General features: G+C 41.4%; 1 protein-coding gene across 1 annotated transcript; it reads left to right on the top strand.

Annotated features, from left to right (window-relative positions):
* The first annotated feature begins 16,199 nt into the window (after positions 1-16,199).
* CSF3R (colony stimulating factor 3 receptor) lies at positions 16,200-71,644 on the top strand. Its single transcript, XM_082245675.1, has 15 exons — positions 16,200-16,273; positions 17,818-18,096; positions 20,936-21,059; positions 21,167-21,354; positions 26,128-26,276; positions 29,047-29,194; positions 34,478-34,560; positions 38,711-38,918; positions 41,113-41,292; positions 51,670-51,771; positions 53,546-53,692; positions 56,465-56,605; positions 66,316-66,412; positions 67,455-67,533; positions 71,217-71,644. Exons 1-15 carry the CDS (start codon positions 16,213-16,215, stop codon positions 71,622-71,624), a joined length of 2,394 nt encoding a protein of 797 aa, XP_082101801.1. The 5' UTR covers positions 16,200-16,212; the 3' UTR covers positions 71,625-71,644.
* Positions 71,645-72,089: the final 445 nt, after the last annotated feature.

Here is a 72,089-nt window from a genome sequence, read left to right as displayed (position 1 = left end):
GAAGGACAACTAGTAAAATATTAACTCCAGATGGGAAAAGCAATAAAAACCCCTCCATACATTATCCAAATTTGAAACCAAAAAAATGAAAATATTTGGGCTATATAACTGCGTCTAACCAGTCTGATATAAGGAACCCTGTTTATATTCAAGATGTAAAATACGAATGCAGGGTCACTTCTGCGTTCTGTGCCTAGTGACATAGTAATGTTACCATATTGAGCTAGGGGGGGGGGGGGAGAAGGTTGGGACTTTGAATGAGGCGCATGATGGGAAATTCATACGTCTCCATCCCTGTTATTTGGAAAATAAAAATGGAGGTTGGGACTTTGTATGAGAGACACGACACTACTGCCATGGTGATGGTAACAATTTATTGTCACATATGATATAAACACATGACATGACATGTACAATGTATAAAACAGTATAGGTAGCAGAGCTGGTACAGGATACCCAAATTCAGATGCATGACAATCACACAATAGAGTATAAAAGAGTAAGCATTGCTTAAAATCATAACAACATCAGACTCGACGCGTTTCGTGGACTTATTGTTGCCACTTCCTCAGGAGTAGTTGTATGATATAGATCTATAAAAGATATATGTATATCAGTATAAATAAATGACATCAAATAAAGATGGATAGAAGCTGGACGGGGAAGTAAAGAAGGAGAGAAGGGGGGGAGAGAAACACACAACCCCCCAATCTCCTAAAACTTACATGTCAGCTCTGACTGCATTTGGAGCTGGAGGTAAAGCCTGACCCTAGGTGTCTCCCACGGGAGCCGAGGGCATACAGAGACGGGCGTAACGGGCAAACCACACCGCACACCAGAAGGAGCATAAACTGGAAGTGCATAAAGTAAAGCTGGTATCAGCATGAAAAAGAATCTAAAATGAATAAAGAGATTGTAGGATAAGTATATAGTTGGATGTTATATAGGTATGAGTATATGTTCAATATATAATAAGGAATGTATGAGGTAAAAATGATGGTCATGTAAGGATCTAGATTAGATAAATAAAAATATTCACAGATTATATACATATATGTATAGTAGATATATTACTTTCTTGAATGCATAATATAAATGCCTAGAGTAAAAGTAGCAAGAGTATATATAGTAAATGAGTATATTGTATATATATATCTATATATGTATTTAATGGCATTCATGATGGTGAATTATATATTGAATGCTATCTATCTGTGAATATCTAGTCAATGTATGATGGAGAATATATGAGGTAAAGCTGAATAAACCACGTTGAATAATCTAAATTAATTAATAAGAGATGTTTGTGTATATGATGAGTGTGATTGCTATCAATTACATAATACAGGTGTATGGAGTACAACTTGTGAAAATGTGTGTGATGGTAAAAATAATATGTGTGTATACGGTGATAATAGGTAATAATCATGGAAGTGTGAGTGAAATGGTATGGGGGTGAGTGGTATTGAAAGTGATTAGATATAAAAAAAGAAGGTGAGAGAGTGATAACACATATTATTTTTACCATCACACACATTTTCACAAGTTGTACTCCATACACCTGTATTATGTAATTGATAGCAATCACACTCATCATATACACAAACATCTCTTATCAATTAATTTAGATTATTCAACGTGGTTTATTCAGCTTTACCTCATATATTCTCCATCATACATTGACTAGATATTCACAGATAGATAGCATTCAATATATAATTCACCATCATGAATGCCATTAAATACATATATAGATATATATATACAATATACTCATTTACTATATATACTCTTGCTACTTTTACTCTAGGCATTTATATTATGCATTCAAGAAAGTAATATATCTACTATACATATATGTATATAATCTGTGAATATTTTTATTTATCTAATCTAGATCCTTACATGACCATCATTTTTACCTGATACATTCCTTATTATATATTGAACATATACTCATACCTATATAACATCCAACTATATACTTATCCTACAATCTCTTTATTCATTTTAGATTCTTTTTCATGCTGATACCAGCTTTACTTTATGCACTTCCAGTTTATGCTCCTTCTGGTGTGCGGTGTGGTTTGCCCGTTACGCCCGTCTCTGTATGCCCTCGGCTCCCGTGGGAGACACCTAGGGTCAGGCTTTACCTCCAGCTCCAAATGCAGTCAGAGCTGACATGTAAGTTTTAGGAGATTGGGGGGTTGTGTGTTTCTCTCCCCCCCTTCTCTCCTTCTTTACTTCCCCGTCCAGCTTCTATCCATCTTTATTTGATGTCATTTATTTATACTGATATACATATATCTTTTATAGATCTATATCATACAACTACTCCTGAGGAAGTGGCAACAATAAGTCCATGAAACGCGTCGAGTCTGATGTTGTTATGATTTTAAGCAATGCTTACTCTTTTATACTCTATTATGTGATTGTCATGCATCTGGATTTGGGTATCCTGTACCAGCTCTGCTACCTATACTGTTTTATACAATGTACATGTCATGTCATGTGTTTATATCATATGTGACAATAAATTGTTACCATCACCATGGCAGTAGTGTCGTGTCTCTCATACAAAGTCCCAACCTCCATTTTTATTTTCCTAGTAATGTTACCAGGGAAATTCCTAGCATTAGGGGGAACTTGCACCTTCAGTTGCTTATTGGACATTGCAAAACGCTAACTGTAATTCCTATAATATAACATTGACAGGGTCATATGTTGATATGCTTATTGAATACTAGCCTCACATTTGTCACATATATTGGAATATGCTTAAGGAATGCTCTCAATGTTTAACCACTTAAGCCCCGGAAGATTTTACCCCCTTCCTGACCAGGGCCTATTTTGCGATTCGGCACTGCGTGACTTTAATGGACAATTGCGCGGTCATGCGATGCTGTACCTAAACGAATTTGGCGTCCTTTTTTTCCCCATAAACAGAGCTTTCTTTTGGTGGTACTTGATCACCTGTGCGATTTTTTGATCATGCGCTATAAACAAAAAAAGAGCGTAAATTTTGCAAAAATAATAATATTTTTCACATTTTTTCATATGAAATTCCCAATTCCCCCCCAAAAAAATGTAAAAATCAAAATTTTTAACATTTTCAGCCAATTTGTTTTATGCTACATAAGTTTGGTTAAAAAAAATCGCAAAAAGCGTATTTTGATTGGTTTGCGCAAAAGTTAGCGCGTTTACTAACAAAGGGAAAGATTTTTGTTGTTGTTTTTTTAACGCGTAATGTCGATTTTTTTGCGGTACTGCGACACTGCGGCGGACAGATCGGACCCTTGACTGACATTTTTGACACTTTTTGGGTTACCAGTGACATTTCTACAGTAATCAGTGCTATAAATATGCACTGTTACTGTAAAATTACACTCGCAGTGAACGGGTTAACTTTTTTTGAGAGGGAGGGGCTATGTGTGTCCCTAGGGGCGTGATTCTAACTGTGATTGGCTGTGGCTTGAGATGTATGAACAGTGATCAACGGTTCTACATAGTAGAACCGTATGATCATCATTCATACACCGGGGAGAATGACAGGCGGCTTGTTTACATTAGCCGCCTGCCTTCCTCCCTCTCCACCGACGATCGCGAGTGACCGGCGGACGCGCGGGGGGGTCCGTGACCGCGCGGGAGTGCGCCTCCGGGGGCGCACGCTCGCTCCTGAGACCCTCACAGGCTAGCGACGTAGACCTACGTCGCTCTGCCTGTGAGGGGCTGACTGCCGCAGTAAATATACTGTGAGCAGTCGGCAAGTGGTTAAACTAGATTTACAGTTGCCTAGTGTATGCAGAGACTCCAAACAGATAGTTTGTAGTAACAATTAAGTAAGACATTTAAAAAAATGAATAAATATCGTACAAAAAATATTAGAATCAATAACAGTCCCCAGAATTCACCAAAAAATATGTATACTGAAAAAAAAGCTCACGTGAGAAGTCCAGAGTTGAGAAGTGTATAATTTTGGTCTCTCATGCATGACTGTCTATATGTCCAACTTTTTCTTGTTATAGAATGCAACCCACCAATATTTCGTTAAGAATCTACCTCACTGATATGTTAATATACAAAAAACAAACAAAAAAAAAACACTAATCGTAAAGGGAAGGATTAAAACCAGCAATTCTTGCAGTTTGTGTTGGGGCGATATACCCTCTATTCCTTGACTGATGGCCAAATAGGAAGTGAGGGGATTCTCCCTGATGGGGAAAACAAACAACAATAAGCCAGACACTACTCCCACGCTTCCTGTTTGGTCAGTTGGGCAACAAGAGACCAGAATCTTTCCAATGGAGTCACAGACAGCAAAATAAAAGCAATTTTTTTTGTAATAGGGCAGGGAAGAAAAAAAACCATTATAAGGTTGCAGTTGGTTTCCCCATCAGGATGACTCTCTTCATTTCCGATCTGATCAATGAGACAGAAGCAAAATGGGGAAATCTCCCCAACAAAAATTGCAATGTAACCTGACAGTGGTTGTTATCCTTCTCTGTTTTATCGAAAACTATAAAGAAAAAACATATTTATTGAAGATCACATTTAATAAGCAGTGTTGATATATGGTGGAGGATATGAATATAGTGGATTTAAAATGTTTTGTTTCGTTTCAAAAGTTTTATTGATGACACAAACACATAAACAGTGTAGAAATTGAGTGTAACAAAAAAAAGTAAAAAAAAAAAAACATATCCCAACAAAAGAAGACCATTTTGTGCTGCAAATGTAAACCTCTCTAAACTGGGTATAATGACAGTTATTAATGAAGGTGTAGTGCTACACATGCCGACATTAAATGTTTTTTTTTCAAACAGTACAGAGTCCATGAGTCACCCAAGCAACAGTCCACTCACTTCAGCTTAACCACTTTAAGACCAGGCCTTTTTTGACACTTGGTGTGTAAAATCATTTTTTTTTTTTATAGAAAACTACTTAGAACCTCCAAACATTATATATTTTTTTTAGCAGAGACACTAGAGAATAAAATGGAGATCATTGCAAGATTTTTTATCACACCATATTTGCCCAGCGGTCTTCCAAATGCAATTTTTTTGGAAAAAATTCACTTTTTTGAATAAAAAAATAAGAACCTGTCAAGTCAGCCCAATTTTTTTCCATAATGTGTAAGATAATGTTATGCCGAGTAAATAGATACCCAACATGTCATGCTTCAAAATTGTGCACGTTCGCAAAATGGCAACAAACTTTGATACTTAAAAATCCCATAGACGACACTTTAAAAATTTCTACAGGTTACGAGCTTAGAGTTACAGAGAAGGTCTAGGGCTTAAATTATTGCTCTCGCTCCAATGATCACATCAATACCTCACATGTGTGGTTTGAACACCGTTTACATATGTGGGCGGGGCTTCCGTATGTGGTCGCTTCTGCGTGCGAGCTAACGGGGACAGGGCACTTTAATTTTTTTTTCCTATTAATTGTATTTATTATTTTTGCTTTTTACACAGTTTAAAAAAAAAAAATATATATCATTTTTATTCCTATTACAAGGAATGTAAATAGCAAATAGCCATGACAGGACCTCTATAATGTGAGATCTGGGGTAAAAAAGTCCTCAGATCTCACAAGTACACTAAAAAAGAAAAAGAAATGGTTAAAAAAAAATCGGCTGTTTAAGTCAGTTGCTAGGCAACGGCGTTTGATTTCGCTCCGGTCCTCCAAGACCATAGAGTCGAGTGAGGGCCATCTTGCCCTCACTCGACTTCCTGTCTAAGAGGATCCGGGACCGGATCGTTTTCCCCCTCGGTCCGGTAAGCGGGGAAAAGGACCGGGACGCGGCGGAAGGGAGGGGGGCATCTCTTCCAACGCACCGTGAGGGTGATCCCATGGCGAATCCGCCGCTGGGATCACCCTTACCTAAAAGCCTATTGCCCGCCGTTTTTAAAAATACCGGGGTTATGGCAGCTATCTGCTTCAAAGTAGTGAAGTACAGTAGTAGTGGGTGGTCACTAAGTGGTAAAATAAACAGTCTTGGAGTTGTCTTTTTGTAATGTATTGCTTGTAAAACATGTATCAGGAGAGGTATTGGGGTATGGGATAGTCCAAAATACTCAGTAACATTGAGCACACAAAGGTTCTCTTGTGAATATGGAACAGTCTTCACAGCTGAAGAACATGAGGCAAGTCATGTTTGTCTTCTAGTTACTCTGCAGGGCTGCACAGCTTTAGGTAACCAGTGCACTTTTAGGGTGCTGCACAGTCAAAAGGGGGGTCAGTTAGGCTCTTTACTCACAAGTCCCTAGGACAGCTGCCTACTTCCAGCTTCCTTTGAACATGGTCCAGTGAGTGAGACTCTCCCTCTCCAGACCCAATCCCCTTGTAGAGAAATCCTGCATTTAGCTTATTACCAGGTCTCCAGCCCTGCCACAGCTGAGACCCTGCAGAACAGCAACTCAGTCCATAGGAAGCCTCAGAGTAAGCAGCCTCCTGAAGGTCTCTAAACCTTCCCTGATGGGGAAAAGTACAGTCTCTCTAGATCTCCAGACTATTTACCACCTCTCAGATCACCTTCTGGACACACCTCCCCAGGGATTGGCCAGGTCATAATGAATATCCAGACCAGTTTTTTTAATTTCCAGCTTTAAGCTCTAGAAACGCCTTTCAGAGACAGGGGGAAACAATCAAACTCCCAGCCTGTGAAACCATGAACTGCTCCCTTACTTATAGAAGGAGCTAAAAACTAGATGTAGAACCCTATGCTAAGGGGGCGCTAGAAGGGTATATTAATAATTCATAAATAATGGCATTTATTTTCAGTCAGAAATTTTACTTGCAATTAAGGCAGTATGTTCACCTACGCGTCAGCAATTTTTTGCATTATTTCATTGCTTTGGGCAGATGTGTTGTCATGCGTTGGCATGTTTCCACAAAAAGCAACTATAATTGCCAAAGGATCAGTACAAGGACATGATCATTTGTAGGTTACAGTGCAGCCCTAACCTAAAGCTGTAGACAGAATTTTTCTGAAGGTGGTATAGTTTTTTTTGTTTTATTCTCATTGTTTCTTTTGGAATTTACCCCTACCTTCTCTACTATCCATAATTTCTTTACTGGATAAAGTGTGGCAAAATGAAAGGCAATTACTTTGCACATACTTGTAAATAGGTCCCCAAGTTTTCCAAAGCTTCAATACTGTTTAATATATAAAGATCACCACCACTGTACCACATCCTAACATCATATACCATATCCAAAGAAGAAAAAAAAATATACAGACTTTACTGGTACACATGAGATGACAGTTATAATTCATAAAACTTGTATTCCATTTTATTTTTACAAAAACCTTTTTTTAAAAAAGATTTGTTAATGTGTATATCAATAATATTCTCTCACAATTTCCATTGAACAATTACAGTATATGACCAATTTACATGACTTATAACAGCTCATTATCTACCAAACTATACACTTTTATATTAATATAATATTGCTCATATGTCTCCATATTGCTCATATTGCTCAATATGTCTCTGCACCCCCAACCCAAAACACCTTGCCCCATGTTGATGGAGACAAGGGCCTTTTCCTGACAACCCTGGGTGGTGGTCGTGGGGGTCTGGGGCCCCCAGATCCCAGCCCCCCTCATGTGAATGAGTATGGGGTACATTTTACCCCTACCCGTTCACACCCCAAAAAAACAGTGAAGAATAAAAAAAAAACAAGAGACAGTTTTGACAAGTCCTTTATTAAAAATCTTCCCACTGGTCTTTTTCCTCCGGTCTTCTACCTCTGGTGTTTTTTCTCTGGTCTTCTCCATCGCTGACCTGGTCCATCCTCCGACGCTGTCCCCCGTCGTTGTCCCAGCTCCGCTCTCTGCCAGTCCTCCTTACATAGCCATGGAGCATGACCATCTGGTGATGTCACAGTGAGACACCCCCCCCCCTCATGTGACATGACACAAGCCCCATTGCTATATAAGAATCGTCAGAGAGCAGAGCTGACACAACGATGGGAGACAGCGTCGGAGGAGGACCGGGTTGGTGGCAGAGAAGAAAGCAGCCGCAGAGAAGACCAGAGGGAGAGACCTGAGGAGGATTTTTATTAAAGTACTTGTCAAAACTGTCTCTTGTTTTTATTTACACTACACTGCGTTTTTATGGGGTGAATGAGTAGGGGTACAATGTACCCCATACTTATTTACATGGGGGGCCGGGATCTGGGGGCACCCTTGTTAAAGGGGGCCTCCAGATTCCAATAAGCCCACTGCCCGCAGACCCTCACAACCACCGCCCAGGGTTCTCGGGAAGAGGCCCTTGTCCCCATAATCATGGGGACAAGGTGTTTTGGACTGGGGGGCGCAGAGCCCCCTTTCCTGTCCTGCCGAGCTGCATACTGGGATAAGGGTCTGGTATGGTCTTGGGGAGGACCTCACGCCTTTTTATTTTTATTTTTTCATTTTGGAGGGGCAGACTCAAAGGGCCAGGTATGGATCTTGGGGGGGACCCCACGCCACCTTTTTTTTAAATTTTTGCGTGGGGTTCCCCTTCAAGATCCTCAGAGTACAAGTCGCACCACAAGTCGGATCATGGTAATCCAAATTGGATGCGACTTCCATTCAAATGAATGGGCTGAAAGTCAGATCAGTTAGGATGGCTCTCATAGTGAACCATTGATTTTAACATTTCAAAAAAAATTGCTTGACGCGGCTTATCGATAAGTCTTAATGTTTACACGCATTTATAAGCAGTTACAAGCATTTGGCGTTTACAATGTCAGTAACTAAAGTCCAGAACGTGATTAATCAGCTTTCAAAAAACCACCAGTAAACTCAACTAAACTACTATAAAACACTGAGTATATATGTTACACATAAGATCACATTAGGGAGAGTTCAGGGGCTGCTGAAAAAAATTCCCAACTGCTCCTAAACGTGAGTTTAGCAGCTGCAGTGTACATGAGGCCTTACTGGGGTAAACAGAGGAAGCAACCAGAGGCAGAACACACTCCTGGGGTGGATCCTGGGACAAAGAGGCCAACCTGGATCCCCCACATACAGCTGACAGTCCCCCTATAGAAATGTATTACTATCTAAATGTAAAAAAAGAGGACCAATTATTGTACCTCTAATACCAATAATGTAAAAGAACCAGATCTAAGAGATGATCAATTCAGTCAAGCAGAAGACCACCTAGGGTGCGCAGTGAACAATCTATGTAAATCATACAAATACATAATATATATCTCAGTTTCATTTAGCCATATATAGTCCCAAAAAGATATTTAAAAAGTACACCAATGTATTTTGTTCATCTGCTTACATTGGGTCTCCAGACCACAAAAGCATCTCCATAATGTGTAAAAAGCCAATTTGATATTTTCTCTGTTGTCACAAGGTTGGAAGCTTACAATAATTTTCACTTGGAACACCTAAATGTAATATTTTGGAGCGGTGACCATAGAGAAAAATTAAAACATACAACTTTATTTCTATCTATCTATCTATCTATCTATCTATCTATCTATCTATCTATCTATCTATCTATCTATCTATCTATCTATCTATCTATCTATCTATCTATCTATCTATCTATCTATCTATCTATCTATCTATCTATCATCTTCTGTTTACTTCCCTTTTACTTTGTGTACTTTGTACTACAAGTGTTGGTGTTACAGCACAGTGTTTACAGTGTTCTGGATCAACTGCAGGTATAGGATTGTGTATATGGGATTGTATGGTTGGGTTTTCTTTACTGTTTTTATTTTTTTGTTTTTTATTGGTTGAGCCAGATGGACTTGTGTCCTTTTTCAACCTGACTAACTATGTAAACCATTTATATTTAACCCTTTTAGTGATTTAAATCCAAAACTAAATATATTGCAGTTTACCGATCCTTTTTTCCCTTTATTTTCACCTGTTGGTTTAGCCAGTAAGTCAGTTAAGTTTTTTTTTAACTTCCTTTAACTGACTAAAGCCTCATACATACGGGCTGAATGTTGGGTGACATTGACCGGTTCAATAAACACTGGCTGACATTTGACCAATGTGTATAGGAGACGGTCTGACAGAAGCCGGCCGTTTAGGCAGCTTCTGTCAGATAAGCATGCTGGAAAATCAGCATCTATTGGCTGAGAGAGCTGACCAGAGTGTTCGGGGGGGGGGGGGGGTTGTCAGAACACATTAGCTCAGTGGGGGAGATCTCTGTACTATTTTTGGATTGTTAGTACAGGGACTCCGACCAGAGCTGACAGTTTATTTTTGTTCAACCTGATGGGTTGAATGTAAAAAAACTGATAGCGTGTACCAGGCTTTAGTTGCCAGGCAAAAGTGTCAGTGAGATGATTGAGACAAACCATTTAACATTGATAGGGGTGCTTACAATAATCAGTTTTTATTCATTTATGTAAAACCTTTAACCCAAAAGGGAAAAAGGTGTTGCTGCAACTGCTTGAAAAAGTGTTAGCTGGAAGGGATTCTAAAGTCTTGTTTTTTTCAGTTAAAAATAACAAACTTGTTATACTTACATGCTCTGTGTAGTGGTTTTGCACAGGGCAGCCCATATCATCCTTTTCATGGGTCCCGGTTCGGTGCTTCTGGCCCCTCATTTTGGCTGAGTGCCCCCACAGCAAGCAGCTTGCTATGGGGGCACCCAAGTCAAGCCACAGCTCCGTGGGTCCATTCAGACACGGAGCCGTGACCTGGCCCCTCCCCCTTTCTCTCCTCTTTGGCTGACTGACTTTGATTGACAGCAGTAAGAGCCAATGGCTCTGCACTGCTGTCTCAGCCAATGAGGAGGGAAGTGCCGGGTAGCTGAGACACGCCTGCAACATTGATGGATCTAGATGGCCCTCAGATAAGTATTGGAGGGTCTAAGGGGGGCTTCTGCACACAGAAGGCTTTTTATCTTAATGCATAGAATGCATTAAGATAAAAACCTTCTGACTTTAAATCCACTTTGAGTTTGGCTTTATTTTTTAGTCAAGTCCAACTAAATCTTCTAGTGCATCTAACACTATCCTCCTATGACAATGCTCCTATCCAAATGGCGTTTCCATTGCTCCTTTAGTGGAATAGAGACAGCATAGAATGGAAAGTGAAACATTGGATGGGTCACCAAGGAAAAAAAAAGAAAAAAGCGAAAAAATGAACACTAATCATCACTTTTCCTTACTGCTGGGAGACTAAATGCCTTTCATATCTGAGAATATACTTTACACCCTCCTATTACTCACTATACAGTGCCAATTATCCGCCATTTCTTAACATACTCAAAACTTTGTTGCAGGCTTTGAAAGATTACCCACTCTCTTGGCTGGGCCACATAGTGGCCATTAGGATGACTTATTTACCTAAGCATTTATATCTGTTCTGGGTTCTACCTATTAGGGTTCCTCCCCTAGTATTACATATTACAAAGTTTCCAGCAACAAATACTTTAGCTTAACTGTAGCTGGCACCACCAGAACTGGCTTAGGGGTGGGCTGGGGTTCCCGGGCCTGCAGAAATACTATTAATTGGCACATTTAGCTGTTCTTCCTAAATACCTTGCAAAAAAAACAATGTAATTCTATGGATGTCAAGGTGTGGCGCTGCTCATTCTGAAAGTTGAGAGGTCTTCTCTGCAGAACCCCATCATCCTCCACTCCTATTTATATGGGGAGACCTCAGATACTCATGTGCACTCCAGTCCTCTCAGTCCCCTCATATGCCTCTATTATCCATTATTGGAAATCCAGTTTTCTTACCTGGAGGGAAAACCTAGGTGTAAGACCTAGAACTTACTGGTATGCGTTTCCTTCTGACATCATGTGGCCCTAAGTCTTTTCCACTTTGCATTCAGATTACAAATGACCAAAAGCTGATTTATTTGCATGTCAAACATTTTATTCAGTCTCTGATCACCTTCCCAATTACAGGGACATCCATGATGCCCTTTGAGAGACATTGTCATATTGATCCACATCCTCCAGGCTTGATCTTCTTGCTATACTTCCAGCTCCTGGTAGGCTCCTTGCCCTCTCAGCTTCTGGCAGTCTCTTGCGGAAATGGGATTCTGATCTCAGCATCTAATTTGAGCTACAGCAATGGCAGCAAATATGGGAAACTACCAAATCATGTTCCCAGAAGGCGCGCCTTATACTCTGGGGCATGCTGGGACCTGTTTTCAGGATTGCTTAGAACAGGGCACCTACAGTACTTTCATATATATGGTGGACCTTCCCAATTTTGCATGCTTTATGGACCCAGTTCTATGATATGCTGCAGATACTCTTTGAGGCTGATGTCTCCATGTTACCAGGTGTGGCGCTGCTCAGTCTGAAACCTGACAGCCTTACCTGTCCCCATCTTAAACTTATGACCGTGTACTCACAGTTATCAAGCAAATAATAGCTAAAGCCTGGTTGACGAATACCTTCTCCCTTGAAGCTGTAAAATATAAGGTACACTGGATGCTGGATTTGATTGTCAAACTTACCAACACTATGCGTATCTTTCATAAAACCCATGGATCTCCAAGTTTATGTCCTTGAATTTTTATTGCCGTCTATTGGACCTGTGAGTGACTAATATACTCCCCTGCAGTTGAAGGGATACACTCGAGCCTTCCACCATGCGCCCCCCTTCTTCTTTACCCCCTCCCCCTTCTCACTCTTTTTTTCCCCTTTCTTTCTTTATGTGTTTTGCTTTCTCCATTTGTTATTTTCACTACTGTTGCCCTTACGATAAAGCCTTGAGGTCATATATTGGCTAGGCTTACTTATATTTTGTATCTGCTGATGATTGGCTACCAGTATACTGTGGGCCTGCTTGTTTTGTCTCATGTATTTTGCACTGGCTCTTTATCTGCTGTTTTGCAAATGCAATAAACTGAAAAAAAAAGAAAACTGATGCATCCACCACATTTAAAGATTGGTAAATTGCAATATAATAAAATTGTGTTTTAGGGTTTAATACTCCTTTAACTCACATGATCTGTGTTTACCTTTTCTGGAAATTTTACACCAGGTCAAACACACAAAGCTTAATAAAAAAAGATGAAATTTCAGATTCAAAGGACAAAATTATAAAATTCGAAGACACTGAAAGGACTATTCTATCTGAGGACAAAACTTTATCCTTAAATCCCTTAATCCTAAAGCAGGTGTTGATGGATTACTACAATATATTCTCATTCAAACATATTTATTAAATAAATAAAGACACACGCAAACATGGTTTAAGTTGTCCATGAGCCTTTTATCCAAGCAGTTTTGTAATCAAAACTTGCAGGCAATTAACTCCCAGTTTTGAGTAAAATTATCAGATAAATGTTCACTCTACATCTAGATTTAGGACAAAAGGTTAATTTACAGTGCCTTGCGAAAATATTCGGCCCCCTTGAACTTTTGCCATATTTCAGGCTTCAAACATAAAGATATAAAACTGTAATTTTTTGTGAAGAATCAACAACAAGTGGGACCCAATCATGAAGTGGAACAAAATTTATTTCAAACTTTGTTAACAAATAAAAAACTGAAAAATTGGGCGTGCAAAATTATTCAGCCCCTTTACTTTCAGTGCAGCAAACTCTCTCCAGATGTTCAGTGAGGATCTCTGAATGATCGAATGTTGACCTAAATGACTAATGATGATAAATAGAATCCACCTGTGTGTAATCAAGTCTCCGTATAAATGCACCTGCACTGTGATAGTCTCAGAGGTCCGTTTAAAGCGTAGAGAGCATCATGAAGAACAAGGAACACACCAGGAAGGTCCGAGATACTGTTGTGGAGAAGTTTAAAGCCGGATTTGGATACAAAAAGATTTCCCAAGCTTTAAACATCCCAAGGAGCACTGTGCAAGAGATAATATTGAAATGGAAGGAGTATCAGACCACTGCAAATCTACGAAGACCTGGCTGTCCCTCTAAACTTTCAGCTCATACAAGGAGAAGACTGATCAGAGATGCAGCCAAGAGGCCCATGATCACTCTGGATGAACTGCAGAGATCTACAGCTGAGACGGGAGACTCTGTCCATAGGACAACAATCAGTCATATACTGCACAAATCTGGCCTTTATGGAAGAGTGGCAAGAAGAAAGCCATTTCTTAAAGATATCCATAAAAAGTGTCGTTTAAAGTTTGCTACAAGCCACCTGGGAGACACACCAAACATGTGGAAGAAGGTGCTCTGGTCAGATGAAACCAAAATCTAACGTTTTGGCAACAATGGCAAACGTTATGTTTGGCGTAAAAGCAACACAGTTCATCACCCTGAACACACCATCCCCACTGTCAAACATGGTCGTGGCAGCATCATGGTTTGGGCCTGCTTTTCTTCAGCAGGGACAGGGAAGATGGTTAAAATTATGGGAAGATGGATGGAGCCAAATACAGGACCATTCTGGAAGAAAACCTGATGGAGTCTGCAAAAGACCTGAGACTGGGAGGGAGATTTGTCTTCCAACAAGACAATGATCCAAAACATAAAGCAAAATCTACAATGGAATGGTTCACAAATAAACATATCCAGGTGTTAGAGTGGCCAAGTCAAGGTCCAGACCTGAATCCAATCGAGAATCTGTGGAAAAAACTGAAAACTGCTTTTCACAAACGCTCTCCATCTAACCTCACTTAGCTCGAGCTGTTTTGCAGCAGGAATGGGCAAAAATTTCAGTCTCTCGATGTGCAAAACTGATAGAGACATACCCCAAGCGACTTACAGCTGTAATCGCAGCAAAAGGTGGCGCTACAAAGTATTAACTTAAGGGGGCTGAATAATTTTGCACGCCCAATTTTCTCAGTTTTTTTATTTGTTAAAAAAGTTTGAAATATCCAATAAATTTCGTTCCACTTCATGATTGTTTCCCACTTGTTGTTGATTCTTCACAAAAAAATTACAGTTTTATATCTTTATGTTTGAAGCCTGAAATGTGGCAAAAGGTCGCAAAGTTCAAGGGGGCCGAATACTTTCGCAAGGCACTGTATATGGGCTGAATTCAAAGACATCCCCGAAAATCAAAGTGAAAAAATAAAGCAGCAGGCTAGTCCATTTTACTAAAATTTTTTATTAATCTTTTCTGTATAACTTGTATAATGTAGGCTATAATTATCAGCTAAAAAAGGCTTCAGCTGACAGTTATAAGTCTACTGAAATACTGGAAAGAAAGTAATTGTGCATTGTACAGCCTGCTAGGTTGAACGAAAAAAAAAAAAAAACTTCTAGTGTATACGGTACCCACCATAAAGTGGTTGTAAATCCTTACACATATACCCAGTGAAGAAACTTGCATCAGGAGTTGAAAAAAATCCTCCTTCATAAGTTGTTCTTGTTTATCTGCTGTCTTCTCTTCTCTACAGCCTTTCTAAGTCCAGAATTCACACAGAAACACATAGCTCTAAAAAACAGGGGTCAGAGAGCTAAAGTTACATCAGGCAGCACTCAGTGAGGAGAGCTCTGAGAGCTGATTGGAGGGAAGGGACAGCCCCCCCCCCTTCACACAGCGCACAGGAACAGAGCTCAATCTGTCAACCAACTGGAGATCTCTCCCCTTTCACCTCTTTTCTATTGGTGTCAGGAATACTTGTTAGAAGTAATTAATGCAGAAAGCAGAGGAACAAAGAACCAGACAGAAATGACACTTTGTGCTCTTAAATGAGACACAATACACAGAGGGATATGCTTTTTTCATATTTCCTGTCTGAGGTTTAGAACCACTTTGGGCTGTGTGGTACACATGTAAAGTAAAGTGATTGCCGGGAGAGTGGATTGTTATATTGTATCCAAATAGCATATGAGTTTTAGGAGTTTCTAGAGAACAAGTTCACTCTAACAACAGTAAGAAGAAAAAAAAACTCCTTATAGGAGCAGACATATAAATACGTACAACATTTATTTTATATGTATCCCTTTCAATCTGTTTAAATATTCAACACTTCCATGCATTTTTGTTTTATTTCTTTTCTTCTCATCACTGCTTGGTCAACATTTCTTTCACCTAGACCAGTAATATCGAACCCTGGCATCCCAGATGTTTTGAAACTACATTTCTCATGATGCTCATGTACTCTGCAGTGTAGTGGAGCATCATGGGAAATGTAGTTCCAAAACATCTAGGGTGTCAAGGTTCGCCATCACTGACCTAGACTAACTTTTCTCTGGCAGATTATGGGGCAAGAATTTTGTGGGTGTCAAGGTTCGCCATCACTGACCTAGACTAACTTTTCTCTGGCAGATTACGGGCGAGAATTTTGTGGAAATGCAGAAAGACCACAGTATATTGCTGCTAGAGGGGACTTTACTTCTCTTGCTGGTCAAAGGTAAGGGAAATTATATTTTATCATCACTTTAAAATGTGTTGTTGCCCACATCAAGGGCTATACTACACTAGGTCATTGTTTTGCTGTCCCAAGATAGGAGGTGAAGAATTAGCAGAACTGGTAAATTTAGCACACCATAAAGCCTCAAACACACTAGTAGTTTTTTTTTCCTTCAACCTGTGGAATTGAATGGAAAAAACTGACAGCTCAGGTCAGAGCCTCTGTACTAACATCTCCCCTGCTGTGCTATTGTGCTCTCACAGGGGGATGCCCCCCCCCTGCCTGAACGCTCCAATCAGCGCTCTCAGCCATTGACTGAGAGTGCTGATTGGGAGCCGGTCGGCAGACCGTTTTTCGGTCATGACCCTTTGACAGATCTGTCGGACCGGCTGCCGAATATTGGCTGGTTTCTATTAAACCAGTTAATGTCGACCAACATTCGGCCTGTGTGTACTAGGCTTTAGGCAGACCTTCTTTCAAAACCTTCAAGTCATGTGGTGGTGCTGGTCTTACAACTGAAAAAAAAAGTTGCACATGTATTAATAAGTACGTTTTGAGTATTCATTGACCTTGCTGCTACCTTGATACATTCCCGTCACTGTGACTAAAATTAGTTTGCTAGTGATATAGGTACGGTACATTGAAAGGATGTATTTATTAAATGCACCATTCACTGTTTCACTGCACTATTCTACTGTGTTGCTCATATTATATTAATGTGACGGTAGTCACCGTCACAGAGGATGAAAGACAGATATTATATGTGTGGTTTGTGTAAAAGAATGAAGGGGCTTTTTCACTTAGGACAGTAATATTTATGAACACTATACCACAGAAAATATATGAAGATAAATTGGTTTGACCTTTTCAGGCTGCTTGTAGGAGTTTATCTCATAGACCATTGCTAGATAGTTTGAGGTGGGGTGGGGTTATTTGGTGCCTGTATCCCATTGTTCTGTTGTTTCTGTCTGGCTTGGGATCAACCTACAGTATTATGAGATGTATAAGTGCATGTGGATAAGCTGCTAGATGGGAGGAGGGATTTCTCCAGCAGCCCTTCGTAAAGACTGTCTACTGTTGGAAAGTTGAAGATACCTGGGTATCATGTTACTGAATGTAGTTACTCTGCCCTGTGTCATTAAGCAAAGAAGGGAGATTGTCCCCTGAGTGTATATCTCTTTGTGCCTGTGTTTGAATAAACAGTTTAATGCTTCTTACCACCCTACACGGATGTCTTGACAAATGACTGGGTGGGCTAAGGGATCTTGGATCGTGCTGGTACCAGGCAAGGGGAGCTTATATGGCCGACATACTCTTCTTGAGTATGGGGCCTGTCACAATTAATTTTAGTGTATAACATCCATTTGAAATTACATGGTACTTTATAATACTGAAATCCTTGTCATTTGATCCTGCTAAAGTTGCCCAGATTGTGTTAGTGGGTTCCCTTATAGTTTTTATAGATAGATAGATAAATAGACAGACAGATAATTCTATAATCTGCAATAATAATAACAATAACGTAAAACTTTTTCCCTTCGCAGATGTCCAGGCTTGTCATATTACTATAGATTCTTCTGTAATTCAGCTTGGTACCCCTCTTTTGGCTTCTTGCTCTTCCTATTGCTCTCAGATAGGAAGAGGTGCAGTGGTATGGAAGCTGGACAATGATCTTCTGTCTGAGGCTCAATATAGAAATGTTCATGGAAACACTTCATCTGTGTATATCAGAAGCTTCAACAAAACTTCAGGGCTACTTCAATGTTATGTGGACAACGGTGAAGGACTCGAGTTAATGGATGAAGTTCTCATTAGAGCTGGCTGTAAGTCTGCAATTTTCTAAATACCATGAGTACAATTTTTGCATTTTTTTTGTGCTCTCCCATCTGTTCACAGTTCTATATAATTTTTATTATCATATTTAAAACATATTGTATATCAGTTAGCTTTAGTACAATATAATAAAACTTTGCTGCAAGTGTATTTAAAGGGGCCATACCCTGTTTTGTGTTTTGTGAGCCTCAAAAGGATGAAAACATGCGTGAAAAAAATAATTGGGTTAGGCACCAATGCAATTTGTTTGTGATCTTCCTACACAGTTAAAGCCCAACTCTGGGAAAATTAGAAATGATCCCTTGCAGTGAGGCTGTGCCTGCACTACAAGGGTTAGTTGCTTGTTTTTTTTCTAGAGGAGAGGAGAAACAGTTACTTACCTGATTCTCCTCTCCCACTGGAGGCCACAACCCCTCTATGATCCGGCCAAGGACTGTCCCTCAGTGTCCTTATGTCCAGAACAGGGCTATGGACCCTGCACTGGCCTGATGACATCATGACCCTAGACGGGTGGTGCGCAGGGGTGCAGGCACTGTGAGGACCTGTCTAGCTGTGAGGAGGAGAGGAGGATCAGGTAAGTAAATCTTTTTTTGTTTTGCACTAGACAAAAGCAAGCAATTAACTCCCAGTCCTAATACAAGGGATATTTTTTCCCCCCAAATTTGGGCTTTACATACATTTAATTAAACAAGTTCCTTTATATAATGATCTGATATCCTATTCAAGCCAATTGCGAGAACCATGATTTTTCCGCGAACAATATGTTACAGTTTATTTTTCATTTGACATATTTTCCATGTACTGAAAAAAGAATTGATATAAGATCATGAAACAAAGTTGGGTCTGCCACCCCCAAAAAACTTGGCATCACAATCCCTAGATTATGTGATTTATTCATACATATGAGCCTGTTAACATTTAGTGCTGATTCACACATGTCCATTGTGCATTTCAAGTAGAAATCCTAGCCTTTCCTACTGTATATAACTATTGTCCACAGCCATGCACCATAACATGTTTTAAAAAGAAACTGTAAAGGCTCATTTACACCTATGCATGTACATTGTACCAAATGCTGTACCACCAGTGATTAGCTGTAAATAATAGTTATTTATGTTGTAACTGCAATGATTTTTGGAATAGGACAGGTGGATGTATTATTAGTTGATGCTTGGAATACACTTCCAGCAGAGGTAGTGAAACAGTCAACAGTAAATGGCTTCAAACATGCTTGGAACAAACATAGATCTATACTATACATAGATGTATAGTATATACCATGGCTTCCCAAACTTTTTGGGGCCGAGACCCACTTCTGAATACAGTTATTTTTCGTGACCCACTTGCTTGTAATTGAATATTGTAATGCGCTACAGAATTTGTTGGCACTATATAAATGCAAATAGTAATAATAATGCATAATTTAAAGGGAGGGAATGTTAAATTAAAAATAGAAGCTGCCATTAACTCCTGACACCGCCGGGCCACCTGTTCCTCCTATGACACAGAGGCTGCCATCTCTGCCCATTATAGCTGAAAGATCCCATTGCCAGTCTAGCCACCACCGCTCCTGCCAGCAGGACGAGGAGCTGGCTCTGCACCCCATGAACATATCCTACAACCTACATAACAGCCCACATATGTACTCACTGATGCAAGTATCCTCCTCGCAGGAAATGCAGACCAGCCTCCGTAAACTGCGTAGGCAGGGTCCTGAATCCATCGAGATTTGACTGCTCTGGCTCTCCTATTTTGCGCGGGCTCGCACAGCACAATTTAAGCAGGCCCGCTCTCAGTGATTTCCGGCTCAGTGCGACCCACTCAAAACACAGCTCGTGACCCACCAGTGGGTCCCGACCCACAGTTTTGGAACTCCTGGTATATACTATAAAGTTAACAAAAAAAAACTATTAAAAAAAATAAAAATTTGGCAGACTCGATGGACTACTTCGTTTTTTTCTGACGTCACTTTTCTATGTTTCTATGTTTCTAACTAGAAACATCATTTTGACACAGGAGGAATTTCTACTGACCCTGTCAGCCAAAATTTTAAACAGTAAAAATCCTGGCTTGAGAGCGACACCACATGATTGTGACCTAAAACCCATAACCTACAAATCTGCTGGCCAATATTAGCACCCTCATTGATAATGGAAGGACTTTCAATGGATGAGAGAGAGTAGAGCTTGAAGCAGACTTAAACTCTATTTTTTTTTTTTTATAAATGGGCTCCCAGTAGCTGGCAGCCATAATTGGTAGAATGCACAGCATATTAGCACATTATGGTGGACTTACCAGTCAAACAATCCCCATCTAGTGCTGTGCTGTCAGTGCTCTTGCTGGTAGCAGGTGCTTCCCTCTTCCCCTGTTCTTTCTTGTTGGTTTGGTCTCTCAGGCTGTTTGAATGGCTGGGATGACATCACTCCTGCGCATGCGCACGGGAGTCACATCATCGTGGCACAGAGTAGTACTGTATATCTACTATAAAATATAATAACCAGGTCCTTGTTTGTCAGCCCTGCCTATTCACTTCCATAAGCTGAACTCATGGAAATAATGTGGAGGACCACAATGTGCAACCCACAAACGCATAAACACTTAAAACACATAAAATGTAAAAGCATGTACTGGGCATTGCACCAAGTTCAATCTTTTCTTAATATGTCTGTCTAAGCATACAATAAAATTAATTATATTTCCCAGTAGCAAATCTATTCACTGTTGTGAGAGCAATTTGTGTAACCAAACCACAATATGGTTTATACTGGGTATTTTTAATTATTGCATCCATCTTTGTCAATAAATGATTATCACTAATGTGATTTGCAGATCCACCATCTCCACCCACCAATCTGAGCTGTTTTATGAAGCCTTCCGATAATACCGTGACCTGCACATGGCTGCCTGGTGAAGACTCCCTCTTAAAAACCAATGTCACACTTTCAGTTTTCAGGCAAGTGATCTGACAGCACATACCTCCTGGACACAAATGTACCTGTTTTATTTCCTGTTTAATTTGTCAGTTATACAGTTACTAATATTTATCTGTGTTTTGCACAGGTCTGTGAAACAGTGTGAGATACCCACAAAGAGTGAATTTGACTGCACTCCCTTAATGAGACAGAATTTTTGCACCATTTCCCGTGGCAAATACCATTTTAGCTCGAGTCTTGGAGTATGGGTCACTGTAAAAAACGAGCTGGGCTCTGCTACCTCTGCTCCTGTTTGTTTCATTCCACGATTAGAAGGTATGTAGTATATGTGGACCTCTTTTGGGTGGGTGGACATGAGAAATGGCTCCCCCCCAAACAAGATATTGTGCTAAGCCTGTTGGTAAATAAGAGAACCAGAGCCTTTGCAAAGTAGAAGAGTGGGTTTGATAATAAAGTTGGCAGTGCCTCCTCCAAGGACAAAGCCTCTGTGAACAGAGGCAATTCCCTTCCCGGGAAATTAACCAGTAATCTAATCAAAGTAATTGGAAGCAAAGGAACAACTGCAACCAGCATATATCATTAACCAAAAGTATATAGATGTACACCAGTATATGTATAATTTGAGCTTTATATAATAAAAGATTATTAACAAAATACACATCCAATGTACAAACAGCAAAAGGGCCAACATGAATCCTGGTGGAATTGTGTACATATACCTGGGTCTATATGGTTGGTAAAAAAATACCTCCAGATGAATGTTGAAACAAAGTACAGTTGCAGGGACCCCTGATGAAGATCCCAATACAGTGCTGAAGACCTGAAGACAGAATGTGCAATGATGGGGAGTTCCTTCAACTTTTGTCCAACCAGCCTGGAATGCAGCTTCTCACCAGCAAAAACTGTGGTGGGATATTGGAACTCAGAGTCAGCCTATCTACATCTTAGGCCCTAGTAGCTTCCAAATAGCCACCTCTATTTACAAAGTGGCCATCAGTTGCTTAACTGTAACGCTCCTGCGTTTTTAGTTTAGGCTGGATTTGCAGCTGCAAAATCTCCACTCAGTAGTCATGTAGAGATGTGTTGAATACCAGATCCAACTCTCCAGGACTCATCACCGTGGGCCTGTCAGCTTCAACATACAGATATATACACACTCAATGAGATGTTCCTGGAGTGATAGGATGTATATGATAGTATGAAGGTGATGTGCTGAAGGGACAGGTGTGAACAGTGACAAGGATGGTAATCACTTGATAGGTTTGTATAGGAGAGTTCAAGATGGTATTTAGGAATGCAGATAGGTTAGTATCGAGTATGCTAATAGGTGGTGAGGACAGCAGATGACAAATACAGGAAGGAGTAACCCAGTGCAAGGATAGATAGTAGTAGACAGGAGAGCTAGCAATCTATGCAGTAGTGCAGATGATAGATGGTAGTAGGCTCAAGAGCTAGCAATCTATGTAACAGTGCAGATGATAGGATAGTATGGATAGGTAGTAACAGTCCTTAATGTGCATAGGTAGATAGTGCAATAAGGTTATGGAGGGTTCCCCTGCGGGGTACTTATCACTTGTAATGTTAGTAGTTTAGAGAGGTCCAGTAGATGAGGAATGATCCGGTAGCGAGATACAGGGATCAGTAGCGAGGTTCCGGTCTGCTCCAGGTAAAGGGAATAGCTGGAGGTTCCGATCGAGAGATGAAAGCATGTGGATATCAAGGCAGGAAAGCAGGGTGAGATAGCCAAAAGTAGAAGCAGTATTCCAAGAGTGATCGGGTAGCGAGATACAAGATCAGTGAGTAAAACAAGTCCAGGTAGCGAGATACATGAGCGAGTAACATCAGGTATGGCTGCTTCAGGCATGGCTTGATCGAACCAACCATGCGGTTGAACAAACAATGTGAGTGAGACCGCCGGCGGTTGAAATAGCCGCTCTGCGGCGCTCAGCAGTGACATCATCGTTCTTAAAGGTATATGCGTACCACCTGAAGAGAAAGGTGGGACGCATTACAGAGGAAAGTGGTGATTAAGGGTACCGGAGGTACCGGAATCTTACATTAACCTGGCTCTAGCCTATGCTGGTTATTGAGTTCTAAGCTAAAACTAGCTATAGCATTCCAGACAAGGAGGGATAGGGTTAACGAAAAAAACAGGAGCTGCATAAAAATCTCTACTGCAGTAAATACATTCACCTACTGATATACTGGAAGGTGACCACTACACACATACAGTAGCACAGGTTACTAAGGTCTGTCTGGCACTATGCATGTGAGATAATAACAATAGGACAGAGATATGTCTGTCACAAGGATTCAGATATACACTCAGCTGCATATAAACTATAAGAACATATGAATACCTGCCCTATAGTCTCTAATTCTGGTGTGAGTGAAATACAGCAGCAACAGCAGCTGCTGTGAGTGTAAGGTCATGTGACTAAGGTCTCTATCTACTTCCTGGAAACTCCTCTTTTAAAGATATTAAAGTCCTCCAGACTGGGGTTTTTGCCCCTGCTTGCAGTGAAGGGAAGTGATGTACATAAATAACTGTGTATGTGAATTCAGCCACGTACAAATACAGACAGTACAGGGAAATAGATTTCTACAAATACACATAATGGAAAGAGTGTGCAGAACTCTTAAGCAGATGGCTATGCAGCTGAAGCAAAGACAGCTCAAGCGTTTACTTCAGCATCCAATGCAACTGTCAAATTTCCAGTGCAGATCCAAAGAAGTGCATACATTTACTTTTCCTCCTAGCTTTATGTATGTTTTTCTTTGACCAAAATTGGAGCTGACCCATCACTGAGTGGATCACAACTGCCTTTTATGTCTAGGTGGATGAACACCTTCAGCCAAATGCTAGGACAGAAAAAACAATAAATCACTGTGCTTAATCAAAATCTAAAAAGTATATAACATATAGTATTTAGCATATATTAGCAGCCAGCACATAAAGTTGTTGAATCCCAACTAAACACTGAAACTAATAACAAGGTGTGCAGCGCTCAATATAAAACCAAACAAAAAGTTAGTCAAGCTATACACAATGACTATTTAAAAGTATACATATATGATCCCATAATGGAATAGACACCATCTAAAATACATTGTGAAATATATTAAAATAAAAAGTCCATAAAAAGCCCATAAGAAATGAAAGAAAGAAAGTCCTGTTCACAGTGTGCTGGTTAATCGGTGTCCTGCAGAGGTGTTCCCTTTGAGTGGTTAGTAGACCGTGGATAGCTGATACCTCCGGGGAGATGCACAAGATGCCGGTTCCCCTACCGGTTTCGTCAGAAGGTGAACACCTCTGCAGGACACCAATTATGCTGATGATGGTATTGTGACATGTGAGTGTACTATCTTTTATCTATTAAACTGAGTGTTTCTGCATACTTCACCATGAGGAGTTCTCTTTCTTTTTGTCAAACCCAAATGTTATCTGCCCTGGTGAGACCATCCATGAGGGTTTAAATTGATTCGATTTGGAAAGTATCCCTGGAGTGTGAGCGGGTCAGAGGATAGGAGACAACATTTATTCAGTTGATCGTTGTGCCCGGAGGTTGATTGGAGCTAGTGTGGATCTCTGTCATGGGGATCTACACATTCTGGTAAGCTGCCACACGATTGGGTGACTGGTGGAGGCTTTTCTGACATTCAGCCAGCACACTGTGAACAGGACTTTCTTTCTGAGGGGTTCATTTCTTATGGACTTTTTCTTTTAATATATTTCACAATATATTTTGGATGGTGTCTATTCCATTATGGGATCATATATGTATACTTTTTAATAGTCATTGCGTATAGCTTGACTAACTTTTTGTTTGGTTTTATATTGAGCGCTGCACACCTTGTTAAATGCTAGGACAAAATTTATTTATTTTCACAGAAAATAAAAAAAAATACAGTTCTACCTCAACTGCATAGATTTTCAAATATCTTTGTAGGTAATAACCTTTATATTGCCTGTGGTCATATCAGTCTAATCTGGGTGCTTGTTAACAATACATCTAATTATCTTTGGAAATCACATAATTCAATAAATATATTCACTTTTTTGCTATTGTACCTCTGTTACATTAGGATTAGAATAAAATCTTAGAGGTTAAGTGTTAGGTTAAAGTTTATGTATTGGGAGTTAAGATAAAGTTTAAGTGTTGTGGAGGAAGAGTTATGGTAATTTAGGGCTGAAGCCACACTTTAAGGCCCTGTTCACACCTATAAGATAAGGCACGTGCAATATCACAAAAAAATCACACTGTGGGCAAAAGACCACAGTTTTAAAAGTGCCTTTGTCAAAGTTTTGTCATTTTGGTGATCAGCATGATAGCCTTTTAAATAGGCATTTGAAGAATGAAAAGTCAGCACGGGCAGCCTTCATGTTTCTTTCAAATGCTCATCTTATATACTAGCCTAAAAGAATGAGGTCAGCTGACTACCTGAATATACTGAATGACAAGGTTATTCCATCAATTGATTTTTCTTCCGTGAGGGCACGGGCATATTCCAAGATGACAATGCCAGGAGGATTCATCGGGCTCAAATTGTGAAAAAGTGGTTCAGGGAGCATGAAACATCATTTTCACACATGGATTAGCCACCGCAGAGCCCAAAACTTAACCCCATTGAGAATCCTTGGGATGTGCTAAAGAAGGCTTTGCACAGTAGTCTGATTCTCCCATCATTTGGTGAAAAATTAACACAACACTGGACGGCAATAAATCTTGTGACATTGCAGAAGCTTATCGAAACAATGCCACAGCGAATGCATGTCGTAATCAAAGCTAAAGACAGTCCAACGAAATATTAGAGTGTGTGACCTTTTTTTTTTGGTGGTGACTTTTTTTTTTGGCCGGGCAGTGTATCTAGCTGTGAAAAATGAAAGCAATAAGTATCAGGTGTTGGATATAAACAATATATCCACTTTTCTTTTCTTTCAATTTTGTATGTGAAGTCCACAAAGCAGTTGGAAGGTATTTTTTAGAGGACTCTATAATGGAGATGCATAGATGTACGTAGTACTGCATCTGTATTATATAAACGACAATTAATGACATCTTCTGAATATGTGTATTTCTGTTTCAGTGAAGTCTGATCCCATTGTCTTTACCGAAGCAAAAGCCACTACTGGAGGCTGTATTAGGTTACAATGGACTTATGGTAAAGCTGGTTTTGTAAAAGAGTGGATATGTCAGCTGCGCTACAGAAGTGAATTTCAGACAGGATGGGCCAGGGTAAGTCAGAGAAGCTGTGGAGTATTCACCTTCAACTGCCATTACAATGTACTCAGTGTAGCACTACCCCCTAAAAGGCCCCTAGATTTTGGGTCCCCCTACTTCTGAAGAGCCAGGTGACATGCATTTTCCAACCTGCACTCACGATCAATAAACCAGTCCTTAGCTTGTTTTTATGTTTTGTTGAGGGAATGAACCTTCAATAGGGAAAAGAGATTATGGGATGCCCAAACTCAATTCAATAGATGAGAGGATAACATTTTCTATATATAGCTTGCAGGAAAAAAAAAATGAATCCCAGGCTGTACTCCCTCCAGAATAGTTTCAGTCCTTACAGGATTTGTGGCCAATATCACAACTGCTGGCTGGAGATCTATGTCCCCTCAGTGCAACTGGCAAAGGCCCAACTGTTTGTAGGCAAAATACAAACCCACCTGGCTTCCTTAAAAGTGTCCCAGAGCAAGGGTTTTAGGTAAGCTGGGACATTGTCTCTTTAAAGGATGGCTGAATACTGCATCCAGCTGCCTTCTCCCTTAGTTGGCTCCGGGGGTAATAGATAGAGGTACTCACATTTCACTGCTGTTGCTTTGGCTAAGACTGCTGTTGAAGCCTCTTGCTATACAGGTCTTCCCATGCCAGACAGGGTGTCTTATAGATAAGACTGAAGGAGAAGGTGAAGGTCCCTCTAATCAGCCTGCTCTCCTTCCTTCCTCAGCCTGGAGGCAGAGGCCCCCAGCCCTCACAATCCTCAGCTCAGCACTCCATCCTCCAACCAGCAACAAACACTGGCTAGGTTCTTCAATATTTAAGGGCTCTTACCCCACCTTCTGGGCCATCCTTGCCCAGGGATTGGCAGAAAACATTCAGGCTGCCAAATCCATACCTCCTCCCACTAAGTTCTGGAACTTTTCAGAAGCTTCCAGAAGTCAGGGGGAGGAACTAGAGGCTCAGCCTGCAAAGCCTGTCAGCTGACTTAAATCTGAACCCACAGCAATAACTCAGACTGACTTAAGCTACTGGGAGTCAATTACATTTTCCTACCAACCTTGTACACTAGAGGGTGCATATGAGGGGTAATATGAATGTTTACTCGGATTAGTTCTTGGCAGTGCATATTTACGTTCAGCAGTACTGATCCCACAACACAAGTACATATTTGCTGGAGCTAAAAGATAAGTATACTTTGTGCATACTTATCCTATTTTCAAAAGTGTGAATTACCTAATTACCTGCAGTTTCAATATCTAAAAACTGGAGGTAACTATTTTTGAATTTGGTGCTGTAGTAGGTGCACTTTAAGAACTAGCTCAATAAATTAGGTAAAGCTGCGGGCTGTAGGGCTTTTTAAATGTGATGCAGGGCCTTTTAAAGGGCCTTACCACCAGAAAAGTGTCGCTAATGCTTTATTGAATTTCCCTAACAGTGCTTTGATGAAGAAACATTCTTGTGATTCTCATATCTAGGCCACACTATAAAAGTGGCATAGTTACACTACAAGTCTTTATGGCAGATTCCTGCATCACATGCTGGCTCACTGGACTATGAAAGAACATCATCACACTACTGAGGTTTAGCAACCCCTTCTACTAACAAGGCCATAAAATGTATTAGAAACACTGCAATGCCGTTAACCCTGAGGGGCCTAAAGTGCATAACCTTCTATTTTCTTGATTTGTGCTATGCAGGAGAGTCTCAGAACAGGATATCAACAGGATTTTGTTTGCATCACATGCGTTTTACATTCCTATACAAGTCTATAACAATGCAAAACCCCCTTGAAGCAGGTCAAATGCAGGTTAACTTCAGGTCAAATTCACCCATTAATGATTTCTTAATTATATCATATGATTCATATGTATCTCAAACTGGTTTTAAACTGATGCAACATGGGACCAATACCTTTTGACACATGCCCTTAGGCTAGGCTAGGTTATGCTTGCAGTACTTTAAATAGGTTGATTTCTGTCTAATAAGCTCTAGACCAGGGGTGTCAAGCTCAATTTCATTGCGGGCCGCATCAGGTCGCCCTCAGAGAGCCGGTTCGATCTGTCGCCCACCACTATCAGAAGTCACGAGCCCCCACCCTCCCTTACCTCACAGCGCATCCCCTTTACCATGTGCTGCTGTTGGGAGGAAGCTTGAGGAAGAGCTGGGAAGCATCAACTGCAAGGTCTGGAGGAAGGCTGGAGTCAACTGCAGGAGTCTGCTGAATGCTGAGACCAATGGATGCGGAGAGAAGGGGGTGCTCCGACTGCACAGAGAGGTACAGGATCTGTAGGAGGAATTGTGTCCTCCTCTCTGCTGCCAACTGCTAAGTTGGGGGGGGGGGTCCTCTTTGCAGCTGCAGGGGAAAGCACAGGATCTGGCAGAGGAATTCTGTCCTCTCTCCTGCCTCTGCTGAGACAAGGTGGGGGCAAAGATAAGGGAGATGCAGCAGCTGCAGGAGAGGTGCAAGGGCCACATGAAATGGCCTGGGGAGCCGGATTCGGCCTTGTGTTAGACACCTGTGCTCTAGACTATAGTGTTTATTTTTTAAATTATAGTATGAATTTTTCTTAAAATGCCCTGATTGATAACTTTTGTTATTGGATGGTTTCTACAAAAAAAAGCTGCTCACATACTGTATAGTTTCATTTATTGTATCTGTATCGCAACTGCAATAATGTGAAACATATGTAGTCAACTGAGATAAATAAATATTTAGGTGACCATAGTTGAACATGTAGTTATCACTGCAGAATAGAAATATCTATGTAATTTTTTTTCTCAGCTTGTACAAGTTTCTTCAGATGAAACAAGCCAATGTGGACTGTTGGGTGCTACAAAGTATTACTTCCAGATTCGCTGCATTCGTAAAACTCTATCTGGTCAGTGGAGTGAATGGGGGCCATCAATCAGTCAGATCACATCTGAATCAGGTTAGTGAATTTCCCCACAGACTACTGGCACAGATATAAAAGGACATTTTTTATATACACCATGGTAATATGTGGCAAACCTTTAAAATTGATCAGCAGTAGATATTTTTGTATATATAATTGTATTTGTATATATATATATATATATATATATACACTGCACACATGAAAGAAGTTTGTTTGAAATCTTTGCAAATGTATTAAAAATAAAAAATCCCATGTACATAAGTACTCACAGCCTTTGCCATGACACTCAAAATTGAGCTCAGATGCATCCTGTTTCCACTGATCATCCTTAAAATGTTTCTACAACTTGATTGGAGTCCACCTGTAGTCAATTCAGTTGATTGGGCATGATTTGGAAAGGCACACACCTGTCTATATAAGGTCCCACAGTTAACAGTGCACGTCAGAGCACAAACAAAGCCATAAAGTCAAAGGAATAGTCTGTTATCCTGTCTGTAGACAGGATTGTATTGAGACTCAGATCTGGGGAAGGGTACAGAAAAATTTCTGCAGAATTGAAGGTCCCAATGAGCACAGTGGCCTGCATCATCTGTAAATAGAAGAAATTCAGAACCACCAGGGCTCTTCCTGAAGTGGACCGTCCAGCCAAACTGAGCAATCGGGAAGGGCCTTAGTCAGGGAGGTGACCAAGAACCCGATGGTCACTTTGACAGAACTCAAGTGTTTCTCTGTGGAGAGAGGAGAACCTTCCAGAAGAACAACCATCTCTACAGCACTCCACCAATCATGCCTGTATTGTAGGGTGGCCAGACGGAAGCCACTCCTCACTAAAAAACACATGACAGCCCGCCTGAAGTTTGTCAAAAGGCACCTGAAGGACTCTCAGACCATGAAAAACAAAATTCTCTGGCCTGATGAAACAAAGAGTGAGCCCTTTGGCCTGTATGGCAAGTGTCATGTCTGGAGGAAACCAGGTACCGCTTATTACCTGGCCAATACCATCCCTACAGTGAAGCAGTGGTGGTGGCAGTATCATGCTGTTGGGATGTTTTTCAGTGACAGGAACTAGAAGACTAGTCAGGATCAAGGGAAATATGAATGCAGCAATGTACAGAGAAAACCTGCTCCAGAGTGCTCTGGACCTCAGACTGGGGCAAAGGTTCATCTTCCAACAGGACAACGACCTTAAAGCACACAGCCAAGATAACAAAGGATTGGTAACAGAACAACTCTGTGAATGTCCTTGAGTGCCCCAGCCAGAGCCCAGACTTGAATCCGATTGAACATCTCTGTAGAGATCTGAAAATGGCTGTGCACTGACACTTCCCATCCAACCTGATGGAGCTTGAGAGGTCCTGCAAAGAAGAATGGGAGAAACTGCCCAAAAATAGGTGTGCCAAGCTTGTAGCATCATACTCAAAAAGACTTGAGGCTGTAATTAGTGCCAAAGGTGCTTCAACAAAGTATTGAGCAAAAGCTGTAAATACTTATGTACATGGGATTTTTTCCCTTTTTTATTTTTAATGAATTTGCAAAGATTTCCAACAAACTTCTTTCGTTATCATTATGGGGTATTGTTTGTCGAATTTTGGGGAAAATAATGAATTTAATCCATTTTGGAACAAGGCTGTAACATAACAAAATGTGAAAAAAAAGTCAAGCGCTGTGAATACTTTCCAGATGCAGTGTGTATATATATATATATATATATATATATATATACCGTGTTTCCCCGAAAGTAAGCCCTACCCCGAAAATAAGCCCTATCTCGATTATCGGGGCGGGCTGCAATATAAGCCCTACCCCGAAAATAAGACGTAGCAAATCTCCTTAAAAACACTTTTTAAATGTTGGCTAGTGTCTCAGTTTGCTGCTATATTTAAAACAAACAGGTTTACACCCACCGTTGCCCCGCCGGAGGTCCTCTTCTCTACTCCCTGCTGATGTCTGCTGCTGCTTCCTCTTCTGCGCATGTCAGCCGGGGATCGCGGCTATTCTCTTTCCTCCCCTCCTCCCTCCAGATGTCGCACTGACGTCAGTGGCAATCTCGGCTCTTCTTTTTCCTCCTCTCCTCCCTCTGACGTCTGCGCCCCCCTCCCTCTTTAGTGCACAGAGTAGGCTGACGTCACCACAGCCGAACCCCTACTCTCTAATCATCACCTCAGAGATCTCAGAGAAGAATAAAAGCTGTTAAACAAGGACTTTTACCAGTATACCAGTATAAAACTGCACTGAACCTCATACAGTACCAGAAACAATGATCTAAAAAACATACTGTAAATAAATAAGCCCAACCCTGAATATAAGCCCTAGTGTGTTTTTTGTGACTAAAATTAATATAAGACCCGGTCTTATTTTCAGGGAAACACGGTATATATATATATATATATATATATATATATATATATATACAGTATCGTATATATAATATAAATTGGCAGAGCACACTTAAAGTAGCAGTCCAGGCAAAACTTAACTTACGCTAAACCTGCTCTGTGCCACATTCTAACCCTAATCTATCTAACCCTGTAAAGCAAAAATCACTGTACTTACCTATTCTGCAGCCGATCCGGTCCTGTCCCAGCATCAGCTGTCAGCGGCGGCTTCTGTGTGGAGGTGTGTGCAAGAGAGGCATCCGGCCATGGAAGCCCCAATAGTAACTCTATGGGTGATGCCACTTCCCAGGCATTTTGCAGCCGTTGTCGCTCCTCTCCTGCACAGAGCTTCTTTTGCTGGAAACCGGACCAAGTCGGGTGCAGAAAAGGTAAGTACAGAGATTTTTCCTTTACAGGGTTAGATAGATTAAGTTTAGAATGTGGCAGAGAGCAGGTTTAGCCTTAGTTAAGTTTTGCCTGGACTTTTCCTATAAGGGAAAAAAGGTGTAAGGGATCTCGAAGGAGAATCAGAAGGAGCTTTATAGTGCAGGAAACATGAAACCATCTCTCCTTTCTTATGTTTGGTCATTTGTACAGATAAAAAGTAATTTCTGGTTCTTCTCTGTCATTGCTCACATTAGCTATTGCTTTATTACTAACCACAAAGACATAATGTTGAAGTCTGAGGAGGAAATTAAAACTTGCTTTATTACCATCTTAAAATAAAATTTTACCTTCTAATGTCAACAAACCATTACCTATAACTACCTCTACAGCTTAACATTCTATTTTTTTTTTTTATTTACAATTTTCTGTTTCAAACTAGAATGGCAAATTTTTTAATCAATAGACCTCCTAATATTCAGGATGTGATACAGAAAATAATAATATGTGAATACCTATGTGACCAATATTTCACATACATTCTAACTGATAACAATGTATTCTTATTTATTGCACCGTTTGCTGATAAGTAGGCTTCATATAATCCAACCTGGATCTAAACATTAAGGGAGAATAAATGCACTCATATATTTGGGGAGGAGAATTGTTGTTATTCTATGTTTTTAAATGATTTTATTCATTTTGGGTATTTGTTGTATTCTTGTATATGTGAACTCTTGCCAACCACATAACATATATGTACAGCATCAAGGCAGGTGGGCCTTACCGTGTCCATGACATCTGAGGTTTCTGTGCTGAGAATATGCTCACTGCTCCTGGGCTCTGTTTATGAACTGGTGAGACAGGCTCCTGATCATGTGACCACTGTGACAGTCGATCACATTGGTCAGTTGATCAGGAAGTCCATCCAGCCCACCTGCCTTGGGATCCAGTTAAATGGCTGTTACGAACCTCAGCGTAAAAAAGGAATGAAACCGCCGTTTAGTGGATGTACCACCTTTGCAGCATCTACAAATTACCCCTGTAGCACGCCAGCATACGAATAATCATCCAAAGAGAGCCCCAAACAATCGAACGGCTTTCTGTATAATAAATCCCCCTCCAAAAATGAGACAAAGCTCCGAGTTGAGGGTAAAAACAGGAACTGTTTATTACATTCCAAGACAGACAGTTACACACAGCTAAGGGGCACTCCCCTTAGCCTTGCAGGGGGGGGGGAATGAGACAAGGACCAACCAATGAGAACTGACCATTTGTACATTTGAAACAAACAGTCTTAATACACACCCCCTGCAGAGAGATGTCTCCAGCCCAGCTCAGGCTATTGTCTGAATCATGAATCCACACACTTAGACACAGGAAAAGGAGGGGGGGGGGGGGAATGGGCTGTAACATTACACTACATTAACTGAATGCCATGAGTCCTGCCATCTTCCTTTGTTCAGAGGATGAATAAAGAGGAAATAAAATGCAATAAAAGTGCAATGTCCCAAACTCATAGGAAAATGACACAAAGGGGTTTACAATCCAGGGACAGGGTGATCCGTCACACATAGTGACGGTTAGTACCGTCACAATGGCCTTGGTAGGTGGATAGGAAGGGGTTCATAAAGAAATAATGCTTGTGGATACTGACTAATTACAAGGTTTCTTTTCTGGTTCTTAATATAAAATTATTATTATACAGGATTTATATAGCGCCAACAGTTTGCGCAGAGCTTTACAATGTGAGGGAAGACAATACAGTTACAATACAACTGAAAACAGGAGGAACTAGAGGGCCCTGCTCGTTAGAGCTTACAATCTAGAAGGGAGGGTCAAGTGAAACAAAAGGCAATAACCGTGGGGGAACGGCTGATGGAGAAAAGTGTTAAGTGTGGGTAGGATAGGCTTCTCTGAAAAGGAGGGTTTTCAGAGATCGCCTAAAAGCTAATAGAGTAGGAGATAATCGGACAGATAAGGGTTAGGAGTTCCATAGGATTGGAGAGGCTCTGGAAAAGTCCTGGAGGCGGGCATGGGAGGAGGTAACGAGGGAGCTAGAGAGCAGGAGGTTTTGAGAGGAACAAAGAGAGCGATTAGGTTGGTATTTTGAGACTAGGCTAGTGATGTAGCTAGGGGCTAAGCTGTGGATTGCTTTGTAAGATGTTGTAAGTATTTTGAATTTAATTTGTTGGGTGAGCGTAAGCCAGTGGAGGGCTTGACAGAGAGGAGCAGCGGACAGTGAGCGATTGGTAAGATGGATGAGTCTGGCGGCAGCATTCATGATAGATTGAAGGAGGGATAGCCTATGTAGAGGTATGCTAACGAGAAGGGAATTGCAGTAGTCGTGGGCCGTGGTGCATTTAAACCCTGATCTAAGGTCAAACATTATATTATAAGCTGTGGTGCCCATAAACATTTATTGTAAAATTATACACAGAGAACAGAAATGTGAACATCTAAATGAACTTTCAGGCATGTTTTTAGTGTGGATCTGATTTTTCATATAGAATCTAGAAAATGTGTTTCATTAAACAAATGAATCTTTTTGTTTTAGTACCTACTGGTACACTCGAGACTTGGTGGAAGATACTGGAGACTGCAGAGGACAGTTCAATGAAGATTCAACTATTTTGGAAGGTACTGTCCCAAGACCAGTGCATATACTGTATAATCATTCTTAAATATTGGTGTCCTTTGTGGATTTCTTCTAGATCTGTAAGGTAATCCAGCACCAAACTATTTGTTTCCTGCACTTTACCTCTGTGCAGGAACTTCCTGTAAAAAAGACCAGTCACTAATGAATTATCTCCTTGTGTAGGGTGACTAGTCTTATATCCAACCCTCCTTCCTGCTGTTTACTGCAGGCAGCCTGAAGTGAGTAATTCCACCCACAACTCAGCTTTCTGCACATGATTTGTGCAGCAGAGTGATGATGTTACTGCTATTCACCCACAAAGGGGTCTATGTATAAAAACAATTGTTCGACGAATGTCACAAGAGTTGGCCATATTTTGCCTAATAGGTTGATTTTCTATGATTGTTATCTCCATCTGGTGACCATGCAATATTTGAGTATTTGAGCAGTATTTCAGAAATGTATGTATATTGTGGCCACTAGGTGGAACTGATGATCATGGGAAATCAACATATTAGGCAAAATACAGCCGGAATTTGTAAGAGCTTAGCAAATGCTTGTGACTTTCTTCCTAAAAATTGTTTGATACATAGATTTCAAAGTGTGTTTGTATATAATTTGTGGCTATTGAACAATATATTTTTAAATTAATCTTTTTGTGCATGGGGGTTCCGCTTAAAAGGTAACGGATATCTGAGATATGACTTAGACCAGGGCAGTTGTCAAAATAAGGGCATAGCTGTTTATGCTGGAGTTCTTTGGATATAACCCCTGGCAGTATGGTGGTGTGACTTTTTGGCAGCGGTCAGGTTTTAGGAATGGAGAGGGTAGCGTGTGAGAGGCTTAACTGTAATGTTGTTCCATTGGCATTTTTGTGTATATGTACAGCTTTCACAGCTGTTATTGGGCAGATGCATGAGTTTCATATTGGTAGAGTCATTTTGGAACATAAATATTAGGCCACATGTGACACAAGGCTGTTAAGGGTATGAAGAATACATACCGGTAATGCCTTTTACACTAAAAATACAAAGGTAATTATGTTTTCTCTAATTTGTAGCCAATAGAGGTTCTGTGAATAGTACTAGTACAGCAATAATGGGGTTGATTTACTAAAGAAATAGGGCATGCTTGCAAAGTGAATTTTCAGTTATCTTATTGAATACGTTGAAACAAGGTAAAAATCTAGTTTGCAAAAAATACTCGATTATGTACACAGAAATGAAAAAAAATTGCATGCTTGCATATGATTGGAATATAGAAGTCAGAATACTTTTACCTCAATCATAGGTGTTTTTTTCTCTTTCTAAAGTGAATTTTCACTTAGTTTTTTATTTTTTATCTTTTCAAAAACAAACTATTTACTGAGAAATATTTTTATGTCAGTTATTATTACAAAATAGTATAACTTTAAGAGCTGAATACAATGTTATATACAATGTTACAATAAACATAGATAAAACCAGAGATAATTTTTATTTGATTTTATATGTGATTTTATATATGTAGCAGAATTTCCAGGCATTGGGGCATTGGGCCTGACGTGGGTCTGCCATGGTCACCGGTAACATTAACAGTCCATTTAAGCTGAATGCCCAAGTGTGAGATATGAGACAATGAACAGTCCGGCATCTTTGTTTTGGTTTGTTTTGTTTATTTTATATGGGGATGGGAGAAGGGAATGAGTGGGATACTCCTCTGGCTCAACTTGACGCCGGCTGAATGGCGACCAACGCTTGCTGGCGCTTGAAATCACTGACTTGCTCGTACTGTACTGAAGACTGACTTCTGACACACTGGTTAGCTCAAAAGTCCTTGACACTGCTCCATCCAGTCCTTCCTGACTGAGGTAGCCTTTAGTAACACTGCTGCTGCAACTCTCAACACTGTACACTTCCACTGTACACTGAATACTTCGGGGCCCAACCACTGGCACCCCCTTTACTTTTCAGGGTCAACACTGGCACCCCCTTTTTCTCCTCCTGCACCAACTAGCTATCTCCCAGATCTCTCTGACCTTCTCCGGAGTGGTTCCCTCTCACAAGGCAGACCCCCAGGGGCAGTTTGCAGTACCCACGACTGGGATTGCTTTCCTGAAACTCAATCCCTCTCAGCTCCGCTGGTCCTTAGCACACTGGATCCTCTCTGCAGCTCAGCTCAGCCCTCTGTCACCTCAGGCAAGCAGCCCGGGACACCCTATTCCTCTTGACAGGAGGAGAGACAGCCATACTCTCCCTCCTGGGACTCTGCTTCCCACCAAAGACCCTGTGTTATGTGCTCCCCTCAAAATTATACCCCCTCCCAGAATGCTGTGCGGCATAATCTGCCCTTCTGGGATAGATACAAGCCTGGGTGAGCCATTGGTCGAGAGCCCTCATTGAGAACAGTGGGGAGACTCCCCAGTCTCAACAGCCACACCTGGGAATCATGACAACCTAGCTGAAAATCATGCTGATTAGCAGTCAAGGCCTACTACACTTTACCTAGCACCTACAATGGGGTGGGCAACTACATGGCAGATGAGGTTTAATGTTGAAAAATGTAAAGTAATGCACTTGGGTGCCAGAAACCAGAAAGCAAGCTACTCACTAGGGGGGGAACCTCTGGGTAAGTCTAGGATGGAAAAGGACCTGGGGGTACTGGTAGACAACAGGCTTGGCAGTGGCATGCAATGCCAAGCCGCAGCAAGCAAAGCCAACAGAATACTGGGATGCATAAAAAAGGGGATTCACTCCAGAAATAAAGAGATTATTCTCCCTCTCTACAAGACTCTGGTCCGGCCACATCTGGAGTATGCCGTCCAGTTCTGGGCACCGGTCCTCAGGAAGGATGTGCTGGAACTGGAGAGAGTCCAGAGAAGGGCAACAAAAATAATTAGGGGAATGGAGGACATCAGCTATGAGGAAAGACTACAAGTACTGAACTTATTCTCTCTGGAGAATAGACGATTGAGGGGGGATATGATATCAATGTACAAATACTGTACTGGTGACCCTAGCAAAAGGAACAAACTTTTCAGAGAAAGGGAATACAATAAGACACGTGGCCACTCACTAAAACTAGAGGAAAGGCGGTTTAACCTTAAAATACGTAGGGGGTTCTTCACTGTAAGAGCAGTAAAGATGTGGAATTCTCTTCTCGTATCAGCAGGGAGCATCGATAGTTTCAAAAAAATATTAGATGGGCACCTTAAAGACCACAACATACAGGGGTATACAATGTACGGTTAACAGCAAACACACACACATCATAGGTTGAACTGGATGGACGGATGTCTTTTTTCAGCCTCACTAACTATGTAACTATGTAACCTACCTTATAGGGTGCTACATATATATACAATATCTCACAAAAGTGAGTACACCACTCACATTTTTGTAAATATTTTATTATATCTTTTCCTGTGACAACACTGAAGAAATGACACTTTGCTACAATGTAAAGTAGTGAGTGTACAGCTTGTATAACAGTGTAAATTTTCTGCCCCCTCAAAATAACTCAATACACAGCCAATAATGTCTAAACCACTAGCAATAAAAGTGAGTTAATCATCATCATGCGCAAGCAAAAATCTTTTTTTTTTTTTTCTTGCATATGATTGGATAGTCTTTGCAAAGGTGATTTTCACCTCATTCACTCGGATATGTGAAAATATTTTTGCAAAGTGAAAATTCATTTTGAAAGTGAACATTCTCTACTTATTTAGTAAATCAGTCATAGTTTTCGTTCAAAACACTTTTTGTCTCAAATTGGCTTTGCATCCTGTTATTCTTCAATTGTAACCCTTATCCTTTAAAAATATCACAAATAGAAAATGTTACTGCATCAGGGTCACTATTGAATTGAATACAATGTGCTTAAAAGTTTTTGCTCATACAGTTTACTCATTAGCCAGCCACTGCTAATCACTGCTGCTCAGAATGGATAAGGCTTTAGTTATTAATGTGTGTCAAGTAAGTACTGAACAAATGAAGCACACAACTACCAATCAAATGCAAATGTTTAACATTTTAGCAGGCTGATCTGAAGAATCGAATCAGTGGCACACATTGATAAATGACGCAATTTATGTATATAAATATAAATGACGCAAAAATGACAAATTTTAGTAAAATGGAACTGAGCCTAACCAGTTCTTTTCATTTCACATAGCCACTGAAAAAAGAGGAGGCCAATGCTAAACATCTCTGGTATATTGTGAAGGAACCTACTGATCTTCAGAAAGAAACTCCATTATGTAATACAACGAATCTCAGCTGTACATTTTCTCTCCCTCCTGGAAAAAAGAGAGCATTTATTTGGGCTCAAAATACAATTGGAGCTTCTCCAGAAAAAGAGATATTTTTCTGTGCAACGAATGGTAAGAAAAGGTTACACACATCTTAACAGCAGTTAAACAGACCATATTTTTCTTGAAAGATAGCTTGCTTTGGGGAAAAGCAAAGAAAAAACAGCTTTACCTGTGCCATCTGCAGTTTGTATGCATACAAAAATAATGCTTATACACTTATGTTAGTGAACTTATAGCCCAAAATACTCTTGCGCTACAATACAAAAAAATTCCACCAATGTGCAATTGTATATTATCAGCAACTCACTAGCACTGACATATGTTCCCACATCAGACCTGAAATTTTACCTAAAAAGTGCTGCCTTGCAGTAAACATACTGTATATCATTACAAATAACTATTAGAAAAGACCAAAAATATATAACCACTACCAATTAAAGATTTCATATAACATTTCCCAATATTCACCTCTTTATGTCTAAATAAAAACACAAATAATGTTTAAAAACAGCATGTAGAAATAATTTTATTCAGTTCAAAATCTTTATTCAGTTGTACCAGTATATCCCAGTTCAATAAAGCCGTCTAACTCCAGTGGTTGTAAAAAAAAAAAGTGCCCGGTGCTGTAAACAAGAATGCCATCCAAATGCTTCACACTTTGTACTCTTTTTATGCACTCATCTCTGTTTTTCATTCATAAATATTTTATAGGTCAAACGTACACCTTCCCCATTAGGGTGTCAAATCCACGCTTTTTACTCCTTTAGGACACCTCTTCATCTCCAATATTCACTTTTCACCTTTCCACACCTCTTTCCCTTTAATTTGGTATTGGCTCCAACCTTCAAAGAATGAATAATCTGAAGAAGTCACGTGTGTAATGGCGTAACACGTAAGGGCAGAGCCAGTGACATCATCATGCTATTCCTGGAAGTGAGCAGGCACCAGGCTGAGCAGTGCTGCTCATGATCAACAAAGACCTTAAGGAGATATACGTATTGTTTTACTTGCAGGGCACAGGATCTAGTGCATGTTATCAAGTGAGTGTATGGTATTGCTTTAATAAATTTAAAGGATTACATGGAAAGCACTATGATTCATATGTATTTATTTTGAGCAGTGTCTGGTGAAGCAAGTATGAAAGGAAGGTTGGAGCCATTACCCACTTAAAGGGAAAGAAGTGTTGAAAGGCGAAAAGTGAATATTAGAGGTGCAGAGGTGTAACAAAGGAGTAAAGACCATGGATTTGACCCTTTAGAGGGGAACACTCAGGGGCGTAACTACAGGGGTTGCAGGGGTTGCAATGGCAACCGGGCCCATGCTCCAGGGGGCCTGTGCGGCTCCCCTGTACACCTGGATAGGAGGGGCAGCGGGGGCAGCATGTAGATAACTCATTGTCCTATTTCCTCCTGTATCTGCAGGAGGAAAATGGAGGAGATTGGTTCCTCTGTATGCTGCCCCCGCCACTCCTCCTATCCAGTTCACTTGTGTTCTGCTGTCTCTGGGCCCCTGTGTGCTCCCCTGGTCGTCGTCGTCCCCCCTCCCACTGTGCTCCCTCCCCTCTCCTGCCAGCTGCTGCAGGGGATGTGTCACAATTGAGAACAAGGAGGGGATCGGTAAATATGTAATTTACCAGCTCTTTCCTTTTCTGAATGGACAGAGTCATAGTCAGTGACATTGTAAAAAAATTAAATAAAATGATAAAAAATAATACAATTAAAATACCAAAAAATAACAACTACTGACACCAGTGGGTGAACTTCCAGGATCGCAAAGGTCACACTTGCGACCGAGGCCCCAAGATGGCAGGAAGGGGGCCCACTGCAGAACTTTTGAAAGGGTCCCGCTGCGGGATCGTAATAAAGGGCCCCACAACGAGAGTAAATGGCCGCAGGATCAGTGGGAAGAGCCCCAGGCTCGAAGGGAAGGGCCCCGGCCAGGGGTCCGGGTGGCCCTTTATGGTTTCTTGCACTGGGGCCGTGAAGGTTCTAGTTACGCCTCTGGGAACACTAATATTTGATCTAGACCTAGATGCTAATAATTGACCTAGAAATTGTTTATGAGTCAAAAACCGAGGTGAGCGCTTACAAAAATAGCACAAAGGGTGAAGCATGGATGGCATTCTTGTTATATTCTGACATCTAAACTGGTCTCATCAGATGCCAATTACATTACTTCATGAGCTTGCAAAGATGAACTGGCACATTAGTACATAGTCAGGCTTTACTGTTTTGTTCTATAAGACCTCACTTTTTCACTACAGGAGATCCAGTGCGTAGAATGTATGTGTTGCCTAATGATGATTACAGTCTACGAGTGGAGTGGGAAGCACAAGTTTCAGCTAATGCCTATGTGTTGGAGTGGTGTAAAAGTGCTGAGTTGCCCAGCTGTGAAATTAATTGGAAAACTGAGTTTAAAGGAAGCACTCACTCAATTCTGCATGGTAAGCACACACTGAGCATTAACATACAGTACATTGATTAAGTGTATTTTAAATGAAACTATCCTTGTCATTTGGCACACTAAAGCTTACAATGCATTCACATGGACACACATAAGAAATAATAATGTATTTTTATATATTACCAAATAATGTGCAATGATGTCACTTTGTTTAGTTAAAGTAGTACTAAAGACAAAATAAAAAATGACATATAGAATGCGGTCTGTCACCAGTATTACCATTGTTTTTCTGAGTCTGGCCCATGAATTTAGGATTTTTTTACCTGTTAATCCTACTGTTACTTTAACTTTAACTAACCAAGCTGTGCAGCAAAAGTAGCACTTAGAGGATTGAGACGGGTCGGTTAAAGTGATTGTAAATTCTTTTTTTTTAATAACAAAAATGTTATATTTACCTGTTATGTGTAATGGAATTGCATAGAGTGGGCCCAACCTCCTCTTCTTGAGTTTCCCTCTGGCACTCCTGGCTCCTCCTCCCTTCTGAATGTTTCCATAGCAAGCCGCTTGCTATGAGGGCACTCATGCGGGCTGCATCCTGATCCACACAGCCTGCGTCCAAAGACAGAGATAGCACAGCTCAGCCCTGCCCCCCTCCCCACTCATCTGTCACAGGATATGACTGACAGTAGTGGGAGCCAATGGCTCCTGCTACTCCAGCAAAGCTTGTGAGAGTGGGAAGATAAGACAGAGCAGCTAAAGATGGGCACAGCAATGGATTAAGTGAGGTGAGTGAGGTAAGTGTAAGGGGGGCGATACTGGGTGCATTAGGGTAAAAAATGTTTAAGCTTTAGAACCCCTTTATTACTGACAGGGGTGCTTAAAATGATCAGCTATTATTAATTTAGCTAACCAAAAAAAGAACCGTTTGGTTTTTCACTTAAAGTGATTGTGAAGTCTCTCTTTTTTTTTTTTTTTTAAATAACAAACATGTTATACTTACCAGCTCTGTGCAGTTGGTTTTGCACACAGTGGCCCGGATCCTCCTCTTCTCAGGTCCCTATTCGGTGCTCCTGGCCCCTCCATCCTGCAGCTTTCTATGGGGGCACCCGAGCCTAATCACAGCTCCCTGTGTCCGTTCAGACACAGAGCCACGACCCGACCCCACCCCTCTCTCTCCTGATTGGCTGAATGACTTTAATTGACAATCAGGAGCCAATCATGCCAGGCTGCTGTCTCAGCTAATGAGGAGGGGAGTCCCGGGCAGCTGAGAAACTCCTGCCACATGGCTGGATAAAGATGGGCTCAGGTAAGTATTAGAGGGGCTGCTGCACACAGAAGTTTTTTTATCTTAATGCATAAAACCTTCTTCCTTTACAATCCCTTTAAAGTAGAACTATAGGAAAAACTTTTTTTCTTTTTGGAAGGATCAAGGAGGGGTGGGGGTTATAACTCCTGTCAGATTTGTTTCACCATCTGTGTCGCATTGCCTATACTTCCTGTTCCATAGCCAAACAGGAAGTGAGAGGAAATCCCTGTAAATCAAGGGAATTTCTTGGGAACCCCCAGGTGACCAGAACTAGTGGAAGATTCAAGTATTAGGGGGGCTGCTGCACACGGAAGGTTTTTTTATCCGCAACGCATAGAATGCATTAAAATAAAAAACCTTCTCCCTTTACAACTCCTTTAAATAGTGTTAGGAGGAGTTAGGCTTTGATTTGTTAGCCACTTATGCCCATCTAAATCTATCAGTCCATCTAACACTACCTTCTCTGTTGCTGTCCAAGGATGACTCAATTGATAAAGGAGAAACTTGAACACAAGCCATAAAAAATGTGATTTTCTTTCCTGCAACCACAGGTAAAAGGAAAGAAAATCGCTCAAATTCCCCTATCAACACAAATAGTGTTGATAGGGGAATCTCTCATGCAGCACTATTGTGTTCTACCGGCAGGGAGTCTTCAATATCAGCGAAACTAACATACATTGTTACATACTTTACAATTGGTGTTAACTCATTAACATTGTGCCCACTTATCAGTTTTGTTGTTGTTTTTGTGAGACATACATTACAATTGGTGTTAACCCTTTATCCTTGCATCCACTTTTCAGTTTTATTGTAGTCTTCAGTATCAGACCAACTCGATATTGTTCTGGGCGTGAGAGGGGAAGTAAAAAAAAGTAAAAAGGAATATGCTCATTTTACCACAACAGAGTTAAAACAGAGTGAGGATGATTTACTAAAACTGGAGAGTGCAAGATCTTGTGCATCTCTGCATAGAAACCAATCAGCTTGAAGATTTTTTTTTAATGTCAAAGCTTAAAGTGGTTGTAAAGTCAGAAGGTTTTTTATCTTAATGCATTCTATGCATTCAACCCCCCCCCCCCCCCCAATGCTTACCTGAGCCCCATATCTATCTAGCAATGTGCACGAGTATTTCAGCCGGCCGGGACTCTCCCTCCTGATGGGCACCATTGACCCCCGTTGCTGTCAATCAAACTCAGTTAGCCAATCAAGATAGAGGGGGTGGGGCTAAACCACAGCTCTGCGTCTGAATGGATACATGGAGCTGCAGCTCAGGCTGGGTGCCCCCATAGCAAGCTGCTTGTTGTGGGGGCACTCAACAGGAGGGAGGGGCCAGGAGCTCAAGTCAGAGGAGGATCGGGGCTGCTCTGTGCAAAACAACTTCACAGAGCAGGTAAGTATAGCATGTTAAATATTTTAATAGAAAATAAAATGAGACTTCACAATCCCTTTTTTTTATCAGGTATAAGTTTTTTGAAGAAAGTCAACAAATCACAGAAAACATAAAAATAACATTCCAGAGAGTCCATGCACATTATACCATATCAACTAAAATTAACCACAAAGTCATATCTGATTACATTTAGCAATACAGAATAGCTATATGCATTTACCTCACATGCACCACGCCAAGAAAAGAACATTATCTTACAGAGCAAATCCATGTCAACTGCTCTTCCATCACCCTATCCAGTAGTTCCTCATGGTCTATTGGCACATCCCAGTAATAATATATATAGAAAAATTATTAAAGTTTTTAAAACAAAAAAAAAAACATGTTATACTGCTCTGTGCGGTGGTATTGCACAGAGTAGCCCTGATCCTCCCCCTCTCAGGTCTCCAATTGGCACTCTTGGCCCCTCCCTTCTTCCCTGTGCTCCCAGAGCAAGCAGCTTGCAATGGGGGCACCCAAGCACGCTTGCTCATGAGCAGCGGCTCTGCGTGTCCATTCACACACAGAGCCGCGGCTCAGCCCTGCCCTTCTATCTTCTTATTGGCTCACTGGCTGTGATTGACACATTGGCTCCTGCTGCTGTCTCAGCCAATGAGGAGGGATAGTTCCCAGAGAACCAAGGTTATTGTGCACTTCACTGGATCCCAATAGAGCTCAGGTAAGTTTTACCGGGGCTGGGGGGGCTTCTGCGCATAGAAGGTTTTTTACCTTCATGCATAGAAGACATGAAGGTAAAAAACCTTGAGCCTTTAGAACCACTTTAAATATAGCCCTCAGGAGATTATAACACCAAATACACAGACATATATAAAAGTACAAATGTTTATTATACCAATTAACAGGTAACTTTTAAAAACACCCAATGCACATAAAAACAAAGAAAGTTGCAATTATAGTGCCATGTTCTGTCTACACGTTTTGCTGGGACCGCCTCATCAGGACGTAGTCGCCAATCTTCATAATTATTATAGTACAAGTTTAACCACATAACGATCGCCCACCGCAGATATACTGCGGCAGGCAGCCGCTGCTGGGCAAAGTGACATAGGGGTACGTCACTCGCTCGGCCGCCTGTAGGGGCCGAGCGTGTGCCACCGGAGGCGCGCTTCTGCCTCCGCTCGTTCACAAGCATCCCCGCGCGAGTGACCGGCAGCTCCGATGTCCGTCGGTCACTCATGATCTCCCGCAGGAGAGGGAGAAAGGCAGACGGCTGATGTAAACACAGCCGTCTGTCATTCTCCCTGATGTAAGTGCAGAGACTATACGATCCTGCTATGTAGGATCGTATGTCTCTGTGGTTACATCACAAGCCACGCCCCCCACAGTTAGAATCACGCCCCTAGGGACACACTTAACCCCTTGATCACCAATAAAGTTAACCCCTTCCCTGTCAGTGTCATTTTGACAGTAACAGTGCATATTTATAGCACTGATTACTGTAGTAATGTCACTGGTACCCCCAAGAGTGTCAAAAATGTCAGTCAGGGGTCCGATCTGTCCGCTGCAATGTTGCAGTCCCACAAAAAAAAAAACGCAGATCGCCACCATTACTATTAAAAAAAAAAAAAACAATAAAATGACATAAATCTTTCCCGTAGTTAGTAAACGCAATAACTTTTGCGCAAACCAATCAAAATAGGCTTATTGCAATTTTTTTTACCAAATATATGTAGCAGAAAACAAATTAGCCTAAAATGTTAAAAAATTTAGATTTTTACATTTTTTTTGAGAATTTCATATAAAAAAAATGTGAAAAATATTGTTATTTTTTCAAAATTGTTGCTATTTTTTTGTTTATAGCGCAAAAAATAAAAATCGCACAGGTGATCAAATACCACCAAAAGAAAGCTCTATTTGTGGGAATAAAAGGATGTCAATTTTGTTTGGGTACAGTGTCGTATGACTACGCAATTGTCCGTTAAAGTCACGCAGTGCCGAATTGCAAAATAGGGCCTGGTCTTTGAGCAGCCAAATCTTCCGGGGCTCAAGTGGTTAAAAGTAAAATAAATTATTATAGAAATTTTAATAAACACAAAGTAAAAAGAATGTATCACAACATAAAAATTGGCATAACAAATATTTGTACTTTTATAAATGCCTGTGTATTTAATGTTATGGTCTCCTAAGGGCTATATTTAAAGTCACATTTTTTTTTTTTTTGGGTTACTTAATATGGAATGATACACCTAATTAAGCTTATGGAAGTCCTAAATTCCTCCCTTGATTCTATGATATAAAATGTTGGTTTGTGAAACCTTGTCACTGGGAATATAGATAAACAATATTTACATTAATTAATAAAACGGAACCTTAATTAAAAAATAAAACTTTGTGGACAGGCAGGACATTTTTTTTTTAAGTTTTTTATTATTAGGCAATAAGAGTTACAAACAGTGTCAAAAGCATTTTACAAAAGAAACATTGGTAGTGAATATACATAAGACAGGCCCTAAGACCAATGTCACATATACATAAAATAAACATCACGTGTATCTTTCCCACCAAAAATAAAATACTAGACACCTTATCCCCCAGAGTCTGATATATGCATTTTTCCCCTTTTTATCCCAACCCCAAAAAGCAAAGGCAACAGGCCTCAACTTACAGATTTAGAAAAGAGAACAAAACAACCTTAAGACAGATGTACACGGGGCAGTTAAACACATTACCTGTAGTTCCAGCAAGTGTGTGGTACCATACCCCCAGCAAGAACCCTTCAAATATTACCAGTAGGTCTCAACCCTGTGAATATAATTCTAACATCTACCTCTCCCTCTAGCGTGTCAGTAGAGTCCACCCAGTGAAACCAGACCTTCCAAAAACTTTTTGAGAGATCCTAATGCCTCATATGTAATTTGATAGAGTGGAATGTCAGCATTAACTAATTTGATCCCCAACGTCAGCTTCTCAGTATATATTCACCTTCTATGAGCTTGTGGACACCAAAGAAATGGAGTCTGAGAAACAGTTTCCTAGCCACATCCATCTCCTCATCTTCAATAATTCCCAAAAGACACAGCAAGGGGGAACATATATTAGGAATTCTAAATATATCAGCTATAAACTCCGTCACCATAGACCATAAAGGCCTTACTCTGGAACACTCCCATGCCATATGAAGAAAAGTTCCCTTAGCCATTTGACATTTATGACAAGTTGTATAGTCTTTCTTATGTATACAGAATAGGCATACAGGTGTATAGTACATCTGATGTAAGAACCATAACCTAATCATCCTATCTGTCGAGGAGATGACAGTGGTGATGTAAGTATAATAATAATAGTAATAACCTCCTGCCACAACTCCTCCCATAACTCTGGTGAAAGAGCCAGCCATCAGGCCCTAGCTCTTTTTGTCAGTTTGGGATCCCCGGATCCCAAGGCCATTTAATACCTGGAGATCCTCTTGGCAGGGTAAAATAGTTTCCAAGGAAATATTTATAAGCTGTACAATTCCACCTGCAAACTGCGCGAGCGTGGCATTTAAAGTGCCAAGTCCTAGGTACCCGAACTGCCTAGGTTGCTACTCAAAAGTACATAGTTTACCCTGTTGAAATGTTTTATATATATACTTGATTCAATAACGGGCCCATAAGAAGCCATCCTCAAGTTTAAAAAATTCTCCTAGAGAACCGCTGAACAATAAAGGATTATTATGGGACATTGATAAGGGAGTATCACCTATGTTTTGGGAGCATATGTTGAAAACCTTCCCAGGGAGGGCCATCACATTTACCCAGAACCCCACCCCTATAGATCATATTAAGGAAAGCCTCGAGGGACCTGGCCACCGCCACCTCCAACACAATGGTCATATTTGGGATCTGGGAAAAAACCTACAATGAAGGAAAGTCCATTTTGAATAAATTTATTCACCCCAGGGAGTTGTAAAGCCTGCCATTTATGCATTTTTTTCTCAAAATGCCCCAATTATCAGTGAAGAGTTAATATCCAGAAATTTAGAGATAGGGAGCTAAATCCTACCTACCTCCGACATAAAGACCCCCCTAAAAGTTGCCTTAAAGGCCTCCCACTGAAGCAGATGAGACCCACTAGCCCCATTATCCACCCAGAAATGATGAATGGCATGCATTTAATCTGAACATATTTCTTCTGCAACCAATTAGCCTCCATACACCAGTGACGGACACCCTGCCGCACACCCAGGCTGAGAGTAAGGGAGATAGGAGAATGGTCAGAAAGCGCTCTGGGTAAATATTCAACCGAATCCACCAGGCTCAACCCATCACCCTTAGCAAGAATGGTGTCTATTCTGGATAATGACTTATTCGTCTCAGAGTAACAAGAATATTTTTCGAAAGATCTGGATGCTTATAAAGCCAAACATTACGAAATCCATAAGTAGACAACCATCCCACCAAGGGGACCAGAGAGCCCAAACTGTCCATGGAGGAATCCGCCACCGCATTAAAGTCACCCATGATAAAGTTTCTCCCTTCCGCAATCTCAAGAGTTTTTTTTGAGCATATCATCCAGATGCAAGAGCGAGAAGGGAGGAGGCACATATACATTAACCAATGTTAGGAACTTGTTCAACACTTTTATAACCAGAATTACATACCGCCAATATAAATCAATTTTAACCACATGTATAAATATGGATAATGCCTTCATCACCAAATCTAGACTCCCCTCTAGCATAGGAGGAAAAAGTGGAGTAGTAGGCCTGACAATATGAGTCCTTTTCAAAGAAAGAATCCTGGAGCACAGTAAATGAGTCCCCTGCAAGATAATTAGGTGTGGCTTATACTTTGTAAGGAAATTATAGATCAATGAGCGTTTAAATTTCAAATTAAGACCCGTACACTAACTGCAGATTCACTGATATCTCTGTTAGTGAAAGAACATGAAATAAAGGATCTGCAGACTACCACCACCATCTTAGGCAACTAATAAGAGCTCCAGGATTGTATATGAAGTATGGGTCCCCATAAACATCAAGGAGTATGTAGTAATGCATAGAAAAAGATGTAAGTATAGCACACACACTGCAAACACCAATGGAAAAAAAATCGAGTCCAAAAAAATGTGTTAAAAAAAACAAAGTCCTAACACCCCCCCACCCTGCACCCAGCCCCAACTTGCCAAGTACCTTATACCTGGAACTAAATAACATGCATTGGAAACGGAGAGGAGACCCAAAAGAGTCTCACAGGCCCCTACAGTCTGATATTACCAGTTCCAAAATGTTCAAAACAAAGTAAAGGAGACCTCCACGGGTCAACAGTGTCATATAAAAGTATGTGTGACGTCAGCGACCCTGACAGTGCCTCTCTTGACTCGGTGGGAGTGGGAGTTTTTGGTGTGACGACATATCTGCTACAAGACCTTACCTGAACATCCATGGTTTTCTTCCTATTGATTTGGAAAATCCATCTATACCATATCAAGCTGTTTTGACCCAGGTGCTATACGGCACTCTGAGTCCTACCATTCTGGTGAGCATAACATATCTCCATTCTCTGTTGGTGTTGGGATCTGCTGAACACTGTGATCACCGCCATACTGGACATCTATGTCACCTATATCACTTGGGACTGTTGATTTTATGCTTTTATATTTTCCTTTTTTAATTTGTAAACATTTGGATTATTCACTTTCACATGTTTTACCGTATTGACTTTACACTGAGTGTTCATTAGTGCTGCTCTTTTGTATTTAGTTTTCATATAAAAGTACAGTGTCTGGAGCAAAGCTCTGCTAATCTCCAAGCATCTTCTGGTAGGCATGAGCAGAGCGTAACCCTAGTAAGGCTCAGACATGGAAATCTCGGTCCAGCAAGAACACCCCAAAAATAAAAACAGACAGAAGCCCTCTCCCACCAACAGCTTGATAGAGCAACATTCTCAGGAAGGGTGTGAGGAACTACCTCCCCTTGGGGTGCCACAGGCATCCAACCATCTAGTAGCCTCAGTAGGGGTTGTTAATAAATGGGCTTTCCTTTTATCCACCACCCACAATGGGAGCATGCTATAAACCATATTGAGGTCCTTGAGGCGTTCTTCACTTGCTGATAGCTGGCCTGCTGCTTCTGAGTGGCAACAGGAAAATCAGGGTAGATGGAGATACGATAGACATTAAATTCCAGCTCAGGACCATTTCTCGCCACTTAGAATATTATTCAGGTCATGGAAATTCAGAATCTTCGCTATCATGGGAGGAGGTATTACCCCATTTGGTGGTGCCCTCTCAATGGAAAACAAATGGAAAACAAATGGGTAAAGGTACAGAGCCAACCCTCCAGAAAATCTTCAGGGTGCTCACTTCCGCGTCTTCTGGGAATACCACCAATCTGATGTTATTTTTGCGCATATGATCTGCCATGTCAGACATTTTTAGTGTATGCTAAGAAAGGGCCTTTTTTGCCACCTGCACTGCAGTATCCATGGGCCTGACAGTATCTTCCAGAAAGCTGGTATGCTGTTCTGCTGCAGCCATTCTCTCCCTTACTTTCTGGACATCTTGCTTCAGAAAAGAAAATTCCAGCTTTAGGCCCTAAATATAATCAGTTAGTGTAGACTGGCACAAGTGTATGGCAGCCATTATCTGATTGAGTGAGGGTTCAGACTCCCCCTCTCCCTCCTGCACACATCTCCCTGCCTTGTATCCAGCCTGTCCAGCGATTTCCCCCTGTACTTCATAGAAGCCCTTTGAGGCATAGGACTCACTGATCCAGGCGCAGGGGTTATGGGCTGTCCAGACTTCATAGGCTGCATGTCATGAGGCTGCTCTTCCTCTGCCTCATGGCCCCCAGCGCCATCTTGAGACCCCCACAGGAACCGGCCAGCCAACCTCCTGGTGGCTTAGGATTTGGCTCAACTCAACAAGCACCAGTGGTGTCCCTCTGTCTGTTCCCTGGCAAAAGAGGCCAATATTGAGCGTTCTGCTCACAGGATCATGTCAGGATCAGAGATTAACAAACAGGGCTCTCTCACTGCACTGCTCACATGCCCGACTACCCCAGGCAGGATTTTTTACCATAGAAGAGACATACCATACCATGTCTCTTCTACATTAAATTTCCCTCACCTGCCTGCCCACTCTGTAACACTGAGTTGCGCATACACAGCTCAGTGTAGAAATTCAGAAGTGTCGAATGACTGAACTCCCATGCATGCATGGGAGTGACGTCATTTTGGGGCGGCCAATTTACTTGGAGCTGGATCAATACCTAGAAGCCTCTGGATTAAAGAGTTCAGTGGTTGATGGGGGGCTTCAGGGATCACAGCACTGGAGAACAGGTGAGTATAGTTCCATTTTAAGGTTGGACTACTCTGCAAAAAAAATTACTCAAAACCATGGACTAGGCAGACTTTACTAAGTACTTTTAACTTTTTATCCCATTTCTTTTACTGTTGCTTATTTTCTGTTTTGTAATACCTTATCTGTAAGTTATTTCTTGCACTATTTTTATTTTAATTAAAACCATGTTTTAAATTCATTACCACCTCTGAATACTGTAATCTGAAATTAAAGAACCTTAGCATCTGTGAAAGCTAATTCTAAAACTCTTTTACATTCCTGGCAGGGTGTAGCAGTGAGTGTCACAGACATTTCTTAAAGATCAGAATTGCAAAAACAAATGTGCATAAGGAAAATAATTACACTATATAATCCTATGTCTGTGTTCTATATTGCAGACAATATTCAGCCTTATCAGATGTACACGGTGACACTGTACCCTGTGTATAATGACAGCATTGGAACATCGGTTCAAACTAATGTCTATTCCAAAGAAGCAGGTAATTTTTTTTTTTATTTGATTGTAAATGTGTTTTACAATAACAGGCAGCTGTTTTGCTTGTTAAAAAATATGTTTTTTCAAACTTTGGAGGACAGAGACAACTTTTAGTCCTTGCCAGCTAGTACAATGTCTACAAATACCAGTCCCAATTCAGATTTAAACTGAGAGGCCTAACTGTGAGTAGAAATCCTTGCCCTATTACACCCTAAATAAAAAAAGTATGTTGAGATTGGTTTGATTTTAATTTAAGCATTATTATCACATTGCTTAAAGTGATATTAAAGTTTTGGTTTTTTTTTAGTTTAAAAATAACAAAAATGTTATACTTACCTGCTCTGTGCAGTGGTTTTGCACAGAGCCGCCCCGATTCTCCTCTCCTCTTCTCGGGTCTCTCACTGGCGCTCCTGGGCCTTCCATCCTGCCGAGTGCCCCCACAGCAAGCAGCTTGCTATAGGGGAACACGAGCCAAGCCGTTGCTCTGTGTGTCCATTTAGACACAAACCTCGGCTCGGCCCTGTACCCCTCTCCTCATTGGCTTAATGACTTTGATTGACAGCAGCGGGAGCCAATGGCGCCCACTGCTGTCTCAGTCAATGAATAGCGAGAGTCCCTGGACAGCCAAAGTTCTCATGCAATGTCACTTGATCGTAAGTATTAGGGGGGCTGAGGGGAGCAGCTGCACACAGAAGGTTTTTTTCATCTTAAAGCGGAGTTCCACCCTATTTTACAACTTTGCACCTTTCGTTAGCTTAAAACAACCTGAAAAAGAATTGGATAGTTATTATTTTTTTTGTTTCACTTACCTTATTTTTTCTGAAAATTAACCTTCCTTCCACTTCCGTGGCCCCCAACGTCACTTCCTCCTTTGCATTGACTCCTGGGAGATGAGAGTCATCAATCCCTGGAGTCAATGCGCCTGCACCGGTGTCACTCGTCACTTCCGGTGCTGGCGCTTCATTCCCTGCTAAATCAATTTGAAAAGCTTCTGGGCATGCCCAAAACCAGCTGCGGGATGATGCGCCTGCACCGGAAGTGACGAGCAGGGCATTCTGGGACTCTGACATCACGGAAGTGGACACGAAGAGGGACGCTACGGCTTCAGCTGCCCACAACGCAGATGGCAGCGCTGGACAAGAAATTTTCAAGGTAAGTTTTTCTTCTTACAGGTAAGCTAAACAGGGGACAGTTCAGAGGCTTAAATGCTTAAATGCGCTAGCCCTGACTGTCCTAGGGGTATTTTTAGTTAAAAAATTTATTTTAGGGTGGAACTCCGCTTAGATGCACAGAATGCATTGAGATAAAAAACCTTCTGCCTTTAGAACCACTTTAATTCCGACAGAATATTTATCTTTTCCAATAAAGGGTAACACCAAAAAAATATATAGAACAAGAAAAAAATACAGCATATACAATTGCTACACCAACCATTTTCTGTAAAAATCAATGCAATATGGCAACCTGGAGGTGTTCTGTACTCTGTTGTACTCTATAAAGGTTAATTACTTCTAAAGAGATGCAGATCCTGCAACTTTTCTCATCAGAACACTGAAAGTGCCTTAGCTGATTATAATGAACCAGTCCCATTCAGTGTCAGAATGCACAAATCATGGCCAAACAAACAGCTAATCAGAGCAGAAACAAGTAGGAATCTGCAACAAAGTTTGTTAAAATCCTTGCATTGTACATTGAGCACCCAGAGGGGATTTTTTTTTTCTCAAAAAAAATTTGATTACTCTTTAAATATCAATTTGTAAATGTTATTGTCTCCATAGCACCTGCCTTTTCACCAGAACTCAAACCAGTCAGTGTTGATGAGTCACAAGCTGAGGTGCAGTGGGAACCGATTCCTCCTGAGAAACGCAATGGCTTTATTACCAGCTATACTGTTTTCTGGAGAGACCCCAATGGCAAAGAAGACTGTAAGCATTTCTTATGTATTCATTATACATTGTGGTAAAAAATGTTTCACCTGTTAAAACATATTTCTTAAGATTTAAACTGCTGAAGCTGATCATATGCTGACAGTAGTCCAGACATATTGACATATAACATTTTCTGAGGATACATGTAAAGAATAGGTGCACTTTAGCATATTTTTTACCCCCTCCCTCAGCACATTAATAATACTTAGCTGTAACCCCTATAACCCCAGAAAAGTACCTGAACATACACCACACAGCCTCAACAGGGCCGGACTGGGAATAAAAACCGGCCCTGGAAATAACTTCATACCAGTCCCATAGCATTATTATACCATCCCAAAAGCATAACGCCATTATTTTCTTGTTCATAAAAAGGAAAACCATGCATTTTAAAGCACATTTGAAGAGTGTATTATATATAGATAAGACAGATATGAAAGCATATAGGGCTTTAATAGAGCAAATGGTGGTTAAAAGTAGTAAAAGTGCGGACATAGTACAGGAGGTGGTCAGAGGTTGTGTGGACATGGTACAAGAGGACGTGTCAGAGGCTGCGGACATGGTACAGGAGGACATGTCAGAGGCTGTAGAAACAGTACAGAACGACATGTCAGAGGCTGCAGAAAAGGTACAGGAGGAGATGGTCAGAGGCTGAGGACATGGTACAGGAGATGTCAGAGGCTGGGGACATGGTACAGGAGGAGATGTCAGATGCTGCGGACTTGGTACAGGAGATGCAGATGCAGACATAGTACAGGAGATGTAGGGGCTGAGGACTTGGTACAGGAGATGCAGAGGCTACAGACATGGTACAGGAGGAGATGTCAGAGGCTGCGGACATGGTACAGGCGATAAAGAGGCTGCGGACATGGTACATGAGCTGTCAGAGGCTGCGGGCATGGTACAGGAAATGCAGAGGCTGCGGAAATGGTACAGGAGATGCAGAGGCTGTGAACGTGGTACAGGAGATGCAGAAGCCGCGAGCATGGTATAGGAGATGCAGGGGCTGCAGGCATAATACAGGAGATGCAGAGGCTGCGGGCATGGTACAGGAGGTGCAGAGGCTGCGGGCATGGTACAGGAGATTCAGAGGCTGTGGGAATGGTGCAGGAGATGCAGGGGCTACGATAATTGTACAGGAGATGCAGTGGCTGCAGGCATGGTACAGGAGATGCAGGAGCTGTGGGCATGGTACAGGAGATGCAGGGGCTGCGGGCACAGTACAGGAGATGCAGAGGCTGCAGACATGGTACAGGAGGAGAATTTGGAGGCATGCAGGCATTGTACAGGAGATGCACGGGCTGTGGGCATAGTATAGGATATGCAGAGGCTGTGGGAGCATGGTGCAAGAGGGAATATCAGAGGCTGCGGACATGGTATAGGAGATGCAGGGGCTGTGGGCATGGTACAGGAGATGCAGGGGCTGCAGACATGGTACAGGAGATGCAGGGGCTTTGTGGGCATGGTACAGGAGGAGATGTCAGAGGCTGCAGACATGGTACAGGAGATTCAGGGGCTGCAGGCATGGTACAGGAGATGTAGAGGCTGCGGGCATGGTACAGGAGGAGGCAGTGGGCATGGTGAAGGAGATGCAGGGGCTGCGGGTATGGTACAGAAGATGCAGGGGCTGCGGGCATGGTACAGGAGATGCAGGGGCTGAGGGTATGGTACAGGAGATAGAGGGACTGTGGGCATGGTACAGGAGATGCAGAGGCTGCAGGCATGGTACAGCAGATGTCAGAGGCTACAGAGGGGTCTTACTGGGCTGTGATGAGGCAGGTGCCAACGCCAGACAGAACACCACTGCTGCCTTACATTTAAAATTGGCGCTGCCCGGCGCTATTACGTCACAGCGCTTGTGCCCTGCCTGCCCAAAAATGGCCGAGTGTGTACGGGTTTTCCGAAGCGGCGGCGGTGCATGTGCAGATGGCACGTCGGCCTGGGCCCGGCCCAGCCACAGCCATATTTTTTACAGGCGCTGCTGCCCTCAAAGCAGCCCCAAGGCAGGCCGCCTTGCCGGCCTACCGAGAGATTTCCCGGTATCCTGGTAGGCCATTCTGGCCCTAAGCCACAATACATATAAATTGAAAGTCCATCTGCAGCCTGTGAAGCTAATAAATGGGTACTGAAGTAAAGCTAACATCTGTTGGTATTACTTTGAAGACTTTTGATGTCCTTAGACTTGTGGTTGTCAACTTATGAGCTAAATGCTGCCCTTGACTTCACCAAAGGGCTGCACATAATGTTCAATATATGTAATGCTTGAAACGATAATCAGAAACTGCAGACCTATGAGGGTCAGAGAGCGTGGACATGCTACATTTTTGGCTGGGGATATGCTACAGAAGAAAATACAAAACTGAAAACGTGTTACATGAGGCAAGTAGAGATTATTACCCTAATCAATGTGTCCTCAATAGACTGCTGAGGTCTAAGGACCGCACTTCATATACTAAAGGGCCGTACATCACATACCAAAGGGCCGCAGGTTGGGCACCAAGGCTTTAGAGAGAGGCTGTGCAGCTGCAGCACTATAGTATAATTTTTCCAAAGCACACAACATCACTGAGTTGAATCTCCCAACTCCAACTCCATTTTCATACTTCTAACTGTCATTATTTAAAATTATAGCTGTGTGCCTTTTCCATCAATGGCTGACCTATTTCTAGTGGCAGATTCACTTTTTAAGGAAAACTGTTTTTCTTACAAACACATTTATGTCTGAGATCCAAAATGGTACTAGTAAATATTTGTATTTCTTGATTCTAGTTTCAACAGTACAAGGCACAGTCACAAGATTCAAGATAAAAAATATTCTCCCCTTCACAACATACCAAGTGTTTTTAAGAAGTTCTACAGCTGGAGGCAGCGTGAATGGTACCATACTAACGGTTTATACCGCTGCTCCAGGTAAGAAAAAAGCTTTAAAAAAGATGAAGGGATACAGTGTTTGAAACTGAAAAGGAGATATAGAGAAATTTTGAATATTGTTTACAGACCATATCATTAGGTGAAGGGGGTAAAGCATATTCATTTAGAATTCAGACTGTAACAGACTAAGTAAGGAAAAAAAGTGGAAAAATTACATGACAATAATGAACAGGCAACATATGGCCCATTGATAGAACAAAATAATTCAATAATCCATGTTCATATATGTGGCAGAGTCAACTTCCGGGGCTTAGATATTCCGCTATCAAGATGGCCAATGCAGTTATATCATAGCGTGTAGCTTGTGTGTGAAGTTACAATAAAACTATTTCTAATGCTTCTCCGCATTATGTAGATGTTTGTGTAAAATGCTGGACCTTCCAGTTCTCCAAATGACACAGATGGTCAGGTAATATTCTGGCCATTCCATGCATGATCAACCATGTAAAAAACTAGATACTGGTCTAGGTTAGGTTTAAACTTACACTAATCAGACTGTTTTGTTGTCTTTTAGTGTTAGTAGAACATAGTTGTATTTGTGGTAGTGCTTTGCTGTGTGTACATCTTTATGACACACAAGGGGATGGATCAATATGGGCCAATGTTTGAGTTTCTCATGATATATGGACACTGTTGTCAGTTGCTTTATACCATGCAAGAGTAAGAGCAACATAACTACTAAAGAATCAATTTTTAAAAATCTAGGTGCCAGAAAAGCATTTTCAGGGAAGATAGGCATCCAATAATACTATCAAGAATAAAAAAAATGTTCACTCCATCAGCAATTTGTTTTTACAGGATTTGCTGAGCATAGCAAATCAATATTTGGGGGCATGCCTAATGGTGTGTCAAGTCATCTTTATGTAACTGCAGCATTTAGAAAATGTAAAAAAAATAGCAATGTGCAGTAATAATTTAAAAACATACAAATACATATTTACTGTATATATATATATATATATATATATATATATATATATTGTGGGGACTCAGCTCGGTGGTAGGCGTATGGGTGACCCCTTTGGGGGGGTCGGCACACAGGGAGATAGCCGAGGAGTGGTTGAAAACAATAGTTTTTGGTTTATTCTTCAAACACGTGCATGCAGCAAAAACATCAAAATAAAATAAAACACAAAATAAATCCTTGCCTCTGTGGGCGGCTACCTTCTCACAGCTGGAACCTGCCTAAGAAGTCTTCCCAACCTACTGTTGGGCCGACACTGCTGATCCTACAGCAGACACTCAAATGTCCATTTGTTTGCTTTTCACACAGCACAAACATTGTCCATTGAACATGTCCCTTTGTTTTCTTTCACACAGAAACACTTCGTCTTCTCACCTTTGAGACGTCTTCACTCGTTTTTACCCTCCTGAGCGCACACCGCTTCAGGAGGTCTTCCCCATGCTCACTCAGCTTTCAGGGGGCACACAGGACTGTCCTCTACCCACATGGCGTCAGGATGCAGCCGTTTGTCTGCCTTCCTCTCCCAGCCCACACGGCGACAGGAGGCAGCACTCAATAGATTTTCTCTGGACAAATTATAGAGGCCTTGATCTCCTCATTCTGAACAGCTGAAGGCCTTTCAACTTCTTTACACCTTCCTGCTGCCTTTGGCAGCCGACACCCTATAATAATTAGTGAACTTTTCAAAGCAGGTCGGAATGTGTCTCCTCTCAGTGACTACATTCCCAGATTTACCTGACTTCCTGTCACATACCCCCCCCTCTTGTTTCAACCCTAGGGTTGGGACACATATTTCCAGGCACGCATGTGTCAGGCACTGCTGACTCACTGATAAGCCTCCTATTATCCTCAAGCTTCCGGATGAAACTGTTTTGTCATCTTCATTGACGGATTTCTCATAAATGCCACACAGTTTGTCTCTCATCTCATATACACATTCTTCAACTGCATTTTTGGCATCATTTTGCTCCTTCTCGTTTCTGTCATCTTCATTGACAGCTTTCTCATAAATGTCAGACAGCTTGTCCCTCATAACCGTCTGTCCAATCCACCATGGAGGACCGTGATCCATAGGCAACTCAATTGGGCTAGTCTTAATGTCTTCAACATTCTTAAGACGCCTCTCTCTGCAATCCATAAATGTTTTCCACAAAACTTTGAGAACCTTTGCTTCACTAAGCTTTGTTCCAAGTAGGGACTCTTGACATCCCTCTGTGACTTGAGTTGCCTCTCCATACAGCTGTACACAATCATTGACTTTTTGTTGTAAAAGGGAATGATCTTCCTTCTTGAGCTTTGCTTGCTCTAAGATGCTGTGCAGAGGATTTTCCAATTGAGACAACAGGCTGTCACACATTTCTTCAAAGTGACCCCTGTTCCTTTTCCCATCAATATCATTCACCAAACATTTCATATTCATAGGCAGATCTGAAGCATTTGCACTCATCAACTTCTTAAACTTTTCGCCCTCCTGAGCGAGTCGCAGTAAAGGCCTACTATTTGATTTGATATTCAGTTTATATTTCTTGCCAAACTCTTCACAGAAGTAGCCAACCAGAACATCATCAACTTTCCTTCCACCAACATAGGGGTTAAAGGCAACAACACAGTTGAACCCAGCAATCTGGGTGGTATCCATTATAGACCTCCTCTCTGCATCAGTGAAGAAGCATGGAACTGCAACACATTCTTTTACAGGTTTCTTCAATGCACTTTCTGCTGAACTATTTGACCGCTCAAGGTCACCTAGTTCCTTTTCTCTATCTGAATTCCACATGGAATGTATCTCAAGATCACGATCAAACTTCTGCCACCCGTCTTTCACCAGTTCCATTTTGGAAACACTCCCTGAAAGGCACTTATTCATTTGCTTCACGTTTTCACCAACAGCCTTAGTTTTCCCCACTAGGTTTTCAGCCTGAACTGAGAAATCATCACATTTCTTACTCAGCTCCTTTGTTTGCTGAAGTTCTAATGATACATTTTCCAATGCTTGAAGTTTTTGAAGGAACGGTTTATTCCAAAGGGGTGATTCAAGCCACATGTCATCACATTTCTGAGGCTCATTTAGGACAGACCCCAAAACACTGATCCTTTTAAAAACTGCATCAGGCACACTATCCCCTCTTTGGGACAGATCCTCTGTTGCCTGGAATTCCTCTTCCAGTTCCTGCAACGGAATCTTCATCTCTTCTACTTGCTGTTCTAAGGCTCGCTTAGACTTTTCTAGCTCCTGAACGCTTTTCACAACATCATCCTTGGAGCGGACCAATTCTTCCATTTCTGTACGCAGCTGTTTGTCAACACTTTCTAGTTCAGCCTTACACTCTAGAGCTTCCTCCAAAGAGCGAGCCAAGAACAGGGCTTTGCTCTCGTTATCACGCACCTCCGTTTCTGCACGTGCGCGTTCTTCTGCATATTTTGCAGACACAGTCTTCTCTTCACCAAGCATCTGATCAAACTTCTTTTTCACATCTTCAACACACTGTAATGAACCAACGCTTTCTTCCATGCGTTTTTTCATATCCGCTATCTGAGCTTGCAATGTTGCGACTTGCTCTGATAGGTTTTTCTTTTCTTCCGCCTCCTCTTTTAATTGTTCCAGGAAGCCATTTTTCTCATCTTCCATTTGTTTGAGCTTTGTGCTAAAACTCAGCCTTTTACACCTCTCTTCCTGTAAGAGTTCCTGCGTGTCTTGCAGCTGCGATTCCAAGATAGAAAAATCTTCCGCAATTTCTCTAGATTTGCTGTCTGCTTGAAAAAGCTGATTTGTAACATTGTCCAACTCAACCTGCAGTCGGTTTGCCTTCTCTGACAGCTTAGCACACAATCGGTCACCTTCTGACATCTTGACTTCCGATTCCAGAAGCTGTGCCTCTACTTTTTCCCTCTTATGTTCACAATCTCCTTTTCCCTGCATAAGAGCCTTCACCTCATTGGCTAGTTTCTGGGAATGAGACTGTAATTCTGCCACACAGGCTTCTTTCTCCTTTAACTGCTGCTGGAAACGTTGGGCTTCACCTTTCCAACTTTCACAGTCTGCACGTAATTCATCTACCACATTGCTCAAAGTGGTGAGCTCATACACAGTACTCAGTAATTTAGCCTCTCTTTCACTTTTCTCGTTGTCGCTGAGAGACAATGTCGTTTTCAGAGCGACATTCTGTTCCTGCGACTCCTGCAGGTCTATTTTTGTAACTTCCAAACACTGAAGACTTTTTTCCAGCTGATTACGCAACTCCAACATTTCACACATGCTTTGCTTCTGCAAAGTCTGAATTTCAATTTCCTTTTCCATGAGGATGGTATCTTTCTCCTTTATAGTGTCTTGACGTTTTTGCAACTCGACCAAAAGAAGAGCAGTGGTTTCTTCCCACTGTGACACATGAGACTTGAGTAGTTCATTCGTTTCCTGCAAGTTTCTATGCTCCATCTTAAGCAATTCCAAGGCTTGTTCCTTTTCTTCCATTTTCCGTTGCAAGGCATCCAACTCAGCCCTGCACACATACTCGGTTTCTTCCAAACCGATGGCCTCCATTGGCTGCTGGCGTCTCTGTTTCCAGCCTGCCATGCTCTCTTGGTGAGCCTTTTGTTGAGCTGCAAAGCTCTGCTGAAAATCCGCATTTGCCTGCTGTTGAGCTGCATTTGCCTGCTGTTGAGCTGTATTTGATATAATCAGTTGTTTCAACATCTCCTCCATTTTGAGTTTACTTTTCATCTGAGCACACTGCGTCTCCATAGCAGTTTCATCAGTGTTGCTAGGGACAACAACCTTCCTCTTTAGTAGACTCTCTTTAGGCATGGATGGGGCTGGTTCAGACGGTAACATCCCCTCCATCCATAGAATCCGGTCTCTCATTTCATCTATCTTTGCATTCTTCAGGCGTTTTGAACGCCCCATCTTCAATAACTCCACAAACAAATTTTTCACAGTCCAGCAAAAAATTTTCAGACCACTGTCTCTTTAACACATGTAGTTTTTCTCTCTCTTGCAAGATCTCTTTTCCTGCACACACAGTTTGTGCAGTCACTTGCACCAGACACAACAAAGTTCATCAAATAATTTTGAGACCGCTGTCTCTTTAAAACACTTTTTTTTTTTTTTTGTTTTCTGTCAGGATCTTCTCTCCTGCACACATAGATTGTGCAATCTCATGCACCAGATAAAGTTCATCAAACATTTGCACTTCCTTGCAGGGATCTCTGCTTATGCCCACTGCATACCTCCACCATATGTGGGGACTCAGCTCGGTGGTAGGCGTATGGGTGACCCCTTTGGGGGGGTCGGCACACAGGGAGATAGCCGAGGAGTGGTTGAAAACAATAGTTTTTGGTTTATTCTTCAAACACGTGCATGCAGCAAAAACATCAAAATAAAATAAAACACAAAATAAATCCTTGCCTCTGTGGGCGGCTACCTTCTCACAGCTGGAACCTGCCTAAGAAGTCTTCCCAACCTACTGTTGGGCCGACACTGCTGATCCTACAGCAGACACTCAAATGTCCATTTGTTTGCTTTTCACACAGCACAAACATTGTCCATTGAACATGTCCCTTTGTTTTCTTTCACACAGAAACACTTCGTCTTCTCACCTTTGAGACGTCTTCACTCGTTTTTACCCTCCTGAGCGCACACCGCTTCAGGAGGTCTTCCCCATGCTCACTCAGCTTTCAGGGGGCACACAGGACTGTCCTCTACCCACATGGCGTCAGGATGCAGCCGTTTGTCTGCCTTCCTCTCCCAGCCCACACGGCGACAGGAGGCAGCACTCAATAGATTTTCTCTGGACAAATTATAGAGGCCTTGATCTCCTCATTCTGAACAGCTGAAGGCCTTTCAACTTCTTTACACCTTCCTGCTGCCTTTGGCAGCCGACACCCTATAATAATTAGTGAACTTTTCAAAGCAGGTCGGAATGTGTCTCCTCTCAGTGACTACATTCCCAGATTTACCTGACTTCCTGTCACAATATATATATATATACAACCTCAGAATCGAGGCTCATTTGATTTGGCCAAATTCAAATGTTTGAAAATAAAAACCTTCTGCACCTGATTGAACTCAGGAAAGTGCAAATAATGATTCTGCATTCTGAATCTTCCGTTAAAACATGGCAGATGTGTGCAGAATGTAAATGATTGACAGGAATGGAAATGTTTAGTGTTTCTGCTAGTTTAAGATGCCATATGGATGATGTTCCTAACAAATGTAATGTTCAGTACTTTAGAAATATGGCACATTTGGTAATGAACAATTGCAAAATCCAAACATTGCCGAATGATGGTTATAGTCTCTCGATGAGGCAAATGCACAGGTGAATGTGAGCATGATAAATTAAATAATTCCCTTTACAGTTAAAAAAAAATCAGCTAATGATTATTGAATCTGAAATTCACTGCTTTACAGATATGTCCCTTAGAACTGATTTAAACGATTGGGACCTATCTCTCCCACCAATAAAAACAATGGGGCACTATTCATCTCACTAATACCAATGATGGGGCATTGTTCCTCCTCACACTGATCACAGGGCTATATAATTTATTTAAATTAAAAAAAACTGCAGCGCGCACATCTCAAATACCCCAAAAAAGGTGAAAAAACAGAGTGCTCAGGAGGATAAATGGAATAATAAATAATATACACCAATGTAAAAATGCAGTAGAACAATAACTCACAGACTGTGTACAAATTACAGTGATAAATGATGTATTGGTCACAGGTACCCAGGCACTATACAATTGACAGCTGAGCTACACAGAAAAATTCCAATGCTGCTGGGTGGCCAGAGGGGGAGCTCCAGAGCATGCAAAAGATAAACAGAGAGAAACAAGTGCAAAAGATAATGATGTAGTATGGTTAAAGAAAGAAGTAAACCCTCCTCTGCAACTTGTACCTATAGGTAAGCCTATATTAGGGCTTACCTATAGGTACTGTAAATATCTCCTAAACATGCACCGTTTAGGAGATATTTAATTTGCATGCAGCCAGTGACATCACTGGTGCATGCGCTCTGAAGGAACAGCCGCTTGTGCCGTTCCTTCAGAGCCCCGTGCCGTTACCGTCGGCTCCTGCCGGATGCCGCAAGCCCGGAAGAAGAGCAACAGAACATGTCGCCCATGAGACAGGTAAGCGGTCGGGACTGCGGGGCTTCGTTCTTAGGTAAGTATTTTCATACTAGCTCATTATGTGTTTTTCTTTCAGGTGTTTGTTTTTTTAAAAAAAAAAATTCGGAGGTTTACAACCTCTTTAACTACTTTCTGACCGTATACTGTGGCAAGGCGGCTCTACTGATCATTCGGGAAACAAGGCAGACTGCCGCCCTGTCAGCGAGGGAGGTAGTGATCCTGTGTTTCTGCAAAGCAGGAACACAGATCTCTGCCTTCCCATAGTACAAGCATCTCTGACACAATAACCAAGCACATTTTAGGCACACAGTTAACCCTTTGATCGTCCCTGATGGTAACCCCTTCCCATCATTAATACAGTGACAGTGTATATTTTTAGCACTGATCACTGTATTGGTGTCATTGGTTCCCAAAAAAGTGTCATAAGTATCACTTAGTGTCCGATTTGTCTGCCGCAATGTCACAGCCCTGCAATAATTTGCTGATAGCTGCCATTACTAGTATAAAAAAAAAAAAAAAATTCCATAAATACTGTATATCCCATAGCTTGTAGACCTACAACTTTTAAGTAAACCAATCAATATATGCTTATAGGATTTTGTTTTTTAAAAAATATGTAGCAGAATACATATTGGCCTAAATTTATGAAGAAATTAGATTTTTTACATTTTTTTATTGGATGTGTTTTATAGCAGAAATTAAAAAATTGTGTTTTTTTTTTTGTTTTTTTTTTAAATTGTTAGTCTTTTTTGGTTTATAGCCTAAAAAATAAAAACTGCAGAGGTGATCAAATACCACCAAAAAAAAGCTCTATTTGTGGTAAAAGGGTATCAATTTTATTTGGGTAAAGCGTCACACAACTGTGCAATTGTCTGTTAAAGTAACACTGTGTCATATCAAAAAAAATGGCCTGGTCATGAAGGAGGAAGTAAACCTTCCGGAGCTGAAGTGGTTAAAAACATAGTGTTTATTATAAAAAAACAAATAATATGCACTCACAAATACAGTCGAGGGGTAAGGCAGATAACCAGATAAGGTGCTGAAGAAAGAGGAAACCCCTCAGAAATGCGCCCCGACCCTCGACACCACTCCATCAGCATTTTTTCCTGGCAGGCACACTTCCATTGACAAGTGGCTTCCCTCCTCATGCAGCTCGGTAGCCTCAGCTCTTACAGAATGTCCATCCTGCTCCATCCCGGCAAGGTTTCCCAATCTCCAGTATCTGCAACGTTTGTTTGGTCCTTTCTCCCAAAGTGGTTACAGTATGTGCCTTGCCCCTCGACTGTATTTGTTTTTTCATAATAAATACTCTGTTTTTCAACACACTACACTATTAGCCTTTGTGCTGGTTTCTCTCTGTTTATCCTATGTAATTTATTTACATCCACTGACCACCAAGCCTGAGACATTGTCTACTCCACCTGATGGTAGGGAATTTTGTACTCCGACTTGCCACAGTCTGGTCCCCTTAACATCCGAAGGAAAGTAAAGTGGCTTTTTGTTTATGTAGCACTGCCCCCTAGAAGGCTGCTGAGAATTGCACTTTCTGGATTCCCCTGGGTTACCCATAGCAACAGTCTGTAGAAACGTATCACTTTAGACACTTGGCTCAGACAATGAACAGTCCAGGGGATTTGGTTTTTATGTTTTATTTTAGAACTGGGATGGGAGAAGGGATGAGTGGGATACTACAACTATGAATTATGCACAAATCTTGAGGATCACTGACTGTAGTGTGGGCGGCAAGGCCACTGCTTCACCTTGCCACTGAAGTGAAGTAAAAGAATATGATCCTGATTTAGTTCCTCTTCAGGATCCTAACTTGGCAACCCCTTTCTCACTTGCTGTGTGTGCTAGCCCGTGTCCACTTATTCTCCACTGGATTGGTCCCTTTCCTGGGCAGACCCCTGGCTTTTCGGTACTCATGGACACTGTTTTACCCAAGTATCCACTGGACCTCCTGGCTCAGCACCACACTTCTGGCTCACTAGGCCGGCCGCCTGTGACCACCTTCCATACAGACAGGAGGAGAGACAGCCATCACCCTCCTCCTGGGACCTGGCTTCCCGTCCAAAGACCCCCTGTCACATGTGCCCTTGGCATTTATAACATACAACAGGATGCACTACTGTTGTGCCAACCCACTGGGATAGTCAAAAAAGCCTGTGTGTCACTGGCTGGATTTCCTCCACTGTCCAACAGGCTCCCCTATTGGATACAGTGGGGACACCCCCTCAGACCAGATGAATCATACATGGACACATGCAACAGGCCTAACTACTGATCAGGCTCCCCTGATAAGCAGATGGAGCATACTATGGTTTACCTGCTGCTCCCCTGATAAGCAGATGGAGCACACTATTTACCCTAACTAGCACCTATCTAGGAGGGTGCTACATTTATAAAGTTTGAAGACCTCTGTCTTAGACATAAAAAGAATTCACTGTCCGATTTATGCTCAATAACTACAAACTTGATGCATGTTTCTGCTGCAGTAGGTTGCTACAATTAATTGCACTTTGCATCACGCTATTAAAAATACGTTTTAAGATATATCATCTGTTTCCTTTATTCTGAATCTCTTATTCTCCTCCAGGTAAATCAGACAACACTTTATTGCTCCTGGTTCTAGCTCCGTTTTTATTTCTGGTGACCATTCTTGTGTTTATCATCTGCATAATGAAACATGAAAGGTAAATTCTGGTTTAAGCTGTTAGATTCTGAGACTGACAATTCCTACTTGTTGATGCACCTTCTTCATAGAACTTCTCTCCTTAAATTATGTCTTCATCTCTTTTCTTGTCCTTGTGAGAAATTATAATATTTCCAACTAATAACAACTAATAACATAATTAACGTGTGGTCATTTTTATTTTATTTTGTTACCCTCGGCTGCCCACCTGTGGACATGGATGGCCAAACTTAGTCAATAAACAAGGGTTAAGTCCATTTAGGGGATGTTGAGGAGTTTGAAAACTCGCTATTCAGAAAACACAAAACCATCACACCTGTTTTTTGTTAGTTAGTCTATACAGTGAAAGACCACAAGTGAATATAAAGTTTAAATAGCTGGACAAGGATACATTATCTACAACTGGGTAGCAAACAAGTGTTGGGCCTATATGTGTATATTAAAAACTCCTCCAACGCCATCAAGATTAATAGCACAATTACCGGTCCCTTCGCTCATGCCAGAATGCTAGATGTAAACCTGGACTTTGACCTTTCATTTGGGCCACACATCCAATCATTGTCCAAGTCTTGCTGACTTAACCTCCAAAACATTTCCTGAATTTGCCTATTCTCAACAAACGACACCACAAAAGGTACTCATTTAATCTCTTGTTATAACTATTGCAACCCCATTCTCATTGGCCCCCCTTCAGTCTACCCTCTTCCCAAGACCTACTGTTCTCTAGTTCCCTTGTTACCTCCTGTCAAGAAAACCTGCAGAACTTCTTCAGAGCCTGCCTCATACTCTAGAACTCCCTACCCCAATCTGTCTATCTCCTACTGTCTACATTCAGGACTCAGGAGATCGTACATGACTACATTCCTCTTAGATATTACATTTTGTTTCAATTCAAGCATTGATTCAATTATTACTCATATGTCTCCTTTGTTCAAGGTCAGCTTGGATATATTGTTTCTATACTTTATCTTGTGGCGTGGTATTTCACAAAAATGTCATCATCTATGCCTCCTTTACCAGTAATGATTTTTTTGCTTTGACAGAATGAAGAATCAACTCTGGCCTATAGTTCCAGATCCAGCAAAAAGCCGAATGGGCAAATGGACCTCTTTCACGGAAGAGGTAATGTAATCTTTACACTGCACTGACCAATGTCAATGTACATATTTTACATTGAGTAGTAAAACTAGGAACTTTGGGCCCGAGGCTGCATCATGCTAGAGCCATGACACCCTCCTAGATACATACACCCCACACCGCACCACTGAAAGAGATCTTCTGGCCACAGACTATTAGGCCTTGTGACTGTTAGACCATGGTGCAGAGAGGTCAGATTTTCTGCACACGTTTTGCAAGGACTCTAAAAAAACTATGGTTCTTTATGTGCCCTGTTTACACCACAAAGTGCAGATTTTTTCTGATATGGCATCGACATTGGTGTGAACAGGGGACATAACTGACACGCATGAAAACTGATGTCAACGCGCATAAAAACTCACTGAAATGCACATGAAAACTGATGTAAACTGATGTGAAACTGATGTAAACTGTGTCTGCAAGTGAAATCTGTGCGGTTTTCTCATCAGTTTTCATGTACATATAGTGTCTATGAGCCCCTAATCTTGTGCTTGCGGTGCCTTGCAGTTCGCTATGAGAAAAGCTGTTATTTGTTAGTCTTTTGCTTGTGGTGCCTTGCAGTTCGCTATATAAAAAGCTGTTATCTGTTATACATAACGCTAAAAATATATGTAGCACCCTCCTAGATAGGTGCTAGGTAAAGGCATCTAATGCTCTTGCTGCTTATCAGGGGAGCCTGATCTTTAGTTAGGCCTGCTCTCTATGATCAGTGTGTATTCCTCTGGTTTGAGGGTGTGTCTCCACTGTGTCCAATGGGGAGGCCTGTTGCACAGTGAAGGAAACCTGGCCAATGACACATAAGCTTTTGTAACTGTCCCAGTGGGTTAGCACCTGGAGAGGTGCATCATGGGATTGGTGATAAAAGCGGGGAGCGCATGAGGCAGGGTGTCTTTTGGCAGGAGCAAATTTCCAGGAGAAGGTGGACGACTGTCTCTCCTCCTGTAAGTGTGAGGAAGGTGGTTCAGGTGGTCGGCCTAGTGAACCAGGTGTGTGGAGCTGAGCTGCAGAGGATCCAGAGCGTTGACAAGTGGAGCTGCTGGCAGAGACTGTTGGGAAAAACAGTATCGTGAGTAACAGGAGTTCTGCCTAAGAGTCTGGCTAAGAGAAGGGACCACTCCAGAGAAGTCAGGGGATCAAGGAGTTAGCTCACACAGCAAGTTTATCAGTAAAAGGGGGGCCGTGTAGTTGACCCAGAAGAATAGAAACAAAGGGGTGCCAGGAAGGGCCCTGAAGTTGTTCAGCAGTACAGTGCAGATTACCTCAGAAAGCTCATTCACTTATACTTCACAGCTAAGGGCAAAGTGAGGCAGCGGCCTAGCCGTGACTAGTGTTATTCAGAGTTACTCAGCATTTCAAGTCGTCCCAGCCAATTGTGCATAGTTGTATAAAGTTGGAGTAGCCCACTCATTCCCTTCTCCTATCCAAGTTCCAAATAAAAACACAAAAACCAAAGCTACTGGACTGTTTCCTGACTGAGCTAAAACACTTGGGAAAATGTCAAACTGTCATGTTGTTGCTAATGGTAACCCAGGGGAACCCATAACCAGCAGCTCCCATGGGAGTAGTGCTACGTATATGAACAACAATATTAAAGCGGAGTTCCACCCAAAAGTGGAACTTCCGCTTTAGGTATTCTAACCCCCTGACATGCCACATTTGGCATGTCATTTTTTTGGGGGGGGAGTGGGTACCTAGTTTTGACAGGTACCCGCTCCCACTTCCGCTCGGAGCGCCACGGCGCCCTGAGCGGAAGTTCTCCTCTCCCCCTCCCTCTCTGCAATCTTCTGGGACATGTCAGAGGTCCCAGAAGATTGCCGGCCAATCAAGACGCGCAGCGCGACTCGCGCATGCGCAGTGGGTACCCGGCTGTGAAGCCGCAAACTGTCACAGCCGGGTAACCACAGCAGTGATGTTGGCGCCGAGGGAGAGGATCGAGGCTTCGGGCGGCCGTATCGCTGGACCGTTGGACAGGTGAGTGAAATGGCTGGAACTCCGCTTTAAGTGAATCCGTTGTGTAAATGAACAACAAAGTGAAATAAAGTCCATGCTTTATTTTACTTTGTTGTTTATTTTGTTGTTTATTTGCACACCGGATTCACTTAATATTGTTGTTCATATATTTTTTGCGCTACACATCTTTTTGAAGACTGTTTATAAGTTGGGTATATTCACTAGCTGTGTTAGCTGCCACTTTACCACAGCACAGAGATACACCTTTTAATTTCTGTTAATTATTATACAGTACCTCACAAAAATATTTCACAATACTGCAAAGCAATTTTCTAATATTTTACTATTTTTTTTTTTTTGTTCGCAAAATACAGTTTTTACATGTGTTTTTTTTTTTTTTTTTAAGTGTCATAAAACATAGGAGTTTTTTTAATTGACATGAAGTAGGAGAAAACATGGTAAAAAGTGCTATATTTAAGTCTATGCTATGTGCAGTGCAAACAGGGGGTGCGACAATAAATAAGAGAGCTTCCACTAATGCAGATTGTGAAGCCATTTGCAGATGCTTCTAAGTGGACAGGAAAAGTAGAGAAATGCTATGAGGAACAGGCCATAAAGGTGAACATAGCTAAACAAAGGGAAGAGATGGAAATCTCTGTCAGTAGGCATAACTAAAAAAATAAATGCAGCCCTATAGTACCAAGTCTGCTACGATTCATAGACATAAACAAAGGGGGAGATTTACTAAAACTTGTGCACACAGAATCTGGTGCAGCTGTGCATAGTAACCAATCAGCTTCTAGGTTTTAGGCTCTGTGCACACTTGCGCGACTTGTCATGCAATTTTTGACATCAAAGTTGTAAAACAAGTCGTTCACCATGTTTTCCAATGACAACCATTCATATATGCATGACTTAAAGTTGTAGCATCTTCAAAGTAGTTAATGCACTACTTTGGTCCAGCTTTCATGCAACTTGAGGGCCATAGACTTCAATGTTAACTCTCAGAAGTTGCGTGAAAGTTGTACCTGAATGTTATAGAATGCAACAGTTGTGCAACAGTTGTTCATTTTAAGTGCCGGTTCACACTAGTATGACTTGTCAGGCGACTTGTCAGGCAACCTGACAAGTCGCGGTCCGTCGCAGTCTGTTGTGTAATACAGGAACGGTTCTAATAGGAGCGACACAAGTCGCTCCGACTTAGAAAAAGGGTCCTGTACTACTTCGTGGCGACCTGGAGCGACTTGCATAGACATTCATTTTATGAAGTCCATGCAAGTCGCGCCGAAGTCGCGCTGCACACGACTTCACAGGTCACCCCCTAAGTCGGATCGCCATAGTGTGAACCGGCTCTCACTGGTCAAAGTCGTATCTAAGTTGCGTCAAAGTTGCATCAATGTTGCACCAAAGTTGCACTCCATAGTCGGTGCAACTTTGGAGTCTCACAAGTGTGAATGGAGCCTGATTGCCAAGGCCTACTTGAACAAGCTAAAGTTAAAATCTAATCGGTTACCATGCACAGCTGCACCAGATTCTGGGTGCACAAATTTGAGTAAATTTGCCCCAAAGTCCCTGCCACCATACGATATCCACTCCTGAGTACATTGAAATATGAATATAGCTTAACATTACAATTTCTACCTATCTATAATACAAATGAAAACTACTCATTATTTTTCTACTTTACTAAAGAATTTCTTAAATGTTTCTCTTTCTAGATGCCTAGGTTAATGGTTAACCCCACTGATAGTTCTCAGTTCCCAACAAGTGATATATCCATTGTGGAGGGATTTCAAGGCAAGAAACCAGTCACTGAAAATCATACTAAAGAGACACCTGTGACCAATACAAATGAAAGAAATAATTGGAGGTCTTATGTCAATACGGACACTGTTCAGTATGCTCAGGTGATCACTGGAGGCTACTGTGAGCAAAGTCCTCCAACCTCTATCTATGTGAGGTCTGATTCCACACAACCACTCTTGTGTGACGTGTCTCCAAGTCCCCAAAACTATGAGAACATGTGGTTTCACAGCCAACACCAAGAAGACAGTGTGTTCTTGGTGGAAGAAGAAAACGTGATGGATTTCCCTCTTCTCCATGCTTTAGAGATGATGAAAGAATAATGAAAGCTTTAATTCGTTTAACTGAGCGATTCCGATGTTGTTATATTGAAAATGCATTAAAAAAAAACTGCATATGTAGTCTTATCACCTAATTATGCATTATACAGTATAGCACATTGTGCTCATGGCTCATCAAAATATATCTGATATATGCTATATGTAAGCCAACTCATAGACTTGGTTTGTGTGAAAAAGCAGAAATGGGAAGCAGAGTTAGTGCATGTCATGGTCAAATATGGCTGCCACATGTACATGCATGATTACAAACTATAAATAGAAGGAAGGGTTTTATGGGATAGCAGGCAGGACTTTATTCTATACATTTAAATAACTTAAACTAAAATAAAAGAGACTGACAACACCATTTGGAAAAATAAAGGCCGCGGCCGTTTTAATACTTGTATTAAAATTTGTTAACATAAACTCAATAACTTTAACCCGATCACTGAGATCCAGGTTACCAAC

Source organism: Pelophylax lessonae, assembly GCF_965119305.1.
Source record: "Pelophylax lessonae genome assembly, chromosome: 2".
NCBI classification, from domain to species: domain Eukaryota; kingdom Metazoa; phylum Chordata; class Amphibia; order Anura; family Ranidae; genus Pelophylax; species Pelophylax lessonae.
Note: the sequence above shows the minus strand (reverse complement) of the source record. Positions and strands in the feature narration are given on the sequence as shown.

Coding starts and splice junctions, on each gene's coding strand:
- CSF3R (XM_082245675.1), top strand. CDS start 16,213: ATGCAGAAAGACCACAGTATATTGCTGCTAGAGGGGACTTTACTTCTC. Junction 21,060..21,166: donor GTCACACTTTCAGTTTTCAG/GCAAGTGATCTG, acceptor TGTTTTGCACAG/GTCTGTGAAACAGTGTGAGA. Junction 34,561..38,710: donor AGATTCAACTATTTTGGAAG/GTACTGTCCCAA, acceptor CATTTCACATAG/CCACTGAAAAAAGAGGAGGC.